General features: G+C 48.4%; 2 long non-coding RNA genes across 3 annotated transcripts; one reads left to right on the forward strand and one right to left on the reverse strand.

The window, feature by feature from the left end:
- The first annotated feature begins 5,402 nt into the window (after window positions 1-5,402).
- LOC140398369 (uncharacterized) lies at window positions 5,403-19,967 on the forward strand. Of its 2 annotated transcripts, none has more exons than XR_011937465.1 (3): window positions 5,403-5,624; window positions 12,785-12,872; window positions 18,993-19,967. It is a non-coding gene; the product is annotated as an uncharacterized lncRNA (long non-coding RNA). The 2 variants fall into 2 exon arrangements; XR_011937464.1 differs by having other exon boundaries at window positions 19,243-19,967.
- Window positions 19,968-36,229: 16,262 nt separating this feature from the next.
- On the reverse strand, window positions 36,230-58,457 carry LOC140397992 (uncharacterized). The gene is made up of 3 exons (XR_011937375.1): window positions 58,376-58,457; window positions 39,365-39,430; window positions 36,230-36,281 (listed from the first exon to the last, which is right to left on the reverse strand). It is a non-coding gene; the product is annotated as an uncharacterized lncRNA (long non-coding RNA).
- Window positions 58,458-72,089: the final 13,632 nt, after the last annotated feature.

Here is a 72,089-nt window from a genome sequence, read left to right on the forward strand (position 1 = left end):
TGTCTGTGCGGAGTCTGCATGTTCTCCGTGTGTGTGCGTGGGTTTCCTCCGGGTGCTCTGGTTTCCTCCCACAGTCCAAAGATGTGCAGCTTCGGTGGATTGGCCAAGCTAAATTGCCCTTAGTGTCCAAAATTGCCCTTCGTGATGGATGGAGTTACTGGGTTATGGGGATAGGGTGGAGATGTGGGCTTGGGTAGGGTGCTCTTTCAAAGAGCTGGTGCAGACTCAATGGGCCGAATGCCCTCCTTCTGCACTGCAAATTCTATGATTCTATGACAGGTTATCAAGGACACGCAGTAGCTGTTCCTTGAACAAGCTCCACATTTCAATTGTGCCCATCCCATGCAGTTTCCTTCCCCATCCTATGCATCCTAAGTCTTGCCTCATCGCACCATAATTGCCTTTCCCCCAGCTATAACTTTCTGCCCTGTGGTATATACCTATCCTATTCCATCACTGAAGTGAACGTAACCGAATTGTGGTCACTATCACCAAAGTGTTCACCTACCTCCAAATCTAACACCTGTCCTGGTTCATTACCCAGTACCAAATCCAATGTGGCCTCACCTCTTGTTGGCCTATCTACATACTGTGTCAGGAAGCCTTCCTGCACGCATTGAACAAAAACGGACCCATCTAAAGTACTCGACCTATAGCGTTTCAAGTCAATATTTAGAAAGTTAAAGTCCCCCAAGACAACTACCCTGTTACTTTCGCTCCTATCCAGAATCATCTTTGCAATCCTTTCCTCTACATCTCTGGAACTTTTCAGAGGCCTATAGAAAACTCCCAACAGGGTGACCTCTCCTTTCCTGTTTATAACCTCAGCCCATACTACCTCAGTAGACGAGTCCTCATCAAACGTTCTTTCTGCCACCGTAATACTGTCCTTGACTAACAATGCCACCCTTTCCCCTCTTTTACCACCTTCCCTGAGCTTACTGAAATATCTAAATCCCAGAACCTGCATCAACCATTCCTGTCCCTCCTCTATCCATGTCTCCGAAATGGCCACAACATCGAAGTCCCAGGTACCAACCCATGCTGCAAGTTCACCCACCTTATTCCGGATGCTCCTGGCGTTGAAGTAGACACACTTTAAACCACCTTCCTGCCTGCCGGTACACTCCTGCAACCTTGAAACCTTACTCATGACCTTACTACTCTCAACCTCCTGTATACTGGAGCTACAATTCAGGTTCCCAACCTCCTGCCGAACTAGTTTAAACCCTCCCGAAGAGCATTAGCAAATTTCCCGCCCAGGATATTACCCCTCTGGTCCAGGTGCAGACCATCCCGTTTGTCCAGATACCACCTCCCCCAGAATGAGCCCCAATTATCCAGGTATCTGAAACCCTCCCTCCTGCACCATCCCTGTAGCCACGTGTTCAACTGCTCTCTCTCCCTATTCCTCGTCTCGCTAGCACGTGGCACGGGTAACAACCCAGAGATAATAACTCTGTTTGTTCTAGCTCGAAGATTCCACCCTAGCTCCCTGAATTCCTGCCTCACATCCCTATCCCTTTTCCTACCTATGTCGTTGGTGCCTATGTGGACCACGACGGGCTGCTCCCCCTTCCCCTTAAGGATCCCGAAAACACAATCCGAGACATCATGGACCCTGGCACCTGGGAGGCAACAATTCTGTGGAGTAAACAGCAAACATTCCACCAAATGCCCATGGGTTTCCAGCCTGGTGTCTTTTATTAAAATTAACCTTTAGAGGCCCCTATGTAATATCTGAGTTCTCAAAGCTGACTGCAATCACTACAGAGCCCTATTGGTGCCATACCAATCAGTGACGACAGAGAGTTCTGCCCTGTGATTCAGTGGCGATTATTCAATGGCCATTACATATTTTATCCATAAACACTACATAGCTAGTCACACTGTTGAATGGTGCAGGAAAATGTCAGACGCATTGACACCGACTGAACAAGTCTAATTGCATCACTCTGACGCACACTGTGTGACAACTGGCCCAAAGTAAGATTCACCTCTTCATCAATAATTGAGCCTGAATATGAGAATAATGAATAAGATGAAACTCAACTTAAGTATAACAACAAATGAAGTTTTAATGTCAAAATAACACTTGTTTTAATGAGCACTAACCAAGCAAGCCACAGACTTGCCTCCATATTTATAAAAATAACTCAGATACATGGTATTAACACAGTGTGAAATGTATAATAATGAGCATTTTTGTTTCAATGAAGAAATCCAATCTTCTTTAAATCCTTCGCTCTTTCTCTACACTTGATCCCCTGGTGCTGGAGGCAGGAAGGTAATCTGATTGCACAGTGACCTTTCACATCTGGAAGCCCTGGTTGAGAATAGTTCGGGCCTCATGCCAGTTCCAACCTACCTGCTCTCTGGAGGATGGCACATGGGAATTCAACCTGTCAATCCAGATCACCATGGACGAGACGATCTCGCAAACCTTTTAAAACCAAGTGCTGAGCGAAGGGACAGGCGAGTCAGTGATCAGGCTGCTGCGTTTAGCCAGTAAAAGCCTTTGGCCTCAGAAAGTTGTGGGTTCAAGCCTCATTTCAGTACTTGAACAGAAAAATCTAGGCTGGTACTCCAGTGCAGTGCTGGGGGACTGCTGCACTGCCAGAGGTGCAGTCTCACTGGACATAAAAGGTCCCATGGCATAGTTTTGAAAAAGGCCCGGAGAGTTATCTTTAAATCAACATCACTGAACCAGACTATCTGATCATGACCACGCTGCTATTTGTGGGAGATTGTTGTTTGGAAATTGGTTGCTGTGTTTTCAACAAAAGTGCTTTGGAATGTCCCCAGATGGAAGGCACTTTACAAATCAAAGTCCTTCTTTCGAAGATAGTTACGTGTTATGCAGTATGTTGCCTCCATATCCCAGTGAAATGGCAGGAGGGAGTGGATGGCATTAACGATGATCAATAAATACAATCACTTCCAATGAATCTTCCATTCTCCTGATAGTCATACCCCAGACCTCAGAGGTACCCCAAAAGATTGGATTGGATTGGATTTGTTTATTGTCACGTGTACCAAGGTACAGTGAAAAGTATTTTTCTGCGAGCAGCTCAACAGATCATTAAATACATGGGAAGAAAAGAAAATACATAATAGGGCAACACAACATATACAATATAACTACATAAGCACTGGCATTGGATGAAGCATACAGGGTGTAGTGTTAATGAGGTCAGTCCATAGGAGGGTCATTTAGGAGTCTGGTGACAGTGGGGAAGAAGCTGTTTTTGAGTCTGTTCGTGCGTGTTCTCAGACTTCTGTATCTCCTGCCCGATGGAAGACATTGGAAGAGTGAGTAAGCCGGGTGGGAGGGATCTTTGATTATGCTGCCCGCTTTCCCCAGGCAGCGGGAGGTGTAGATGGAGTCAATGGATGGGAGGCAGGTTCATGTGATGGACTGGGTGGTGTTCACGACTTTCTGAAGTCCCCATGCCCTGCGTACACAGGAAATGCCTAAGTAATTTTAAATTCCGTTGGGACAATTCCCGTGTGTCTGGAGCTATGAAGACGTAGGTTGGTTCTGACTCTCTTGGGTGGCATGGTAGCATAGTGGTTAGAACTGTTGTTTCACAGCAGCAGGGTCCTAGGTTCAATTCCCGGCTTGGGCCACTGTCTGTGTGGAGTCTGCACGTTCTCCCCGTATCTGCGTGGGTTTATCCAGGTGCTCCAGTTTCCTCCCTCAAGTCCTGAAAGACGTGCTGTTAGGTAATTTGGACATTCTGAATTCTCCCTCTGTGTACCTGAACAGTTGCCGGAATGTGGCAACTCGGGGCTTTTCAAGGTAACTTCATTGCAGTGTTAATGTAAGCCTACTTGTGACAATAAAAGGTTATTATTATTGACAGGCTAGTTACACAGAAACGTTAGAAGGGTTAAAATCCGTTCTAACTCCTGGGTAAGTAGACCCGATGTGTGTCCCCACCTCCAAATCAACCATTCAACTACACCACCTACCCCCTCTACTTCCCATGACTACCTTCCACGTCCAGGCCCCTGACTGTCCTCTGAACCACAACCTGCCCACTACCCTCCAGGCTTCCTGACTAGCCTCACAAGCCCGACTCGCTCCACCCTCCGCACTTCCCCGCACCCCTAACTACCCTGCCGCACCCAGGTTAAACCCTTGTAGCTCATATCCCCCACCCCATCTCGACCACCCGAGGTCCCCTCCCCCAACCACTAGACCTAGCTCCAATCCATCCTCACCCCTTTACCTTCTCTCCTAGCTTGTCAAAGTAGTTGGGACAACTAAAAATGTCGGAATATGGCAGCTAGTGCCGTAAAAATGGGACGTGGCTTCTTTCCCCCGACAATCCTGCACTGCACAGGACTCCAGGAGTAGCTATACGCAGCAGCCCAGGTACGGAAGTCCGGTCTAGAAATGTGGAACTCCCGTGTCGAGCGTGGTGGAAATACGACCGTGAATGAACCCCCCCTGCCCCCCACGGCTCAGACACGATTGGCCGAAGGGCCTCTTTCTGTGCTGTAAAGCTCGATGATTCCATGTTTTACGTGTGTTCCTGCAGCATGCAACGCATTTCAGACTGTTTCAGGCAAATGCAACATTCCGAAATAAAAATCCGATGGGCGGTCATCCACCCGGAATTCCAATGCTGTTTTACTCCCTCTCCAGTTGTTGCCTAACCCACTGACAGTTTCCTGCGTCATTAAAATGCGACTGCAAGAGATAAACTCACTCTGAAAATGCGGGGTGGGTAATGATAACAAAGAGGAACATTCTGCTGTTCAGTAACTCTTTCTGAATTTAAACAATACTTTGCTTAATTGCCAAGCAACCAGGTGCTCAGATCAATCCTCTTTGGTCAGCACATGAATTAATTGTACTGCTTAACTCATGTTTAATTGACAGGTATTCGGCCAAGATGTTCTTTGTCAGTCAGATTCAGAGGCCGACTGAGGTATTTTAGCTCGGACCTCATTATTCCAATTTTTTGATGTAATGACTTTTTTTATTGTGAATCTGCTGACGTTAACTGGTTGAGTTAATTAAGCCTTTACTTCCCTGGGAGCAGCGTTGTCGACAAGACTCAATTCTAATGTCCCAGTCATGGCCTGAACCAAACGCTGATGTTCTGTGGGTCTTCAGAGTCACTCACAATGTAGCGTCTCCAATAAATCTCTCAAATTCCTCGTTCAGCCACGCAATCGCCGACCGACACCTGCAAATCAAGCACCCCTTAGCTGATCGGGCCATTCAAGATCGACGCCCATCGCCTCAAAAAGTAAATCCTTTTATCACATTAAGGTGCAGCCAAGCTGTGTATACAGTGATTCATTTCAACATCTTTAGACAATACAAACACAGCCTGGTAGGCTGATTCTGAGCTAGCCCTCGCCAACAAAATCTCAGTCCAGCGAACAGTTCCCACCTGTAAGAAATAAAAGAATTTCAAGCCAAGTTACATCTTGCATCCAGCCCAAACGGGGATCCTCAGCCTTCAGGTGAGTCTTGGCAATAAAGGGTTGGATTCTCCGCCTCGGAACCTGGAAACGCGATTGGGCAGAGAATCGTGCGTCTGGCAAAAATGAAGGTTCGCGCCGGCACCGATTCGGACGTCATACTCCAGTCCCGCAACAATGAGGTTAGCGCCCTGTGCCGTCGGGACCATTCAAAACTGGCATTTGCATTCATTTAAATATACTTACTGGGTTAGGCCCAGTAGACGCCATGCTTCCGCGATGCTCCATCCTCTCAGGCGGAGATCTCGTGGGCATGAATTACTACACGTGTTTAAAAATGTGGATTGGGCATCAGGACTGCGGCGGGGAGCAGGAGGCTAAAAATAAATCACTGAAAAACTTTTGAATACTTTCGGGTTTTGCTGGGGGGTGGCTTCCCAGGTGGGAAGGCAGTAGCAGCTAGTGTCTTGGTGTCGAGTCCGTGGATCTAGCGTGTCTCCCTCGGGATCGGGATGGTCTGGCTCAGAACACTATTGCTGCAGTCTGTCTTTTAAACACACCCCTTTCGTGCTTTTTACAGGCTCCCGGCTGCTCACCCTGCTGAGCACTGCCTGTGTCCTTTAAATGCTCAGAAGGCGTCTGGTCATCTGGGAGTCCACTCTGGCTGCCTCTCTGGACACCCTCATACCCCAACTGTATCATCAAGGGTATGGGACAGACACCTTACCAGTGACCACCATGCCTCGGATCACCAGCTGTTTTTACTTAACCTTTCCTGATGCAATTATATAGTTTTAAATCCCTCTAACAGTTCCTTTAGCAAATTACATAGATTCCCTTGGGAGGCTGAGAGCGTTGACTGTCTCTACCACCACCTCCCAGGCAGTGTTCAGGAGAGCAGTTTTGAGTCTGTGGTCCACCCTGAGGAAGAGGGTGTCCCTCCGCTCCTAATTGGCACGGAGCTGTGGGCCTACCTCGGACCCCAATCTCAGGTACAGAACAATCGTTTATTTGCCAATGTGTTAGGAGAGTGCGTTCTCAGAGAATGTTCCTGAGGCAGGACCCTACCCAACTCGAGAACCATGAGAGATTAATATATTGAAAGGTAGTATATTGCTTAATTTCCAACATTGCCTGATTTAGGTTTACATGAAACAATTTGCACATTTTCACAAGGTAGGGTGTCTGTTACCCTAAGACTGATCTGTCTTCTCTATCTCATTGAGGCTCCTCCTAATCATTCCCTGGTGCCTGTTGCTACCACACTCAGCCTTGCACTGCTATCTTTGTCAGCTTTGATGACCAAGGAAACTAGCTGTAAGAATAAAAACATTTATTTTACTTTTAACAATAATCTGTCCATGGCAGTGACTATCTACAATCAGAGACCCCGTTGGGATGACCAACATGCCGGTCCCTGCTCGGGCTGGCTTTTATGCTCGGTTTAACCAGCCTCAGCTGGGTGGGCCTTTGTCTCCTCCCTTGGAAGCTCATACTCCACAACCCTCATGGGGGGAATGGTAATGTTTTCACTGTGGGCCTCGTGGGGGTTATGACATCTGCTGAGTCAGGTCAGGTAATACAGGCATTCAAGCTACTGATGTGGGACCCGAAGTTGCCTGAGGTTCACTGATACCAGCTGATTGTTTAACTATGAAAACATCCGACTAGCAGTGCCTGGGTGTTTTTTCCGCAACAGCGTGTTAGCCAGGTGGTGTCTTTTACCATGAATGTCAAATTTTACTTAACCTTTCCTGATGCAATTATATAGTTTTAAATCCCTCTAACAGTTCCTTTAGCAAATTACATAGATTCCCTAATCCCTTTTAATGTAATTATTTAATCCCTCTGAAGATCCCTTCATAAACCATTATCATTATCTGCCCTAATAAATTGTTGTAATAAAATATATTCATTATTTCTCTCTTACAATTCCCATGAAAGGAAAGGACAAGGCAAACAAATCCATCTGGATATGAAAAGGAGTAGAAATTAAGATGCCTAAGAAGAAGTGTGCTTATGAGTGATGTCAGTGGGATATACAATGGAGAACCGGGTTGAATATAGAAGGTTCAGGGGGGGACTGAAAAAGCAAATAGCAGCTAACATTAAAAGAAATCCAAAAAGTCTTCTAAAGACATATAAATAGTAAAAAGGTGGGAAGAAAAGGAGTGGGGCTGATTAGGGACCAAAAAGGAAATTTATGCTGGGAGTATGGCTGAGGCATTGAACAAATACTTTGTATCTGTTTTTAACAAAGAAGAAAATGTGCCCCAGGTCATGATGAAAGAGGGGATGTGGTTTAAAATTGATCAGGAGGAGGTATTGGATAGGCTGGGTGTTCTTAAGATTGGTAAGACACCAGAACCGGGTGAAATGCATCCAAGGATACTGAAGGAATTGAGAGTGGAAATTGCAGAGGCACTAGCCATAGGTTTCTAATCTTCCTTAGACCGAAGAGTTGTGCCAGACGACTGGAGACAGGTTGGTGAAATGGGCAACAAGAGACAGATGGAATTTTAATGCAGAGAAGTTTGAAATGATGCATTTTGGTAGGAATTCAGAGAGAGAGTGTGTAAAATGATGCATATATGCTAAAGGGAATGTAGGAGTAGAGGGGCCTGGGTGTATATGTCCAGACGTTGTTGAAGGTGGCAGGACAGGTTGAGAGTGTGGTTAATAAAGCATATGGCAACCTGGGCTTTATCAATAGACATGATGTAGAGATGTCGGCGTTGGACTGCGGAGGCACAGTAAGGGGTCTTACAACACCAGGTTAAAGCCATAATGGGCATGTCACTCCTTCTAAGGGCTCACATAGACATGGTGAGCTGAATAACCTCTGATCGGTAAACATAGAACATAGAACGATACAGTGCAGTACAGGCCCTTCGGCCCACGATGTTGCACCAACATGGGAAGTCAAAAAAACAAAAGCCATCTAACCTACACTATGCCATTACCATCCATATGCTTATCCAATAAACTTTTAAATGCCCTCAATGTTGGCGAGTTCACTACTGTTGCAGGTAGGACATTCCACGGCCTCACCACTCTTTGCGTAAAGAACCTACCTCTGACCTCTGCCCTATATCTATTACCCCTCAGTTTAAGGCTATGTCCCCTCGTGCTAGCCATTTCCATCCGCGGGAAAAGGCTCTCACTGTCCACCCTATCTAACCCCCTGATCATTTTGTATGCCTCGATTAAGTCTCCCCTTAACCTTCTTCTCTCTAACGAAAACAACCTCCAGTCCATCAGCCTTTCCTCATAAGATTTTCCCTCCATACCAGGCAACATCCTGGTAAATCTCCTCTGCACCCGTTCAAAAGTTTCCACGTCCTTCCTATAATGAGGTGACCAGAACTGTACGCAATACTCCAAATGTGGCCATACCAGAGTTTTGTCCAGCTGCAACATGACCTCATGACTCCAGAACTCAATCCCTCTACCAATAAAGGCCAATACTCCATAGGCCTTCTTCACAACCCTATCAACCTGGGTGGCAACTTTCAGGGATCTATGTACATGGACACCGAGATCCCTCTGCTCATCCACACTTCCAAGAACTTTACCATTAGCCAAATATTCCGCATTCCTGTTATTCCTTCCAAAGTGAATCACCTCACACTTCTCTACATTAAACTCCATTTGCCACCTCTCAGCCCAGCTCTGCAGCTTATCTATGTCCCTCTGTAACCTGCAACATCCTTCCGCACTGGCGACAACACCACCGACTTTAGTGTCGTCTGCAAATTTACTCACCCACCCTTCTGCGCCCTCCTCTAGGTCATTTATAAAAATGTCAAACAGCAACGGCCCCAGAACAGATCCTTGTGGTACGCCACTTGTAACTGAACTCCATTCTGAACATTTCCCATCAACCACCACCCTCTGTCTTCTTTCAGCTAGCCAATTTCTGATCCACATCTCTAAATCACCCTCAATCCCCAGCCTCCGTATTTTCTGCAATAGCCTACCATGGGGAACCTTATCAAATGCTTCACTGAAATCCATTTTCACCACATCAACTGCTCGACCCTCGTCTACCTGTTCAGTCACCTTCTCAAAGAACTCGATAAGGTTTGTGAGGCATGACCTACCCTTCACAAAGCCATGCTGACTATCCCTAATCATATTCCTATCTAGATGATTATAAATCTTGTCTCTTATAATCCCCTCCAAGACTTTACCCACAACAGACGTGAGGCTCACCGGTCTATAGTTGCCGGGGTTGTCTCTACTCCCCTTCTTGAACAAAGGAACCACATTAGCTATCCTCCAGTCCTCTGGCACTATTCCTGTAGCCAATGATGACACAAAAATCAAAGCCAAAGGCTCAGCAATCCCTTCCCTGGCTTCCCAGAGAATCCTAGGATAAATCCCATTGGGCCCCAGGGACTTATCTATTTTCAGCCTGTCCAGAATTGCCAACACCTCTTCCCCACGTACCTCAATGCCATCTATTCTAATAGCCTAGGTCTCAGCATTCTCCTCCACAACATTCTCTTTTTCCTGAGTGAATACTGACGGAAAATATTCATTCAGTATCTCGCCTATCTCTTCAGACTCCACACACAACATCCCATCCCTGTCCTTGACTGGCCCTACTCTTACCCTAGTCATTCTTTTATTCCTGACATACCTATAGAAAGCTTTTGGGTTTTCCTTGATCCTACCTGCCAAATACTTCCCATGTTCCCTCCTTGCTCGTCTTAGCTCTCTCTTTCGATCCTTCCTCGCTACCTTGTAACTATCCATCGCCCCAACTGAAACGTCACACCTCATCTTCACATAGGCCTCCTTCTTTTAACAAGAGATTCCACTTCTTTGGTAAACCACGGTTCCCTGGCTCGACGCCTTCCCCCCCTGCCTGACCGGTACGTACTTATCAAGAACACGCAGTAGCTGTTCCTTGAACAAGCTCCACATATCCAGTGTGCCCAACACTTGCAGCCTACTTCTCCCATCTACCCCTCCCAAGTCATGTCTAATGGCATCATAATTGCCCTTCCCCCAGCTATATCGCTTGCCCTGCGGGGTATACTTATCCCTTTCCATCACTAACGTAAACGTCACCGAATTGTGGTCACTGTCCCCAAAGTGCTCACCTACCTCCAAATCTAACACCTGGCCTGGTTCATTACCCAAAACCAAATCCAATGTGGCCTCGCCTCTTGTTGGCCTGTCAACATATTGTGTCAGGAAACCCTCCTGCACACATTGTACAAAAAACTACCCATCTAATGTACTCGAACTATATATTTTCCAGTCAATATTTGGAAAGTTAAAGTCTCCCATAATAACTACCCTGTTACTTTCGCTCTTATCCAGAATCATCTTCGCCATCCTTTCCTCTACATCCCTAGAACTATTTGGAGGCCTATAGAAAACTCCCAACAGGGTGACCTCTCCTTTCCTGTTTCTAACCTCAGCCCATACTACCTCGGAAGAAGAGTCCCCATCTAGCATCCTCTCCGCCACCGTAATACTGTTCTTGACTAGCAGCGCCACACCTCTCCCTCTTTTGCCTCCTTCTCTGAGCTTACTAAAACACCTAAACCCCGGAACCTGCAACAACCATTCCTGTCCCTGCTCTATCCACGTCTCCGAAATGGCCACAACATCGAAGTCCCAGGTACTAACCCATGCTGCCTGTTCCCCTACCTTATTTCATATACTCCTGGCATTGAAGTAGACACACTTCAAACCATCTACCTGAACACTGGCCCCCTCCTGCGAAGTCAAATCTGTGCTCCTGACCTCTATACTCTTAATCTCCCGTACCCTAAAACTACAATCCAGGTTCCCATGCCCCTGCTGCATTAGTTTAAACCCCCCCCCAAAGAGCACTAACAACTCTTTTCCCCCCCCCCCCCCAAGGATATTTGTGCCCCTCAGGTTCAGATGTAGACCATCCTGTCTGTAGAGGTCCCACCTTCCCCAGAAAGAGCCCCAGTTATCCAGAAATCTGAATCCCTCCCGCCTGCACCATCCCTGTAGCCACGTGTTTAATTGCTCTCTCTCCCTATTCCTCATCTCATTATCACGTGGCACGGGCAACAACCCAGAGACAACAACTCTGTTTGTTCTCGTTCTGAGCTTCCATCCTAGCTCCCTGAAAGCCTGCCTGACATCCTTGTCCCCTTTCCTACCTTATGTCGTTAGTGCCAATGTGGACCACGACTTGGGGCTGCTCCCCCTCCCCCTTAAGGACCCGGAAAACACGATCCGAGACATCACGTACCCTTGCACCTGGGAGGCAACATACCAAACGTGAGTCTCTCTCGCTCCCACAAAATCTCCTATCTGTGCCCCTGACTATCGAGTCCCCAATTACTAATGCTCTGCTCCTCTCCCCCCTTCGCTTCTGAGCAACAGGGACAGACTCCGTGCCAGAGGCCCGTACCCCATGGCTTACCCCTGGTAAGTCTTCCCCCCCCCCCCCACAAGTATCCAAAGCGGTATACCTGTTACTCAGGGGAACGACCGCAGGTGGTCCCTGCACTGACTGCTTCTTCCGAGTCCCTCTTACAGTTACCCATCTATCTCCAATCTTTGGTGTTACTAATTCCCTGAAGCTGCTATCTATGACCCCCTCTGCCTCCCGAATGATCCGAAGTTCATCCAGCTCCAGTTCCCTAACTCGGTCTTGGAGGAGCTGGAGATGGCTGCACTTCCTGCAGGTAAAAGCAGGGACACTAACGGCATCCCTCACCTCAAACATCCTGCAGGAGGAACATTGCACTCCCTTCCCTGCCATCCCTCTAACTTCCAACCAAGATCTGATTAATAAATACATTTTAAAAAAAAAAATAATAATGTAAATATGGTACTTACCTCACACCAATGGGTGTTATTATTAGGTTAGAGGAGGAGGGCGGGTGGGAGACACTACACGTGTAGTGTCTCGGGTTTCTTCTCCACCAGAATTTATTGGTGGGGGGGGAACCTTCCCAGAAGTCCGCGGGTTGAACTTCCGGTTCCGGGTCGAACTTCCGGTTCCCGCCTTATATAAAAAAAATAAAAAATAACACAGAAAAGAAGAACAGAACGGGACCAGGTAAGTGTTTTTAAAGCCAATACTCACCTCCCGACAGGCCCCTGCATGCCGCTCCTGCCATTCTATGATTCTATGATTATATGATTCAGGGATTCATTGGGTACAGTCCAGTTTTGATTCCGTGATTACAGTTCAGTAGTTATTCATTGGACACTATCCAATATTCCTTTTATGTATTTGTTCACGGGATGTGCGTGTCACTGGCTAGGCAGCATTTATTGCCCATGAGAAGGGGGTGGTGTGCTGCCTTCTTGAACCACTGCAATCCATGTTTTGTAGGTACACCCACAGTGCTGATAGCAATAGAGTTCCAGGATTTTGGCCTCGTGACAATGAAGGAACTGCAATATATTTCCAAGTCAGCATGGTGAGTGACTTGAAAGGGAACTTCCAGGTGGTGGTGTTGCCAAGTACCTCCTGCCCTTGTCCTTCTAGGTGATAGAACGCGGGAGTTTGGAAAGTGCTGCTAAAGGAGTCTTGATGCTTTGCTGCAGTGTCTCTTGGAGCCTGGAAGCATGGTAGCAATCTAATAGTCGGGAGGGGAGGGGGAAGCGGGGGGCCACGAGGCACCATTTTTGTCATCACCTGACAGGGGTAGACGGAGGCACCATTGTTTAAGGGCCTACCGGGCCCGATTTCAGACCTGCCTTGATTCCGCTACAGCATTCCTGATGAAGCCTTTGCCTCCTGTATGCATCCCTCCACCCCTGTACTGGAAGTCTGCAATCCTCACTGTAGCATAAAGGGTTAACAGAATGGCTATGACACTGTATGATGTAGATGATTATATATCACTGACATCAGGACTGGTTTAGCTTAGTTGCCTGGACAGCTTGTTCATGGTGCACAGTGAGGCCAGGGTGAGGTTCGATCCCTGTACCGGGTGAGGTTATCCATGAAGGCCTCACCTTCTCAATCTTGCCCCTCAACTTTGGTGTTCCTCAGGTTAAATCAGCACCAGTCAGCTCTTTGAGTGCCGGTTTAGCTCAATTGGGCAGCTGTTTTGTGAAGCAGAGCTAGGCCAACAGCACAGGTTCAATTCCCATACCGGCTGAGGTTATTCATGAAGGCCCCCGCCTTCTCAATTTTTCCCCTTGCCTGAGATGTGGTGATCCTCAGGACAAATCACCACCAGTCAGCACTCCCCCTCAAAGGGGAAAGCAGTCAATGGTCATCTGGGACTTGATGCACTATCAATTACGACGAGACAAGAGTATAGAGTAATCGAGGCTTTATTACACAGAGGTGTGTGTCCTCCTACACCTGCTGCTGAAATGGCTGCAGTTCGGAGAGCACACACATTTATACTCCGCCTACTGGACAGAGCCAGCAGGCAGGGTTCTAACCCGTACCTGTAGTACAGGGGCCTTACCTTAATACCCTCGTATGCAGTGCAGTATATACAATATAATACAACAGTGGGGACGACCACATTCACCCCCTGTTAAAAATGAGTCCAGCGGGGGTGGTGGAAAACTATTTACATACAGGTTGTCATTAAAATTTCAGAGAAGGTTACAAATTTAGACGGTCGAGCGCCTTGATCCGTCGTTGAGAGCGCCGCAGTGCTGGTGGCGAGTCAGGCGTCGGCTCGGCCGTCGGTGACTCCGGGAGCGTGTCGACATCCTCTTCATCCCCGGGTGGGACCAAGGGGAGGACGGATTATTCTGGAGCGGGGGCTGTGGTGTGGTGCGCTGGGGGAAGGGAGGGTGGCGCTGGGGCAGAGGGGCGTGTGTGTGGGGACCCAGCTGGTGCCAGGTCCCTGAGGGAGACTGTGTCTTGGCGGCCATCGGGGTACGCTACGTAGGCGTACTGAGGGTTTGCGTGGAGTAGCTGTACCCTCTCAACCAATGGGTCTGCCTTGTGGAGCCACACGTGCTTGTGGAGGAGAACGGGTCCTGGAGCTGCCAGCCACGTTGGGAGCGAAACCCCGGAGGTGGGCTTCCTGGGGAAGGCAAAGAGACGTTCATGGGGGGGGTTTCGTTGGTCGCCGTGCACAGGAGCGACCGAATGGAGTGAAGTGCGTCGGGGAGGACCTCCTGCCAGTGGGAGGCCGGGAGATTTCTGGACCGTAGGGCCAGCTGGACGGCCTTCCAGACCGTACTATTCTCCTGCTCCACCTGCCTGTTTCCCCGGGGGTTGTAGCTGGTCATTCTGCTCGAGCCAATGCCCCTGTTGAGCAGGTACTGGCACAGCTCATCGCTCATAAATGAGGATCCCCGGTTGCTGTGGACGTAGGCGGGGAAACCGAACAGACCGAAGATGGTGTTGAGGGCTTTGATGACGGTGGCAGACGTCATATCGGGACATGGGATGGTGAAGGGGAATCTGGAATATTCGTCGACCACATTGAGAAAATACGTGTTGCGGTCGGTGGAGGGGAGGGGACCTTTGAAGTCCATGTTGAGGCGTTCAAAGGGGCGGGAGGCCTTCAGGCGCACACGGTCTGTCCGGTGGAAGTGCGATTTACACTACGCACAGACCTGGCAGTCTCTGGTGACAGCCCTGACTTTCTCGATGGAGTAGGGCAGATTGGGGGCCTTAATGAAGTGATAAAAGCGGGTGACCCCTGGGCGACAGAGATCGTCGTGCAGGGTCCGGAGTCGGTCCACTTGTGCACTGGCACATGTACGTCGGGACAGGGCATCGGGGGGCTCGTTGAGCTTACCGGGGCGATACAATATCTCGTAATTAAAGGTGGAGAGCTCGATCCTCCACTGCAAAATCTTATCATTTTTGATCTTACCCTTCTGTGTGTTAAACACGAAGGCAACCGACTGTTGGTCAGTGAGGAGAGTGAATCTCCTGCCGGCCAGGTAATGCCTCCAGTGCCGCACAGCTTCAACGGTCACTTGGACTTCCTTTTCGATGGAAGAGTGCCGAATTGCGGAGGTATGGAGGGTGCGGAAAAGAATGCCACGGGCCTGCCTGCCTGGTTGAGGGTGGCGGCCAGAGCGACATCTGATGCATCGCTCTCGACTTGGGAGGGGAGCGTCTCATCGACCGCGTGCATCGCGGCCTTGGCGATGTCGACCTTGATACGGTTGTAAGCCTGCTGAGCCTCGGCCGGCAGTGGGAAACCGGTGGAGTGGATGAGTGGACGGCCCTTGTCCGCATAGTAAGGGATCCACTGGGCGTAGTACGAAAAGAACCCCAGGCATCGTTTGAGGGCCTTGAGGCAGTGGGGAAGGGGGGGGCGCATGCGATCAGGGTCGGGCCCTAGAACTCCGTTCTGAACCACATAGCCGAGGATGGCTAATCAGTTCGTGCTGAACACACACTTCTCCTTGTTGTAGGTTAGTTTGAGGACTTTGGCGGTGTGGAGAAATTTGGAAAGGTTAGTGTCATGGTCCTGCTGGTCGTAGCCACAGTTGGTGACGTTATCCAGGTACGGGAAAGTGGCCCGCAGTCCGTACCGGTCAACCATTCGGTCCATCTCCTGTTGGAAGACCGAGACCCCGTTAGTGACGCCGAAGGGAACCCTAAGGAACTGGTGAAGGCGGCCGTCCGCTGCAAACGCAGTGTACGGGCGGTCTGCCTTGCCTAATGAAGAGCTGATGGTAGGCAGATTTCAGGTCCACTGTCAAGAAGACCCGGTACTGTGCAATCTGATTGACCATATCAGATATGTGTGGGAGGGGGCACGCGTCGAGCTGCGTATACCGATTGATGGTCTGACTGTAGTCAACGACCATCCCGTTTTTCACCACTACCACTTGGACTCTCCAGGGGCTGTTGCTGGACTCGATGATACCTTCCCGCAGCAGCCGCTGGACCTGAGACCTGATGAAGGTCCTGTCCTGGGTGCTGTACCGTCTGCTCCTGGTGGCGACGGGTTTGCAATCCGGGGTGAGGTTTGCAAACAGAAAAGGCGGGTCGACCTTAAGGGTCGTGAGGCCGCATACAGTAAGGGGTGGTAGGGGCCCGCCAAATTTTAGGGTTAGGCTTTGGAGGTTGCACTGGAAGTCCAGGCCGAGTAGCAAGGCAGCGCAGAGGTTGAGGAGGACGTAGAGCCGGAGGCCGCTGAACTCTACGCCCTGGATGGTGAAGGTGGCGATACAGTACCCCCGGGACGCCACGGAGTGAGATCCGGAGGCCAGGAAGATCCTTTGGTTAATGGGGTGTACCGCGGGGGAGCAGCGCCTTACTGTATCGGGGTGGATGAAGCTCTCGGTGCTCCCGGAGTCCAGAAGGCAGGATATCTCATGCCCATCGACCTTCACCTTTGTCGACGCGGTCGCGAGGTTGTGCGATCGGGACTGGTCAATCGTGACGGAGGCGAGACGTGGCTGGTCGTCGGCGGTTGCAGGCGATGAGCGGCCCAATGAGGTGCCCGACGGGCAGGGGTCCTGAGGCGGGGAAGATGGTGGTGCCCACGGGCCGCACGTGTCCTGAGGCAGGCAAGATGGCAGCACCCATGGGCCGCACGTGTCCTGAGGCAGGCAAGATGGTTGCGCCCACGGGCCGCACGTGGTCTGAGGTGAGGAAGATGGCGGTGCCCACTGGCCACACGGAGGGGTGCAGGGACAATAGCGGCGATTGAGTGGGCCTGGCACACTGCAACAAAATGTCCTTTCTTGCCGCAGGCCTTGCAGAGCGCGCTCCGCGCTGGGCAGCGCTGCTGGGGATGTTTTGTCTGTCTGCAGAAGTAGCACTTGGGTCCCCCGGGGTTGGTTGGCTGCCACGCGGCGCAGGCGTGGGGTTGGCTGGGGGCGGTCGCTGATGGGGTCCACGATGGGGTTGCCGCTGGCAGGGTCCACGATGCCCAGGAGGGGTGGGCCGTGCGGTCGGGGGCATACGCCTGTACTTTACGTGAGGCGACTGTGAGCGCTAGTTTCTTGGTCGCCGCGAGGTCAAGCGTAGCCCCTTCTAAGAGGTGCTGGCAGATGTAGGCCGACGCTATGCCTGTAATGAACGCGTCACTCATCAGCAGGTTAAAATGTTCAGCGGCCGAAACGGCCTGGCAATCACAGTCTCTCACCAGGGCGAGCAGGGCACGCCAGAAATCTTCCACAGACTCACCGGGAGGTTGGTGCCGCGTGGACAGGAGGTGCCTGCCGTAGATCTTGTTGGTCTGCTGAGCGTAGTTCTCCTTCAGTAGCACCATGGCCTCTGCGTAGTCCTGGATGAGGGGAAAGACATCGGAGCTCAGCCGCGTGTACAGAATCTGGAGCTTCTGTGCTTCTGGGATTGGGTCTGTCGCAGATCCGATGTATGCTTCAAAGCAAGCTAGCCAATGTGCAAAGTCCTTTTTGGCGTTGTCTGCTTGAGGATGCAGCTACAGGCAATCCGGCTTGATGCGGAGATCCATCTTTATAAAATCTCTGTGTAATAAATTGATGCACTATCAATTACGACGAGACAAAAGTAGAGAATAATCTAGGCTTTATTACACAGAGATGTGTGGCCTTCTACAGCTGCTGCCGAAATGGCTGCAGTTCGGAGAGCACACACATTTATACTCCGCCTACTGGGCGGAGCCAGCAGGCACGGATCTACCTCCGTACCTGTAGTACAGGGGCCTTACCGTAATACCCATATATACAATATAATACAACAGTGGTGACTACCACACACCCCACCCATTTACACCACAACCATTTACACACCTCCCCCTCGCATTTACCCCTCGCCTTACCGTAATACCCTCGTATGCAGTGCAATATATACAATATAATACAACAGTGGTGACTACCACAGGACTATGGCGACTTTACTTACTTTATATCACTGACATCTGTCAGTCATGTGCCAGAGACTCTGTACAGCAGTCGGCAACTCATAGAGGAAAAGTGCCTTCTCAGTAACCCACTTTGTACATATTGTACATTGTGTTTTAAGTCATTATCATGGTCTGCTGTGGTTTCTTTTCACAAGAGATCAGGCGAGCATGTTCCTCAAACATTTCCGAACACTAAATGCTCAGCTGAACAAAATCGGAGAGGTGAGCAGTCATGTGGTCACCATTCCTCCCCAATCCTGCGAATAGCAAATGGATCAATCACCTGCCAGATTGAATCCTCCATGTGGCTTTCCTTCTTGGAGCTTGCAGGTTGAAACTTAGCTGCGACATACATGGAATGTTGGTGATCAGGGAGTGGTGCAGCCACAGATTTCTTTTGATGCATGACAGTATCCCAGCGATAGCCAGTTGACTGTCTTTGCTCACCCCCACCCCATGCTTTTATGAAATGAAAATCACTTATTGTCACAAGTAGGCTTCAATGAAGTTACTGTGAAAAGCCGCTAGTCGCCACATTCCGGCGCCTGTTCTGGGAGGCTGGTACGGGAATTGAACCGTGTTGCTGGCCTGCTTGGTCTGCTTTAAAAGCCAGTGATTTAGCACAGTGTGCTAAACCAGCCCCTATCTTTAGATAGAGTAGTCATATAGACATTGAGGAGCCTCTATCTTAGGCCAAATGATTACCACCAGAGATGCTGTGCTAGTCTTTATGGGAAAACTAAGTGTTCCTCCTTCTGCTTTTAGGAAATACAGGCCAACAACAATAAGGAATTGGGGCATTGCTGAGATTCGACCTCTGACACTAGAGTAGGAGGCCCTAGAACTGGCTGGTCGCAGGGAAGCTGCAGCGTTACTGATGGTGCGAAAGGCGAGTCAGCCCAAGAGAGCAACGCATTATCATGCTCAATGTGATATATGGAGCTCTGCACTGGCATGGTCGGAATGAGGAGGTGTGAAGCACTTAACCCTTAACTGTTTATTTGTGTTCTCTCAGGTGGGTCCCACCACTCTAAGGAAGACCATTTGTTGTGACCATGGGCCTGCAGTGCACTTCAGAGGAGGAATAGTCAGGGTTTGCACCGCCACACCATTCCCCTGCACCCTTCTCCAGGCCAGGTACTCTCACGTTGGTGGTAATGTGCTTGTGATTAGATTCAGGGTCACAGTCTGGTGAGCACATCACAGGTGGGCCCCAGCAGCTGACAGAGGCTGAGGCAGCCAAGGCCACTGATAATCAGGGGAATGTGGGAGGCCAGGCCCATCCTGAGCCCCAGGCTGATGACAAATCTCTGGAAACAGCAACATGGAACCTACTGCAACTGCAATGTGAGATAAGGGAACATCCAGCACTGCACATGTGCCAGACTGCACATCCATACAACACAGATGGAAGACTCCAACAAGGCCATGTCTCTGGTGTGAGCATGTGGCTTCCTCCATGGAAAGGTTAGCGATTCTCATGGAGAGTTAGATCCAGCAGATGACTCAGTGGATGCCAGAGATGTATGCTGACCTGCATACCATTGTTACGGATGCCTGGTCAACACTCATCAATGGCTGTGATACTGAACCAGATGTGTAACATTTTTTAAGTTTTAAGACTGCGCAGAAAGATCAATTTGTTCCAGGAGTGATAATATAAGAAATAGGGCTTAATTATTTTACAAAAAAAACTGCATTAAAACAAAATAAAAGATAACAATATTTAAACTTTTACTTCACAATTCTTCAGCATTGCTCTCCGAAGAAAAATGAAACATTTGAATGTTGTATATTGTGGTAAACCACTGTTAGTGTATTATATGTACTGTGGTAAACTGTTACTGTACCACATGTATTGTGGTAAACCACTGCCTAATGGCTCCGCCTCCGCTCGGTATAAAGGTGGCTGACCTCCTGCCCTGCCCCAGTTCGGGATCAGTGGCCAGGAGGCTTTCTGTTTAGCTTATTAAAGCCACAGTTTTGTTCACTACTCGTCTTGTGTTAATTGATGGCACATCAATTTAATAAGCTAAACTTTTAAGATGAATTCATCACTCAAGCCTGATCGCCTGGAGTTGGACCCACTGCGACATTCGAGCATTGGCTAAGCTGCTTCGAAGCTTACCTCTGATCCTCCACCGACGACGTCACCGACCTCCAAAAGCTTCAAATACTCAATGCACGGGTGAGCCCGCAAGTTTTCCTTCTTATCAGAGATGCCCCCTCGTATACGGAGGCGATAATGCTGCTGAAGGGACGTAAAGGCAGTAAGCGAGGTGTACGCCAGGCACCTCCTTGCCACGAGGCGACAACGCCCCGGAGAACCACAAGCCGATTTCCTGCGTGCCTTGCGGGTACTCGGCCAGAATTGGGCTTGCCAGGCGGTATCGGCTGTCCAACACATGGAGCTGCTGATCAGGCATGCCTATGTCGTGGGCATTAAATCCAATTACATCCACCAGCGCTTGCTAGGAGGGGGTACAATCGGCCTCCCAGAGACCGTGCAGCTCTCAAACTCACTGGAAGTGGCCTTCCAGAACATGGAGGCCTATACCTCCGACCATGCAGCACCCTTGTGGACGCCGCCATCACCCTACTCGAGTGCGGCGCAAGCCTGTGCCGTGTAGCAGCCCGCCAATGCCGGAAGCCCAAAATGCTACTTTTGCGGCCAGGGTAAGCACCCCAGACACCGTTGCCCTGCACGGAATGCGATTTGCAACGGGTGTGGGAGGAAGGGCCACTTCGCCAAAGTCTGCCAGGCCCGACCTGTCCATAACGTTCCTAGGCCCAGCAGCGCTGACTGTTGTCACTCGAGACCACCCCCAGCTGCCGTGCCACCTGCCATGTGCGACCAGTAGGCAGCACCATTTTCGCTGCCACCCGCCATGTGCGACCCGTGGGGGCCGCCATCTTTGACGCCCCTTCAATGCCATCCACCACGTGAGACCCATGGGGGCCGCCATTTTGGAACTACTCCGCCGCCTCCCGGGACCCTTGCTCACCCGGTCGTACGCTGGCCACCGCTACCTCCGACCGGCCCACCCACCACCATCCGAAGCTCGCCTCCATCACACTCGACCAGTCTCGATCTCATCATCTCACGAAATCCACGTTGACCATCCGGATCAACGGACACGAGACGGCCTGCCTCTTTGACTCCGGAGCACAGTCAGCTTTATCCACCCAGATACGGTAAGGCGCTGCTCCGTCCCAATTTTACCCACGACCCAGAAAATCTCCCTGGCTTCCGGATCACATTCCGTAGAAATCCGGGGGTACTATGTCGCGACCCTTTCGGTACAAGGCGTTGAGTACATTAACTTTAAGCTCTACGTCCTCCCCCATCTCTGTGCTGCCCTATTACTGGGGCTTGACTTTCAGTGCCACCTCCAAAGCCTTACCTTAAAGTTCGGTGGACCCCTGCCCCCCCTCACCGTCTGTAGACTCGCGACCCTTAAGGTCACCCCACCCTCTCTCTTCGCTAACCTCACCCCAGACTGTAAGCCCGGCACCACTAGGAGCAGACGATACAGTGCCTGGGATAGGGCCTTTATCAGGTCGGAGGTCCAGCGACTCCTACCAGAGGGGATCATTGAGGCTAGTACCAGTCCCTGGAGAGTCCAAGTGGTGGTCGGCAATACTGGGGAGAAGCACCGGATGGTCATCGACTACAGTCAGATGATCAACCGGTACACGCAGTGTGGTAGTCTGTATAGAGGTATTACGGTACCTGGTAATGCTGGAACACCATTGATAGATATTGTATATTTCCTATTGGTCAAGCTGTATGGTAGCTCCACCCTGCAAGGCGGGTTATAAGAGCCCGTGCCATCCCAGCAGCCTTCTTTCTGTACCTGAGCGGCAGGGGGAAACATCTAGCTTATTAAAGCCTTCAGTTGGACTGCAACCTCGCTTTAGTGGTCATTGATCGTGCATTAATTTAAAAAGCTAGATTTAAAAGGATGGAGCTCCGAATCAAGCCTGAGTGTCTGCAACTCAGCCCCCACGCAGCGAACTCAGCAGCAACCTTCAAGCTCTGGCTGGCATGTTTTAAAGGATATCTCGGAACGGCCGAAAACACACCCACGGAAGAACAGAAATTGCAAGTCCTGCACTCGAGGGTGAGCCCAGAAATTTACACCCTCATCGAGGACGTGGATGACTTTGATGCAGCAATGGCACTGCTAAAAGGACATTATATTCGCCCGGTAAACCAGGTCTACGCCCGACATCTGCAAGCAACGAGGCGACAAATCCCTGGGGAATCGCTGGAAGAATTCTACTGTGCGCTCCTGGTGTTGGGGAGAAACTGCAGCTGCCCGCAAGTTTCGGCGAGCGACCACACACAACTCTTGATCCGGGACACTTTCGTGGCAGGTATGCTGTCCTCCCAAATCCGCCAGCGATTGTTGGTAAAAGACACCCTAGGCCTCAAGGAGGCACAGGCCCTTGCAGGCTCCCTGGATGTGGCCTCCAGAAACGCCCGCGCTTATGTTCCCGACCGCGCGGCAGCCCCCTGGGTAGCGTGGAACCCCTCCGCAGCCGACCCCGAGACAACCCCCTTCCCCCAACAAGCTTGTGCTGCAAGGCGGCCTGGCAACCCCCGGGGGGCCCCGCTGCTACTTTTGCAGGCAGGCCAAGCACCCCCGGCAGCGCTGCCCGGCCCGCGCCTCCACCTGCAAGGGATGCGGTAATAAGGGCCACTTCGTGGTGGTATGCCAGGCCAGTGCGGTCACCGCGGTCTCCGGCGGCGAATGCGGACTGCCACCACAAACCTCTCCACGGTCCCCGTGCGGCCAGCGGGCGCCGCCATCTTCCTACTCCAGGGCCACGTGCAGCCCCCTGGGCGCCGCCATCTTGTCCCGCGGACGCCACGTTCGATGGATGGGCGCCGCCATTTTGTACACCCCCAGCCATGTGCGACCAATGGGAGCCGCCATCTTGGATGGACTCCCAGGACCCCAGCTCGGCTGACCGCACACCGTGCGAAGAGAACACTCAATTGCTGCGATTAGCCTCGGTGACCTGGACCAGTCCCGGCCTCAGACACTCAACTGCTATAACAACAGTACTAATCAACGGGCACGAGACGTCCAGCCTAATCGACTCTGGGCGCGCGGAGAGCTTCATACACCCCGACATGGTAAGGTGCTGTTCTCTCCTCATCCACCCTGTTAATCAAAAAATCTCCCTGGCCTCCGGTTCCCACTCAGTAGAGATAAAGGGGTTTTGTATCGCAAACCTCACAGTCCAGGGAAGGGAGTTAAAAATTACCGGCTCTACATCCTTCCTCACCTCTGCACTGCCACACTCATAGGTTTAGACTTCCAGTGTAATCTGCAAAGTCTAACTTTCAAATTCGGCAGCCCGATACCCCCCCTCACTGTCTGCGGCCTCGCGGCCCTCAATGTCGATCCGCCTTCCCTGTTTGCGAACCTCACCCCGGATTGCAAACCCGTCGCCACCAGGAGCTGACGGTACAGTGCCCAGGATCGGATCTTTATTAGGTCAGAGGTCCAAAGGCTACTGAGGGAAGGAGTCATTGAAGCTAGCAACAGTCCCTGGAGAGCTCAAGAAGTGGCGGTGAAGACCGGGGAGAAGCATAGGATGGTCATCGACTACAGTCAGACCATCAACAGCTGGACGCGTACCCTCTCCCCCGCATATCCGACCTGGTAAACAGGATCGCGCATTACAAGGTCTTCTCCACGGTGGATCTTAAGTCCGCCTACCACCAGCTCCCCATCCGCACTAGTGACCGCAAATACACTGCCTTCGAGGCAGATGGGCGGCTCTATCACTTCTTAAGGGTTCCCTTCAGTGTCACCAACGGGGTCTCGGTCTTCCAGCGCAAGATGGATCAAATGGTTGACATGTACGGTTTACGGGCAACATTCCTGTACCTCGATAATGTCACCATCTGCGGCCACGACCAGCAGGACCACGACACCAGCCTCCGAAAATTCCTCCAGACCGCAAAGACCCTTAACGTTACATATAGCAAGGATAAATGCGTGTTTAGCACCGACCGCTTAGCCATCCTCGGCTATGTAGTGCGAAATGGAGTTGTAGGCCACGACCCTGAACGCATGCGCCCCCTTATGAAGTTCCCCTCCCTCACTGCTCCAACGCCCTGAAGCGCTGCTTACGGTTTTTCTCTTACTATGCCCAGTGGGTCCCAAACTATGCGGACAAGGCCCGTCCCCTGATCCAATCCACAGCTTTTCCCCCGTCGATAGAGGCCCACCAGACCTTCAGCCGCATCAAAGCAGACATTGCAAAGGCCATGATGCATGCCATCGATGAGTCCCTCCCCTTCCAGGTCGAGAGCGATGCGTCTGACGTAGCTCTGGCGGCCACCCTCAACCAAGCGGGCAGACCCATAGCCTTCTTCTCACGTACCCTCCATGCTTCCAAAATCCACCACTCCTCAGTCGGAAAGGAGGCCCAGGCCATAGTAGAAGCTGTGCGACATTGGCGGCATTACCTGGCCGGCAGGAGATTCACTCTCCTCATTGACCAACGATCGGTTGCTTTCATGTTCGATAATGCACAGCAGGGCAAGATAAAAAACGATAAGGTCTCGCGGTGGATGATCGAACTCTCCATCTACAACTATAAGATCTTGTATCGTCCCGGGAAGCTAGATGAGCCTCCTGATTCCCTGCCCCGCAACACACAAGTGGACCGCCTCCGAGCCCTCCACGAGGACCTCTGCCACCCGGGGGTCACTCGATTTTTCCACTTTATCAAGACCCGCAACCTGCCCCACTCCATTGAGGAGGTCAGGACAGCCACCAGGGACTGCCAAATCTGTCCTGAGTGCAAACCGCACTTCTACCGGCCAGAGAAAGTGCACATCTGATAAAGGCTTCCCGTCCCTTTGAACGCCTCAGCATGGGCTTCAAAGGCCCCCTCCCCTCCACCGACCGCAACACGTACTTCCTGAATGTGATTGACGAGTACTCCCGGTTCCCATTCGCCATCCCCTGCCCCGACATGACCGCAACCACCGTCATCAAGGCTCTCCATAGCATCTTTGCACTGTTCGGGTTCCCCACTTACATACATAGTTATAGGGGGTCCTCCTTTATGAGCGACAAACTGCGTCAATTCCTGCTCAGCAAGGGCATCGCCTCGAGCAGGACGACCAGTTACAACCCCCGGGGTAACGGACAGGTAGAGAGGGAGAAAGGAACGGTCTGGAAGACCGTCCTACTGGCCCTACGGTCCAGGAATCTCCCAGTCTCCCGCTGGCAGGAAGTCCTCCCGGATCCCTCCACTCCATCCGGTCACTGCTTTGTACCACGACCAACCAAACACCTCACGAACGTCTCCTTGTCTTCCCCAGGAAGTCCTCCTCTGGGACCTCGCTCCCGACCTGGCTGGCAGCTCCCGGATCCATCCTTCTCCGAAAACACATGCGGGCACACAAGTCGGACCCGTTGGTCGAGAGGGTCCATCTTCTCCACGCTAACTCCCAGTACGCCTACCCCGACGGCCAACAAGATACGGTCTCCCTATGAGACCTGGCGCCCGCCAGATCCCCACACACACCCCAGCCACCAGTCCCATCCTCCCTCCCACCAGTGCACCTTACAGGAGGATCGGTCCTTCCGCCGGCCCCGTCTAGGCCTCCCCACCCTCCGACGCACCCTGCAGCCGATCCCTTCCTAGGTCACCCGTTTTCCCCACCAGCGCCGTCTAGGGGTGTTGAAGCTGCCACAGAGATTGAGACCATGCTCCCGGAGTCACAGACGCCCGAGCCTCCACCGGAGTCACCACCGAAGCTTCGATGATCACAGAGGACGACCAGGGCCCCCGATCGACTGATTGCTTCATTTTAAAATGTACAGTTAATTATGAATCTGTAAATAGTTACAAAATGCTGTACGGAGGTATTATCGTACATAACTATAATTTCTACCACGTTACCATGTTGTAATATCAAGCCACCACCCCCGCCTGACTCTTTTTTAACAGGGGGTGAATGTGGTAGTTTGTGTAGAGGTATTACGGTACCTGGTAATGCTGGAGCACCATTGGTAGATATTGTATGTTTCCTATTGGTCAAGCTGTATGGTAGCTCCGCCCTGCAAGGTGGGGTATAAGAGCCCGTGCCGTCCCAGCAGCCTTCTTTCTGTACCTGAGCAGCTGGGGGAAACATCTAGATTATTAAAGCCTTCAGTTGGACTACAACCTCGCTTTAGTGGTCATTGGTCGCAGCTCAATGCGTACCCCCTCCCCCACATATCTGACATGGTCAATCAGATTGCGCAGTATCGAGTCTTCTCCACAGCTGCCTTGAAGTCCGCATACCACCATCTCCCTATCTGCCCGGAGGACCGCCAAAACACTGCCTTCAAGGCAGATGGCCGCCTCTACCACTTCCTCAGGGTTCCCTTGGCGTCACCAATGGGGTCCCGGTCTTCCAGCGAGAAATGGAACGAATGGTTGACTGGTACGGGCCACATTCCCATACAGAGATAATGTCACCATCTGCTGCCACGACCAGCAGGACCATGACGCAAACCTCCGGCATTTCCTCCACACCGCTAAGTTCCTTAACCTCACATACAATAAGGAGAAATGCGTTTTCCGCACAACCCGGCTAGCCATCCTTGGCTACGTTGTGGAAAACGGAGTCCTAGGGCCCGACCCCGGCCGCATGCTGGACCTTCCCCTCCCCCACTGCCCCAAGGCCCTGAAGAGATGTCTGGGGTTCTTCTCTTATTATGCCCATTGGGTCCCCAATAAGCGGATAAGGCCCGTCCACTTATTAAATGCACCATTTTTCCCCTGACGCCTGAAGCCCGCCTGGCTTTCAACTGCATCAGGGCAGACATTGCCAAAGCCGCGATGCACACTGTGGACGAGTCCATTCCGTTGCAGGTGGAGAGCGATGCGTCGGACTTTGCCCTGGCCACTACCCTCAACCAGGTGCCAGTGCACAAGTAGACCGACTTTGGGCCCTCCACAATGACCTCTGTCACCCGTTTTTTTCATTTTATCAAGGCTTGCCACCTGCCTACTCCATCGAGGAGGTCAGGACCATGACCAGGGACTGCCAGGTCTGCGCGGAGTGCAAACCGAACTTCTATCGGCCCAACAGAGCACACCTGGTAAAGGCCTCTCGCCCCTTTGAGCGCCTTAGCATCGACTTCAAAGGGTCCCTCCCCTCCACTGGACTTTCTCAACATTGTTGACGAGTACTCACGATTCCCCTTTGCCATCCCATGCTCTGACATGACCTCTGCCACCGTAATCAAGGCCCTGCACAGCCTCTTCACCTTGTTCGGTTTCCCCACCTCATCCATAGTGATCGGGGTTCCCCCTTCATGAGCGACGTGTTGAGTCAGCTCCTGCTTAGCAAGGGCATCGCCTCAAGCAGGGCGACCAGCTACAACCCCTGGGGAAACAGACAGGCGGAGAGGGAGAACGCGACGGTCTGGAAGGCCACCCTTCTGGCCCTACGGTCTAGAAGTCTCCCAGTCTCCCGCTGGCAGGAGGTCCTTCCTGATGCGCTCCACTCCATCCGGTCGCTCCTGTGCACTGCCACCAATGAGAGCCCTCACGAACATATGTTTGCCTTCCCTAGGAAGTCCACCTCAGGGGTCTCGCTCCCGTCCTGGCTGACAGTCCCAGGGACAGTCTCCAGTAATTTCCCTACCACTGACATAAGGCTTACCGGCCTGTACTTCTTTGGATTATCCTTGCTACCCTTCTTAAACAAAGGAACAACATTGGCTATTCTCCAGTCCTCCGGGACATCACCTGAAGACAGTGAGGATCCAAAGATTTCTGTCAAGGCCTCAGCAATTTCATCTCTAGCCTCCTTCAGTATTCTGGGGTAGATTCCATCAGGCCCTGGGGACTTATCTACCTTAATCTTTTTCAAGACGCCCAACACCTCGTCTTTTTGGATCTCAATGTGACCCAGGCTATCTACACACCCTTCTCCAGACTCAACATTCACCAATTCCTTCTCTTTGGTGAATACTGATGCAAAGTATTCATTTAGTACCTCGCCCATTTCCTCTGGCTCCACACATAGATTCCCTTGCCTATCCTTCAGTGGGCCAACCCTTTCCCTGGCTACCCTCTTGCTTTTTATGTACGTGTAAAAAGCCTTGGGATTTTCCTTAACCCTATTTGCCAATGACTTTTCGTGACCCCTTCTAGCCCTCCTGACTCCTTGCTTAAGTTCCTTCCTACTTTCCTTATATTCCACACAGGCTTCGTCTGTTCCCAGCCTTCTAGCCCTGACAAATGCCTCCTTTTTCTTTTTGACGAGGCCTACAATATCTCTCGTTATCCAAGGTTCCCGAAAATTGCCGCATTTATCCTTCTTCCTCACAGGAACATGCCGGTCCTGAATTCCTTTCAACTGACACTTGAAAGCCTCCCACATGTCAGATGTTGATTTACCATCAAACATCCGCCCCCAATCTAGGTTCTTCAGTTCCCGCTTAATATTGTTATAATTAGCCTTCCCCCAATTTAGCACATTTACCCTAGGACCACTCTTATCCTTGTCCACCAGCACTTTAAAACTTGCTGAGTTGTGGTCACTGTTACCGAAATGCTCCCCTACTGAAACTTCTACCACCTGGCCGGGCTCATTCCCCAATACCAGGTCCAGGACAGCCCCTTCCCTAGTTGGACTGTCTACATATTGTTTTAAGAAGCCCTCCTGGATTCTCCTTACAAACTCTGCCCCGTCTAAGCCCCTGGCACAAAGTGAGTCCCAGTCAATATTGGGGAAGTTGAAGTCTCCCATCACAACAACCCTGTTGTTTTTACTCTTTTCCAAAATTTGTCTACCTATCTGCTCCTCTATCTCCCGCTGGCTGTTGGGAGGCCTATAGTAAACCCCCAACATTGTGACTGCACCCTTCTTATTCCTGATCTCTACCCATATAGCCTCACTGCCCTCTGAGGTGTCCTCCCGTAGTACAGCTGTGATATTCTCCCTAACCAGTAGCGCCACTCCACCACCCCTTTTACATCCTCCTCTATCCCGCCTGAAACATCTAAATCCTGGAACGTTTAGCTGCCAATCCTGCCCTTCCCTCAACCAGGTCTCTGTAATGGCAACAACATCATAGTTCCAAGCACTAATCCAAGCTCTAAGTTCATCTGCCTTACACGTAATACTTCTTGCATTAAAACATATGCACTTCAGGCCACCAGACCCGCTGTGTTCAGCAACTTGTCCCTATCTGCTCTGCCTCAGAGCCATACTGTCCCTATTCCCTAGCTCTCCCTCAATGCTCTCACCTTCTGACCTATTGCTCCCATGCCCACCCCCCTGCCATACTAGTTTAAACCCTCCCGTGTGACACTAGCAAACCTCGCGGCCAGGATATTTATGCCTCTTCAGTTTAGATGTAACCCGTCCTTATATACGTCACACCTGCCCCGGAAGAGCTCCCAGTGTCCAGATAACGGAAACCCTCCCTCCTGTTTAGCCACGTGTTTAGCTGCCACATCTTCGTATTTCTAGCCTCACTGGCACGTGGCACAGGGAGTAATCCCGAGATTACAACCCTAGAAGTCCTGTCTTTTAACTTTCTGCCTAGCTCCCGGAACTCCTGCTGCAGGACCTCATGCCCCTTCCTGCCTCTGTCGTTAGCACCAATATGTACAACAACCTCTGCCTGTTTTCCCTCCCCCTTCAGGATGCCCCGCTACCCGTTCAGAGACCTCCTGGACCCTGGCACCAGGGGGGCAACATACCATCCTGGAGTCTCTTTCGCGTCCACAGAAGCGCCTATCTGTGCCCCTGACTATCGTGTCCCCTATGACTATTGCTCTCCTGCGCTTTGACCCTCCCTTCTGAACATCAGAGCCAGCCGTGGTGCCACTGCTCTGGCTGTTGCTGTTTTCCCCTGATAGGCTATCCCCCCCCGACAGTATCCAAAGGGGTATACCTGTTCGAGAGGGGGACAACCACAGGGGATTCCTGCACTGACTGCCTGCCCTTTCTGGTGGTCACCCATTTCTCTGCCTGCACCTTGGGTGTGACCACATTTATATAACTGCTATCTATGATGCTTTCCGCCACTATGATGCTTTCCGCCACCTGCATGCTCCTAAGTGCATCCAACTGCTGCTCCAGTCAAACCATGCGGTCTGTGAGGAGCTCCAGTTGGGTGCTCTTTCTGCAGATGAAGCCATCCGGGATGGTGGAAGCCTCCCGGACCTGCCACATCTCACAGTCAGAGCACTGCACCCCTCTAATTGACATTGCGTCAATTAATTCGTGAATTAAGTTTAAAAGTTTGAAAAAAAGTTACTGTTAACTATATGTTTCCTAGCACTAGATTTCTACTATGAATGTGAAAGCTAAATACAGTACTCTCCGATCGCTGGCTTAGTTTCATAGTTTCATAGAATTTACAGTGCAGAAGGAGGCCATTTGGCAACATAGAGTCTGCACCGGCTCTTGGAAAGAGCACCCTACCCAAGGTCCACACCTCCACCTTATCCCCATAACCCAGTAACCCCACCCAACAGATACCCCTCTAAATTATAATTAAGTAATTATGTTTAATTAGTTTACCAATGCTTAATTTTTTACATTTAGTGCAGATTCCCAACCAGCCAATCAGGTCACAGCTTTTCTGTGATGTCACTTCAGTGCTCCCCCCCCCCCCCCCCCCCCCCCCCACACACACACACAATTTGAAACGGTAATAAAAGTAAAAATGAGTAAAAATCACTTACTTACCTTCCGAGGGTCTCAGATGCTCTCTGGTTCTCTCCCTGCAGATTAAAAGTTACAGGTCAGAAGAAAGAGAGAGAACAAAACAGTAGGGAAAAAGCACCTTCTCCTACTCTGCACTGAATTATCTCACTGCACCAAATTACCAAGTTCCAAATTCCCACTCTGGATGTGTCTCACTCAGGCTGTGTCTCTTTGACCTGCGCAAAGCTTAACGTCAAAAGGGAGCACTACCCAATTCTGAAGAGGGAAGAAATAGTGTGCGGGATGGCTGGAGCGACGAGTTTCAGCACGTTGGACCCGTCGCAAGGCTTCTGGCAGCTGAAGCTGGACAAAGTGAGCGCAAGGCTGTGCATGTTTAACGGGCGCTACTGCCTCGTGATGATGCCGTTCGGCATATTTCGGTGTCTGAAATTTTCCATCGTGCCATGGAGCACATAGTTGAAGAGTTACCAGGCATCTGCGTTTATGTTGATGATAATTTAATCTGGGGGTCCACACTCTATGAGCACGACAGAAGGCTTCTCAGAGACCTACAACAGATGAAGAAAAATGGCTTGAAGTTTGATAAAGCAAAATGTCAAATTGGGGTTGATAGCATTACCTTTTTAGGGGGCAGGCTCTCGGCACAAGGTGTGCAGCCAGATAATGAGAAGATAAAGGCCATTTTGATGATGCCACATCCCACAGATAAAAAAGGCATCTTATGGATACTAGGGATGATCAACTTTGTTGCTAAGTTTATTCCCAACCTGGCCGCCAAAACTTCCCAACTACGAGATTCGCTAAGAAAGGACATAGTGTTTCAATGGTCTCCCAAACGTATCTCGCTGATGACAGCACCAGGCCGAGCGTTCTTTGACCCGGCGAAAAAGACAAAAATTCCGACCGATGCGTAAGGAGGGCCTAGGAGCGGTGCTGCTGCAGCAGGGTGCAGATGACAGCTGGCTGCCGGTGGCATACGCATCAAGGGCGATGTCCGAGACGGAGCGCAGGCATGCGCAAATTGCCTTGGGTTAGCCACGGGTTTGGAAAAATCCATGATTATGTGTATGGTTTTCCAACGTTTCTGGTGGAGACTGACCACAGGCCACTTGCAAAACAGCTGCTAAAAAGGCTATTGATCGCCAAGAAGACATCTATTTGGTGTTCTAAACTATCGTTTGGTGCCACTTGTCAATGGACTGTCGTCAACACAGCTGCTCATGAATAGAGAGCTATGGCCGACCCTGCCTTCCATGGCAACACCCCTGTAAATAGGCGATTGGAGCGGTAATTGCTTTTTCAAAAGAGGAGGCAGAAAGAGGTCTATGATAGATCCACGAGGAAGCTCCAGCCACTCAACCCAGGGAATACAGTCAGACTTGAGGATGTCAATGGCAATGGATGGTCAAGACTGGCAAATGTTTTGCAACAGGCAGGTCTACACTTGTTTCTGGTTCTTACTGAGGATGGCTCAGTCTTGCGAAGAAACTGAAGAGTGCTCTTGAAAGTGCAATGGCCTGTCGTGCTAAGTCCAGCAGAAGAGCTGGTGTGTAATTCCAAACATGAAGAAGACACAGACTACCCGACAGAGCCAGCAATCAGAGAGGCAGATGCAGAAATGCCAGTGACAAATGAGGGTGGTAAACGATCGCCTATTCAGCCATCACTCAGGAGATCGAAAATACTACGTCGCAAGCCTAACAAACTGAACTTGTAATAAATTATGTACTGTGTTCAAGGTTATCATACATATCAGGCTGTTTAAAGAACAGTCACATTTGTAAATACTAATACTTCCAAAAGAAGGGGGATGTGGTGATATGCATGTATACATAAATGTATATAGTCGTATATTTGTGCACAAAGTATGACCTCCAACCACCTGGTGGAGTTAGACATCCAACACATGACGAGAAACACCCGCCAGTTGGTCGTAGGACGTACAAGAGGATAGTCGCACTTAGAGTATCTCCAGTAGAATTCACTGAATTCATGTGGTAGTTTTTGCCTGTATAGTTATCTGTTAGTTATCATTCCACGGGTTTGTTAATAAATCATCTTTCTGGTTAAACAACTAGATATTCTGTGTATCTCATTACAACAGCTATCTCACAGAACAAAAGTGTAAAGTTTTTCTTCCTGCATTGGGTCCAGGTCCAAAGTGTTGGACTGGGGCTGGCATTGACCATGATGGTGATCTGCTTCCCCTACCTTCTTGAATCTGACGGCAGGCGCTTCTAGATTGCTGCGTATCTCCTGCACCAAAGGCCTTCAACACTGCATCCAAGAACATTGTGGATTGTACACCACAATCATTATAACTGGCATGCAGCACGAGGATTGCATGTTGTTTGCATCGCATTGATTGGGAGCAGGATAATTGTGCATCGCAGTCCCAGTGCCCTATTTCCAGGGTTATCTAACTTAGCCCCTGTTATTCCTCTCACACAGTGACATCTGTTGCCAAGCACCACAGGGATGATCACTCGGCAGGTGCACCTATGATTTTCCCCTTGTAACTCTCACTGTTGTGAATTCTGTGAGTGTAGTTCGATTGCTCAGTACCGTGTTGTAGAGGGAGAAGCATTTTGGACCATATTATTTTTTGCTCAGGGATGAGCTTTTCAGTTTGTTTCCTGGAATGGTGTCAGGAACAAATGACTCTTGACTGTCACAATGAACCTGTCATCCGAAATTCCGAGCCTGACAACTTTACCACTTTATGCTGTTTACGTTTTTAAGGTGAGGAGTGTGAATGCTGGGCCGAAGAACACCTGCTGGCGTTACTCAGTGTCAGCGCTGCCTGTCACCAGGTCTCATGGAGGAGAATATCGGTGCAGAAAGAGGACTCTCCTGTGTGTCATATCGGAGCTTGGCAATTTTGACAGCAGATAGGTGCCCGCTGTGGCTTCGTAATACTCCTTTATCGGAGTCAAAGGGTTGTGGACTCAAGTCTCACGCCAAAGATTTGAACGCAAAATCTAGAGCAACACTTGCCTTACGGTGTTGAAAGGGTGTTGCACTGCCTGACATGGGGTGGGATTTTCCATTACACCCCCACCCTCCACTGCACTCCCTATCCTCCGCAATGTCCTTGTCCGAGGCAGCCCGCCATTAGCTGGCAAATGGGATCTTCCATTCACACCGCTGTCAACGGGGTTTCCTGTTATTCGCAGCCTCCGCCAACAGGGAACTCTCGGCGGGGGGAGGGAGGGTCCAAGATGTGCAGGTTAGGTGGATTGGCTATGCTAAATTGCCTTAAGTGTCCAAAAAGGGGTGGGGTTACTGGGTTATGGGGATTGGGTGGACGTGCCGGCTTGAGGAGGGTGCTCTTTCCAGGGGCCAATGCAGACTCGATGGGCCGAATGGCCTCCTTCTGCACTGTAGATTCTACGATCTATGATCTTCTGCCCTCAGCTCGAGAATTCCCCCCCAAATGTCAGAATCTCTCTACCTGTCTCTTTAAACCCCAATGTCCTCTCTGACCAAGATTTTGGTCAACTGTCCAAATATCTTCTTATGTTGCTTGGTGTTAAATTCTGTTTGCGAATGTGAAGAATCTTGTGATGTTTTACTGTGCTAAAGGTGATATATAAATAAAGTTGTTGTTGATGTTGAGGTGACTGTTGATTTATCAATTTTATTCTGTCTGGCTCAAGCCTAACTGGAACAATGTTGAATCTGTCCAAACTAATTCACCTTACATCAAGGGGAGGGGAGGAGAGATTCACATCCTGTCGTTGTGTATGTTTTTGTGTTTGTTGTGTGCACGTGTTTGTGTGTGTCTGTATTGTTTGCACATATTTTGTGTATGTGCGTTGTACATGTGTTTGTGTGTGTGTATTTTGTGCACGTGTTTGTGTGTGTGTGTATTTTGTGCACGTGTTTGTGTGTGTGTATTTTGTGCACGTGTATGTGCGTGTGTATTGTGTGTTCGTGTTTGTATGTGTGTTGTGTGCACATGTTTGTGTGTGTGTATTCTGTACGTGCTTTTGTGTATGTTGTAAGCACATGTTTGTCAGTGTATTGTGTGCATGTGTTTGTGTGTAATGTATGCATGTGTTTCTGTGTGTGTTGTGTGCACCCGTGTGTGTTGTGTGCACATGTTTGTGTGTGCATGTGTTGTGTGCGCATGTTTTTGTGTGTTGTGTACATGTGTGTGTTGTGTGTGCAGGTGTTTGTGTGTGTGTACATTGTGTGCCCATGTTTTTGTGTATTTGCATTGTGTGCGTGTGTGTTGTGTGCACATATCTGTGGGCAGCATGGTAGCACAGTGGGTAGCACTCTTGCTTCACAGCTCCAGTGTCCCAGGTTTTATTCCCAGCTTTGGTCACTGTCTGTGTGGAGTCTGCACGTTCTCCCTGTGTCTGTGCGGGTTTCCTCTGAGTGCTCCGGTTTCCTCCCACAAGTCCCGAAAGACGTGCTGTTAGATGAATTGGACATTCTGAATTCTCCCTTAGTATACCCGAACAGGTGCTGGAGTGTGGCGACTGGGGGCTTTTCACAGTAACTTCATTGCAGTGTTAATGTAAACCTACTTCTGACAATAGTAAAAGATTATTATTATCATAAAAGATTATTATTTGCTGATGGCACAAAGCTAGATCAGACAGTAAGTCATGAAGTGGACGTACTGTTATGAAACTCCGCTATGTTATTAGTGGCAGTGTACCAACCTAAAACATTGGTTTTGTGTGGTGTTTTTTTTTGGATATTAGTGATAAATATTTGAGGAAACAGTGAGAATTCAAACCTCTCTTTCATTAAACAACAATAGAAGTATTTATTAAAGTTGCAGAAGGATAATGAAATACAAGAAAGAACAATCTTGTTCTGGATTCTCCGTTTCCCGACGTCGGATTCTCCAGGCCCTCGTGATACACTGGTCCTCTGGGCCGAGATTCACACGGGCGAGAATTGGTGAAGGTCTTTACAAATGTGGCTCTGACGCGGTGGACCTCACAGTGTGCCAAGGGTGTATCTCTTAAAGGAAGATTCTTGCAAAGTCCATTGGAGGGCTACCCCTTCCACAATGAAAATCCTGCCAACCCCAACCAGACCGACCCCACCGCTAACTCATAAGAGATCCCCCAATTACAGAGACCTCCACCAGAGACCCCTGAATTGCACAAGCCCCCAGAGATCCTCTTATTAGATAGACCTTTGCAAGGAAGCCCCCCATAAGAGGGACCCCTGATTGGAATCCCCCCATAAGAGAGACACTGACTGGAAGCTAGAGAGAAGTCCTGACAGAGGCAGTGGAAAAAAATCATTGCTTTAAAACTCACCTGTGCAATACACCTGCTGGCTCAAGCAGAGGAAGCAGCACCTGTCAATTCCTGGAAAGACAACAGCAGTCAAATGTGTTTAAACCCCCTCAGATATTGATCTGCAAGCATTTCATTCATATCTCTGTGAAATTGCTTTAACTAGGCTGTGATTGATAGCTTCCACACACACCCAGCTGTCTGCATTGTTTAATTATCATCCTTCAAGCTTGAGTGACTTTCAAGTAGAGTTGTGAAACTAACCAGTTAAGTACTTTAAGTGCTCTCACGTCCTCTTTTCTCTGTAGAAAGCACTTAATTGTCTATGATGTGGTCCAGACACTGTCAATCATAGCTAGATGTTTATGAACATCATGGTCGGTTTCACAGTTTTGTAATTGGGGGGGGGGGGGGTTCTCTGGTGGGGGTCTCTTGAATGGGGGAATCTCTGGTGGGGTCTCTGTAATTGGGGGTCTTTGGTCTCCTTCATGGGTGTCTCTAGTGGAGTGCCAATGGGGGGTTAGGGTCACTCTCATACTGTGGGGAGGTGATCCAGAAAATCCTGGGGATTTGCGTCGCAGAGGGGATACTCATACATCGGACCATCAGCTATTGGGCCCCCTGCTCAAAAAGGGGGATGGCGGAATCCATGCAAATCCCCGCAATGCTTAAATGTGCATGGCTCAGGGCCTATCATGCAGGAGTGTGCGAACCCTGACCAATGAGCAAAAAGGGCGGGACTCCTGCATGATAAGCCCTGAGCCGGTCACGTGGTCCACGAGGGCCCGCCCCTTAAAGTGGCTACGCCACCTCAGTGACCTTATCGAAACACATGGGGCGCGATTCTCCGCTCCCGCGCCGGTTTGGAGAATCGCCTGGGTCGCCAGATTTTCCTGCGATGCCGGTCCGACGTCACGGAAGCGGCCAGATCGGCACAATCGCGTTTTGCGCGGCACGGTCCAGTGAATTGCCTGAGACAGCCAAAATAGCGATTCACCGGTACCCCCTCGATTCTCAGTGCCTGATTGGCCGAGCGGCCTGCCCAAAACGGCGGGTTCCCCCCGGCGCCGTCCACACCTAGTCGCTGCCAACGGGAACAGCGCGGGATCGCTGGGGGGGGGGCGGCCTGCGGGGAGGGGGAGGGGGGATCCTGCACCGGGGGGGCACAAATGGGGTCTGGCCCGCGATCGGTGCCCACCGATCGTCGGGCCGGCCTCTCTGAAGGAGGACCTCCTTTCTTACGCAACCCCGCAAGATCCGTCAGACATCTTCTTGCGGGGCGGACTCGGAGAGGACGGCAACCACGCATGCGCAGGTTGGCACCGGCCAACCCGCGCATGAGCGGGTGACGCTAGTTATGCGGCGCCGGCCGCGTCATGTATGTGGCGCCGCCTTTACGCGGTGCCAAGGCCTGGTTTGCGTAAATGATGCAGCGCTGCTCCTAGCCCATTATCGGTCCCTGCATCGGTCGTGATAGGGGCTGTTTCACGCCGTCGTGAACCTCGACGGCGTTCACAATGGCGTGAACTTTCCATTTTGGAGAATCCCACCCATGGGCCGGTATTCTCCCATTTGTGAGACCCCGAGATGAATCGCAACTGGATTGCGCTTGTGCTGGGAAAGCAAATCTGGAAACGGTTAAAAATCCTTTCCATAGAAATTTATGCATGGAGGGGATTGCAATGGATTCTGTCGTGAATCCGAATACCGGGGCACCATTTTGAGCCAGTGACCCAATAGCAAAGTCTGGTGGCTGGGTCTCACCCCCCAACGCAATTCTACCCTCCCCCCCCCCCCCCCCCCCCCCCCCCCCCCAGGACTTTCTGGGTCAGCCACGTTCCCTACAGTACAAGGGTGACCAAACCCCAAACCTTCCCCCCCCCCACCCCCACGATCCCTCACGAGAGATCCTCACCAGAGACCCCTTAATTACAGAGACCAGAATATAGGGAAAGGAGGTTCTCGCCTCCAAGATTTCATTTCCCGATTTTCCCCGCCCCTTGCCTACAAAGGGCAACCTCATTTAAATGCATGGTAATATATTTAGATACCATTAAAGGCCTTACACACCACATGATACCCCCTCACTGGATATTCAAAACTCACTGAAGTGACATCATGTCAGCAAGGTTCACAACAACTTTACAAAGACAGGAAGCAGTTGAGGGGTCCCCACAGGAGCATCAAGGTCACTATAGCCCCCGGAGGGGAAGGGGGGCTGCACCAAACTAGTAATGTCAGCCTATACCAACCTGTGCCGGGGCAGTGCCAGGGGATGCGCCCTCTGGTGGGCGCAAGTGAGGGAAGGAGAGCACTGAGGCCTTTGAAAGGGGGGACTTAAGAGTGATGAGGGATTGAGGGGAGAACTTGCATTGAAGCGGCGGGTATGGGCATTCGGGCGAGAACGGCGTTGATAATGCCACAGTGTGTTGTGGGGGAACCCCATGATAATTGTGCTGTGGGGAGGAGAGCCCCCTACACCTTCATGGGTGGGTGGGGTGGGGGGAGGGGGGGAGTGCAGGGCGGGTGGGGGTGGGAGAGCTTGACATCAGTCCTGATTGGGGAGCCCTTTAAAGGTCTTGCCCTGATCTCTGTGGATTGCTGGTTCTATCAGGACCCACCCCGCCAGACAGACGCCCTGATTTTTTTTATCAGAGTGGCTCAAAGTCTGGCCTGAAAAGGTGGCAGTGCATCTGGAGAGATATATGCTGTAATGTTCTTTGATTGGGCTGATGTTGAATATTGATATTGTAGTGTGAACAAAGAATATTAGACTTTGTTTTGTAAACAAAGATTATTAACACTACACTAACAAATTACTAAAATGTCTAGCATTAATACAGTTGGAAATAATGGTCTACCACTAACCTACTGCCAAATTATGGGAAAATTCCGCCTTCTGACTCTATAATGGATATAAGGCAGCTAAACAGTGCATGTGTGGAGGCAGCTCAGTTCAAGATACGAGGCTGGCCTCCTGGAATACTTCAAACTTGAGTTAGCACCTCTTGCAAAATAAGGTAAGACAACCTTATTTGTATCTATCCTGTGACCTTAAATGACCCTCCTGTGATGGGAAATATCACTGAGTCACCAATCATCACATCAAATATATACACACAGAACAATTGAGAAAAGACCAAAGGAACCTTTACCTGTTAAGAAAGCGGTCTGATAATGACAGTCAAGTGACAATCTTTACACATGTCCCGGGCTTCAATCTGAGAGTCAGATAAAATCAATGAAGTTTTAATGTTTTTTCATATCTCGGGAAGAATTGTCACTTATTTTGAGATGATTTACTGCAAGCCACTTTCACTTTGGTAGCTTTCAAAACTACTGTAACCATGGCAATATATTTTTAGCAAAAAGAAGCAAAACAGATTGTATAACCTTTTCCTCAGCCTTCATTTCCTCGCCATTTCCTTAATCCTTATTCACTGGCCGTTTCCTCAATCTTTATCCCCTCACACGCATTTTAAATTTCTCTCTCTTGCACTCCCTCAGAGCGACCTGGTTGCACAGTGGTTAGCATTGCTGCCTCACAGCTCCAGGGACCCGGGTTCAATTCAAGCCTTGGGTGACTGTGTGGAGTTTGTACATTCCCCCCGTGTGTGCGTGGGTTTCCGCCGGGTCCTCTGGTTTCCTCGCATAGTCCAAAGATGTGCGGGTTAGGTGGACTGGCCATGCTAAATTGCCCCTTAGAGTCCAAAGATGTGCGGGTTAGGTCGGTTGGCCATGATAAATTGCCCCTTAGTGTCCAGGGATGCACAGGTTAGGTTAAAGGATAAGGTAGGGTGGGGCATGGCAGTGGACCTGGTAGAGTGTTCTTTCAGAGGGTCAATGCAGACTCGATAGGCCGAATGGCCTCCTGCATGGCAGGGATTCTATGATTTCCTGCTGTCATTCTGATGGATCCTCTGGTACCTCCTCCAACTTGATGTATGAACATATGTATTAGGAGCAGAAGGAGGCACCTCCATTCAATAAGATGATCTCATTCTAACCTCAACTCCACATTCCTGCCTACAATCGATAACCTCTCACCACCTTACTTATCAGGAATCTATCTATTTCTGCCTTAAAGATATTCAAAGACTCTGCTTCCACCACCTTTTGAGAAAGAAAGTTAAGTTCCAAAGACTCACAATCCTCTGAGGGGGAAAATAAATTCTCCTCACCTCTGTTAAATAGGTGACCCCCTTATTAAACTGTGGCCCCTTGTTCTACATTCTCCTATAAGAGGAGACATCCTTTTTTGCTTCCACCCTATCGAGTCCCCTCAGGATCTTGTATATTTCATTCAAAGAGGCCCCCTTACTCGTCATTCACAGTGAAGGTTGGGGTGCTATTCTTCTGAGAGAGTTTCACAACTATGGACAGTGCTGCCCTGAGCTGTGCACTTTTCGGCAAGAGTCACTCGTCAACAGTGAGAAGCAGGAACCTTATCTGCCTGGTGCTTTATGCATCATCATAATGGCACAGAGTTATTGGACCTAGATAAACCAACACAGAAGAGACGGAAGCTCGAGTCAGGGCAAGCAGTTTTCAGTTGGGCCATTGTGTACCTAAATTAAAAATAAAATAAAAATGAAAGGCAGGTGATTAAATCCAAAAGGTATTCAATATTTTTTATAGGTTCAAGGCCATTTGGTGCACATCCATAATTACCCTTGAGAAGATGGTGGTTTGCTGCTTTCTTGAATTGCTGCAGTCCCTGAAGATTTGTGAAACTAGTTAGTAATCGGAAAGGAATGAAGAGCTTTGACACAGTTGTTTGTGTTTCTTGGGAGTCAAGGTGCTGAGGAAAAGAGGTCACAGTGAGCAGATGGAGGTTCATCTGACAAGTGAGTTGTGTGAGGATATGTTGAATATAAGAAATTGTAATATAATTTATTTCATATTTGTGGCAGTCATGTTATTAAAAACCCTGGTTTAAAATATATACAGGCAGCATGTCTGCTAAAGCTGTAATTAAGGGGTTGCAAAAGAATGAGGTAATCATTCCCTCCCACCATTTACTTTGATACAGATAAAGGGCCAATGGAAGATTATTCATATTTTGAATGGTTCCCTGGAGTGTCGATAATTTATGAGGGAGTGGCGTATAGCCCTAGCTAAGCAGGTCATGGAACTTAGTGGGATACAGATGATGTAATTAATGTGAGGAGCCAGGTCTGTCTGTAGTTTTCCAGTCTGTGATAGGTTTTAAGTTGAATAGCCGGTTTGCCAAATGCTGTTCGGTTGAGCACAAGTGTATTGGATCTGCTCTTGAAAGGATTTCTCTCCAACGGTCTGCACAGGTAAGCAAGTAAACCTGTTTTGTTAACTTTATTTATAAGTGGCATTTGAACTGTATTGGGTTGCTTAATTGGAATTAGCGGCAGGGGTAGTTGGTGAGTTTAAGTTTTTCCTGTTATTTATGAACTGTTTAACTGATAACTGCAAAGCTATTTCTTTTATGTTAAAGTGGTTAATTCTGTGTTTAAATTGAAGTTTTATTTGACATAAAAGATACCTACTGGTCAGAGTCATCACTCCTGGAGTGAAGTATCCTTTCCTCACAATTATACAAACTAAAAAAAATGTTTGTGGTTCTCGTCTGGTATCCAACGAACTTTGGGACCTGGTCCGGGATCCTAACATGGGTTTAAATCTGCAAAATACTGGAACACGCACAATGCCTGTGATTCTGTCAATGGTGTTTCATCCTTGGCGATGGTGGAACAATCGCTTCCTCCTTCTCCCCATTTCCCACCTAATTGCAATTTAAATTAAAAGTGCTGATGGCATGAATAGAAAAGACATGTGATTCCTTGGCAGGAGATGCTTTCTCTGACCATGTATCAGCAGCTACGGGTGGGTTATAGATGGTTGTCCTGGTCAAACTAGGGAGTCTCTGTATCAGATTGACAGGTTTCCTGCTCAACTCCATTGCCTTTAACAAAGGACATGCTGAGAGCACAAAGGGTGTTTTTCAAAATTCAATTTTACTTCTAAGATATTATTCTCAATACATTGGCTTCACTTGATTCATGTGTGAATCATTGTTATTTGTTGAGACTTACTTAGTCGGAGAACTAGATGTACTGGCATGCCTCATGGTTGGCACACATTGTTAGTTGCTGGGGAGTTAGGGATATTTTCTTTCTTGTGGAAGAAACAATGTTGTGTTCTATTGTTCACTTTTTATTGAATGTTCTTGTCAGTGTCGAATGTTGAATACACCAGTCTGTGGGACATGGCTGAACCTGCTTGGCCTCCTTCGGACATTGTCCGAGATCACTCTCAGCAAGGATAATTGACGTGTGAGGGGATTTGAAAGCCCCGTAACGACTCTTCCACCCAACACCCCGAGGTGGACCCAGATTTGCAGAGTACTGACAGGGGCCTTCAGGCCCTTCATTTTCTTCCTGTGACTGACTATTGCCACCAATGCCACCATTCCCCCCCACCCCTCCCCCATTGGGGAGAGAGTGCAGGTAAGATTAATGTGAATGGTTCCAGAGTTGAGGAACTTCAGTGATGAAGATAGATTGGAGAAGTTAGCCCTGTCTTCCTGAGAGAGAACTTCCTCTGGGTGCTCCGGTCTCATCCCACAATCCAACGATGTGCAGATTAGGTGAATTGGCCATGCTAAATTGCCCTTAGTGTCCAAAGATGTGCAGGTACGGTGGGTTATTGGGATGGGGTGTGGGAGTGTGCCTAGGTAGGGTGCTCTTTCAGAGGGTCGGTGCAGATTTGATGGACCAATTGTCCTCCTTCTGCACTATAAGGATTCAATGGATAGAATAGATAGTGAGAAACTGTTCTGACTCATGAAAGGATCGAGAATGAGAAGTCATCGGCAAAAGAACCAAAAGCGATGTGAGAGAGAACTTTTTCCTGCAGTAAGCTTGTGTTCCCCTGGTAGTGGTGTGGGGTGTTGCAATACATAAAATACCCAGTACTTGTAGTTCGATTCATCGGAAACGCCCCAAACCGCTTTGAATAGCTATCATAAGAATAGCTGGTGCCTTTCAAATTGTGCGAGACCTACATGCAGCCTCTATCACACTCTAGCTGGCCATTTCCATGGCGGCTTCTGTTCTACTGCTTTACATATTTTAAATTGTTTCACTGTGTCCTATGTCCTTATCTAACTCTGGCCACCAAAGATAGCTTCTCACTCGACTCAAGCTCATCTTAAGTGTTCTATCACTTTGGAGTTCGGTGGGAGTGGTGCGCAAGGGCCTTCTGGGAGGTAAGTTTTTACTTTAAAAACCCTTACCTTTGCAGGAGCAGCACTTTGGATTTCGGCGGGAGCGGTGCGCAAGGGCCTTCTGGGAGGTAAGTTTTTACTTTAAAAACACTTACCTGGTCCCGTTTCTGTTCCGGAGGTTCGACCCGCGGACTTCTGGGAAGGCCCTCCCCCCCCGCCCCCCCCAACCAATAAATTCTGGTGGAAAGGAAATCCGAGACACTGCACGTGTAGTGTCTCCCACCCACCCTCCTCCTGTAACCTAATAATAAGACCCATTGGTGTGAGGTAAGTGCCATATTATATTATTATATATTTTTTATTTTTTTAAAATTTATTTATTAACCAGATCTTGGTTAGAAGTTAGAGGGATGGCAGGGAAGGGAGTGCAATGTTCCTCCTGCAGGATGTTTGAGGTGAGGGATGCCGTTAGTGTCCCTGCTGATTTTACCTGCAGGAAGTGCTGCCATCTCCACCTCCTCCAAGTCAGAGTTAGGGAACTGGAGCTGGAGTTGGATGAACTTCGGATCATTCGGGAGGCAGAGGGGGTCATAGATAGCAGCTTCAGGGAATTAGTTACACCAAAGATTGGAGATAGATGGGTAACTGTAAGAGGGACTGGGAAGAAGCAGTCAGTGCAGGGATCCCCTGCGGTTGTTCCCCTGAGTAACAAGTATATCGCTTTGGATACTTGTGGGGGGGGGGGGGACTTACCAGGGGTAAGCCATGGGGTACGGGCCTCTGGCACGGAGTCTGTCCCTGTTGCTCAGAAGCGAAGGGGGGAGAGGAGCAGAGCATTAGTAATTGGGGACTCGATAGTCAGGGGCGTAGATAGGAGATTTTGTGGGAGCGAGAGAGACTCACGTTTGGTATGTTGCCTCCCAGGTGCAAGGGTACATGATGTCTCGGATCGTGTTTTCCGGGTCCTTAAGGGGGAGGGGGAGCAGCCCCAAGTCGTGGTCCACATTGGCACTAACGACATAGGTAGGAAAGGGGACAAGGATGTCAGGCAGGCTTTCAGGGAGCTAGGATGGAAGCTCAGAACGAGAACAAACAGAGTTGTTATCTCTGGGTTGTTGCCCGTGCCACGTGATAATGAGAAGAGGAATAGGGAGAGAGAGCAATTAAACACGTGGCTACAGGGATGGTGCAGGTGGGAGGGATGCAGATTTTTGGATAACTGGGGCTCTTTCTGGGGAAGGTGGGACCTCTACAGACAGGATGGTCTACATCTGAACCAGAGGGGCACAAATATCCTGGGGGGGGAGATTTGTTAGTGCTCTTTGGGGGTTTTAAACTAATACAGCAGGGGCATGGGAACCTGGATTGTAGTTTTAGGGTATGAGAGATTGAGAGTATAGAGGTTAGGAGCACAGAATTGACTTCGCAGGAAGGGGCCAGTGTTCAGGTAGGTGGTTTGAAGTGTGTCTACTTCAATGCCAGGAGTATACAAAATAAGGTAGGGGAACTGGCAGCATGGGTTGGTACCTGGGACTTCGATGTTGTGGCCATTTCGGAGACATGGATAGAGCAGGGACAGGAATGGTTGTTGCAGGTTCCGGGGTTTAGGTGTTTTAGTAAGCGCAAAGAATGAGGCAAAAGAGGGGGAGGTGTGGCGCTGCTAGTCAAGAGCAGTATTACGGTGGCGGAGAGGATGCTAGATGGGGACTCTTCTTCCGAGGTAGTATGGGTGAGGTTAGAAACAGGAAAGGAGAGGTCACCCTGTAGGGTGTTTTCTATAGGCCTCCTAATAGTTCTAGGGATGTAGAGGAAAGGATGGCGAAGATAATTCTGGATAAGAGCGAAAGTAACAGGGTAGTTATTATGGGAGACTTTAACTTTCCAAATATTGACTGGAAAAGATATAGTTCGAGTACATTAGATGGGTCGTTTTTTGTACAATGTGTGCAGGAGGGTTTCCTGACACAATATGTTGACAGGTCAACAAGAGGGGAGGCCACATTGGATTTGGTTTTGGGTAATGAACCAGGCCAGGTGTTAGATTTGGAGGTAAGTGAGCACTTTGGGGACAGTGACCACAATTCGGTGACGTTTACGTTCGTGATGGAAAGGGATAAGTATACCCCGCAGGGCAAGAGTTATAGCTGGGGGAAGGGCAATTATGATGCCATTAGACATGGCTTGGGGGGGATAGGTTGGAGAAGTAGGCTGCAAGTGTTGGGCACATTGGATATGTGGAGCTGGTTTAAGGAACAGCTACTGCGTGTTTTTGATAAGTACGTACCGGTCAGGCAGGGAGGAAGGCGTCGAGCGAGGGAACCATGGTTTACCAAAGAAGTGGAATCTCTTGTTAAGAGGAAGAAGGAGGCCTATGTGAAGATGAGGAGTGAAGTTTCAGTTGGGGCGCTTGATAGTTACAAGGTAGCGAGGAAGGATCTAAAGAGAGAGCTAAGACGAGCAAGGAGGGGACATGAGAAGTATTTGGCAGGTAGGATCAAGGAAAACCCAAAAGCTTTCTATAGGTATGTCAGGAATAAAAGAATGACTAGGGTCAGGAATAAAAGAATGACTGTCAAGGACAGGGATGGGAAGTTGTGTGTGGAGCCTGAAGAGATAGGCGAGATACTAAACTAATATTTTTCGTCAGTATTCACTCAGGAAAAAGATAATGTTGTGGAGGAGAATGCTGAGACCCAGGCTATTAGAATAGATGGCATTGAGGTACGTAGGGAAGAGGTGTTGGCAATTCTGGACAGGCTGAAAATATATAAGTCCCCGGGGCCTGATGGGATTTATCCTAGGATTCTCTGGGAAGCCAGGGAAGAGATTGCTGGGCCTTTGGCTTTGATTTTTATGTCATCATTGACTACAGGAATAGTGCCAGAGGACTGGAGGATAGCAAATGTGGTCCCTTTGTTCAAGAAGGGGAGTAGAGACAACCCCGGCAACTATAGACCGGTGAGCCTCACGTCTGCTGTGGGTAAAGTCTTGGAGGGGATTATAAGAGACAAGATTTATAATCATCTAGATAGGAATAATATGATTAGGGATAGTCAGCATGGCTTTGTGAAGGGTAGGTCATGCCTCACAAACCTTATCGAGTTCTTTGAGAAGGTGCCTGAACAGGTAGACGAGGGTAGAGCAGTTGATGTGGTGTATGTGGATTTCAGTAAAGCGTTTGATAAGGTTCCCCACGGTAGGCTATTGCAGAAAATAGGGAGGCTGGGGATTGAGGGTAATTTAGAGATGTGGATCAGAAATTGGCTAGCTGAAAGAAGACAGAGGGTGGTGGTTGATGGGAAATGTGCAGAATGGAGTTCAGTTACAAGTGGCGTACCACAAGGATCTGTTCTGGGGCCGTTGCTGTTTGTCATTTTTATCAATGACCGAGAGGAGGGCGCAGAAGGGTGGGTGAGTAAATTTGCAGACGACACTAAAGTCGGTGGTGTTGTCGACAGTGCGGAAGGATGTAGCAGGTTACAGAGGGACATAGATAAGCTGCAGAGCTGGGCTGAGAGGTGGCAAATGGAGTTTAATGTAGAGAAGTGTGAGGTGATTCATTTTGGAATGAATAACAGGAATGCGGAATATTTGGCTAATGGTAAAGTTCTTGGAAGTGTGGATGAGCAGAGGGATCTTGGTGTCCATGTACATAGATCCCTGAAAGTTGCCACCCAGGTTGATAGGGTTGTGAAGAAGGCCTATGGAGTGTTGGCCTTTATTGGTAGAGGGATTGAGTTCCGGAGTCATGAGGTCATGTTGCAGCTGTACAAAACTCTGGTACGGCCGCATTTGGAGTATTGTGTACAGTTCTGGTCACCACATTATAGGAAGGATGTGGAAGCTTTGGAGCGGGTGCAAAGGAGATTTACCAGGATGTTGTCTGGTATGGAGGGAAAATCCTATGAGGAAAGGCTGATGGACTTGAGGTTGTTTTCGTTAGAGAGAAGAAGGTTAAGAGGAGACTTAATAGAGGCATCCAAAATGATCAGAGGGTTAGATAGGGTGGACAGTGAGAGCCTTCTCCCGCGGATGGAAATGGCTAGCACGAGGGGACATAGCCTTAAACTGAGGGGTAATAGATATAGGACAGAGGTCAGAGGTAGGTTCTTTACGCAAAGAGTGGTGAGGCCGTGGAATGCCCTACCTGCAACAGTAGTGAACTCGCCAACATTGAGGGCATTTAAAAGTTTATTGGATAAGCATATGGATGATAATGGCATAGTGTAGGTTAGATGGCTTTTGTTTTTTGACTTCCCATGTCGGTGCAACATCGTGGGCCGAAGGGCCTGTACTGCACTGTATCGTTCTATGTTCTATGTTAAGTGTTGAACATGAAGATTTGCAACTCTGGCTCCCCACATAATACACCTTTATCCACTGACAACTCATTCTTATACATAAGGAAGGACCTGTGATTTCTAAATTCAGTGTCTGTGTTGGTCACCCATTTGAGATAAAGTCATATACACTTGCCAATACAGGGTCCCTGTGGGTTCTCCTACCAATGCAATCTCCTATGACTAGCAACTCACCTCTGTGTGAAAAGAAAAATACATATTGCACGAGGCTCTACCTGTGATGGGATAGTAATCTAGACATTGCATCGGGATAATAATGAACTTCTAATTGTCTGTACTTAATGTCATACTGATAAGCAGAAAAATATCAAAGCCCATCTCTGCATTCGAGCTGTGGTTAATATGGGTACTGGATTCAAAATACCTGTCAGAGGCTAACGATCATTTTCAATCATGAAACTACAACCAGACAAGTATTTGGAAAATCTTCTAAATCCCAAAACTAATTGCCCTGTACCAGGAACCATCCAAAAATGTGATTTAAATTGTTACCTGTGGATGGTTCAGGCAGGATTACACCGATACTTACCCAGAAAAAGTTTGAAGATTGAAAACCTCCTCTAACTACTGGGTAATCATTGTACACACCAAAATCAAACCCCCATGAACACCTACCACCTGATGCCCCACGGGACACCCCACACCCCTGACATCAACACCCATGGGTACCCCCACACCCTGACTCCCCCCCCCCCCCCCCCCCCCCCCCAGGGATCACCACCCCCCTCCCCCATCTACTTCTTCCATGGGATTCATCCCACTCACACGGAAATCCTCCCTTCGCACCAGATCCAACTGGACCCAACCTGATGCCAGATCCTCCCCCTCCCCCTCCCTCCCCCCCCGCTCCCCACCTTTCGGTTCAACCCAAATCCCCCTTGACCTGGCGCCACCCCAATTCACTGCTGAACCGACCCTCCACCCTGCTTCTCTCTTCAGGCTGACATGACCACCCACCCCCACAGGCTTATCTCGACATCCCCCACCCATCCTCACCATCTCAATATCCCGTCCACCTCGACATCTCCCCCAGCGCCCTGACCTGTAACCTGGCAACCTGACAGGACCAAACCCAAGCACCCCCCCACCCACAATCCAACCCACCTCCCACCCCTACCCTGCGATCCTGTCCCAAAAATCCTCCACAGGCACGACTAAACCCAATTCAACCCCCACTCTCTCTTGAAGCCCTGCTCACCCTGACCTCCGATCCCAGCCCCACCCCATCCCTAAGATTTACCTGAGACACTTACTCTCACCTGGCCTGTCAAGGAACTTTAAATTTCAATGGGAATGTTCTATATGAGCATAATTGTACTCCAGGCACTGAGATTGTGTGAAGCAAATGCAATTGGTCTCTCCTCATCATTATCCAACACCTGCTCCGTATGGAGAGAACTGACATGTTAGCCTCGTCTTTCTGGACACATTATAAACACAAGCATTGTAGCATCTACCAATTTACTTTTACATACTGGACAGCCTTGTCTAATTCCGTGGAGCACATTTGCTCAAGACACCAGTCAATTGATGCAATAAGGTTGCCACATTTGGTATGAATTTACCACAGAAATTTACGAGGTCCAATAAGGATCTGAGCTGAAATATCCTGAGGGTGTGGTGCATTTTGTATTTCTTGAACATTACTCCTGGTAATAAGTAATCCACCTTTATCTTCCCAGTGACCCAAATATGCTACAGAGTTTTAAAACATTACATTTTGGGGCAGCACGGTAGCCTTGTGGATAGCACAATTGCTTCACAGCTCCAGGGTCCCAGGTTCGATTCTGGCTTGGGTCACTGTCTGTGCGGAGTCTGCACATCCTCCCCGTGTGTGCGTGGGTTTCCTCCGGGTGCTCCGGTTTCCTCCCACAGTCCAAAGATGTGCAGGTTAGGTGGATTGGCCATGATAAATTGCCCTTAGTGTCCAAAATTGCCCTTAGTGTTGGGTGGGGTTACTGGGATATGGGGATAGGGTGGCGGTGTTGACCTTGGGTAGGGTGCTCTTTCCAAGAGCTGGTGCAGACTCGATGGGCCGGATGGCCTCCTTCTGCACTGTAAATTCTATGATTCTATGATAATCTATTTTTGTGGGAGAGAGTAGAGCTAGGGGACACAGTTTTTTTTTAAATGGCCGCAGCTTTTTGTTTTACAAGTTCGGGGGGGGGGGGGATTTATTAATTTCATTCATTTATTTTATTCATTTAATTTTTATTTTTTCATTTACTTTATTCATTTTCTTTTACAAGTTTGGGGGGCTTTTATTTGAAAAAAATGTACAGGAAAAAAATGCTGAACTTTGGACAGATGGAGACTCCATACTTTCCGACACCGGAAGGCTTCCCCTTCATCCAACAGGTTCCATTGGAGGAGTGTGTACGAGGGCCAAAGGGACCCAAAACCATTTTCTCCATTTTTGTCAGCAGCAAACAAGATAAGAGAAAATGGTGGGTCGCGCAGGTCGGCCGGAGTGGGTCACAAAGGTCGGCCGGCGTGGGTCCTGAAGGTTGGCCGTTTGGTAAAAGTGGGTCCCCGGAAAAAAAGTGGACCTATGCATTGGCCTTACATCCTTGAATCAGTTTGCTGATTTCATTAAAGACCTGAGGATATTTAGGGATCATGTCGACTGACACTGTGAATTTCGCTCCTACATGAAGAGGCTTGTCCCAGTTTAACATAAATGCTGCTAGACAGTTTCATCCTAACAAGGCTGGTTTCTCACCATTCTAGGGCAATTTCGCCCGTTGCTCCTTCTGTGTGACTGGAACCAACACACTTCCCATTATAGGGATTTTATTTCCTCCATAACTTTGTAATTCTATGCATGATTTCACCAGCTGATGCTGACTCAACATTTGACGGTTTGGCGATTCAGGAATCACACGAAGTGATGTGTCCACGGCAACCTTCATCCAACGCCACTTGGATGACGATATCCTGAAGATTTCCATTGGACATCCTTGCACTTCGTTCCAATGTATCTGACATAATTGACCTGCTACTGTTCGACAAGTGTGTGAAGTGACAGCCATTTCCTCCAGCCAGCGCTCTCTCAGTTTACATTCTTGTGACATGCCTCGACAAGATAACCCTTCTTCTTGCAGTCAGCCTGCACAAATGGACAATTCTGCACACTGTATTGGTCTAAGCCCCGCAACAGGACAACTTCTGTTGTCGGGCCTTCTGCTTGCTCAGTTATAGTTCACCTACTTCTGCAGGGGTAGGTTAGCTCAGTTGGCTGGACAGCTGGTTCGTGATGTGAAGCGATGCCAACAGCTCGGGTTCAATCCCTGTACTGGCTGAGGTTGTCAATGAAGGCCCCGCTTTCTCAAACCTGCCCCTTGCCTGAGGTGTGGGGACCCTCAGGTTAAATCACCACCAGTCAGCTCCTCTCTCAGGGGAGAGCAGCCGATGGTCATCTGGGACTGTTGCGACTTTCATTTCACTTACGTCAGCAGACGACCGATAGTTTGTAAACTCTGACTTGCCTCAATGATGTTTGGAAAACTGTTGAAAGTTAACTTTGGCAATATCAGCAACGTATTGTGAATGCATTCACTTTATTAAAACTTCACAATTCTGCCCGGCAATGCTCTCACAAAATTCTCTAACGGATGGACAGTTTTGTCAAAGCCACTATTAAAGCCTCCAATGCCCTCATTGGACAACGGATTTGGTTCCAAACCAAGAGTTTTCTGCAATCTCCAATAGTTTGGGATTTAGTGCTGCTCAAGCTTACACAAAATATCTGACAGCTGGAGCAAGAAAATTCTAGAGCTTTTCATACATGTGTGGGCCTGCTTCAGTCAGAATTATCGCCCTTTCCCTCTGACCCACTGCCTGAATACCAGCCAGATTATCAGTATCTTCGAGGCTATTATTAGCAATGAAAAGCATCTCAAGCTGCATCGCTTTCACAACCAAAAGATTCTCGCTCACATTATAACCTACCAGTCGCTCAATAATCCCTGTTGATGCAGGTACCTTTGAAAATCAGTCAAGCCACATGTACAAACAGCATTTTCTCAGGACTGGATTTTAAGCCTACTTCACAGTTCCGCTGCTGGATTACTGGAATCTCCTGCAACCCAAATTTCTTTGCCTGGAGAATTGCCAATCCCATTCTCATCAGCAAACTTCACAGGACAAAAAGAGACTGGGGTGTGAAGATCTCACACCCAACTGAACTGGTCTATCAAATGGCCACAAGAGGGTGCTTTTACAACCAGTGGGTTTATTTCGTGATTGCAGTTAGTTGTGCGAGAAATGTGCGTATCAGAAGGCAATGAGCAGATTTTCCAGTCCCACGGCAGTGAATGGGGGATTTGGTTGAGCTCCAAGTTCTCCTTCCTCACTAGCAGCGATAGCGAGAATCCCGGCCAATAATACTAGTACCGTCCTCACAATGTACAGTCATCCTGTATCTATCATTTCTATCAGCTGTGAATTCAATAATAATAATCTTTATTAGTGTCACAAACAGGCTTACATTAACAGTCCAGTGAAGTTGCTGTGAAAATCTCTTAGTCGCCACATTCCGGCACCTGTTCGGGTACACGGGGAATTCAGAATGTCCAATTCACCTAACAAGCACTTAACAAGTCCTTCGGGACTTGTGGGAGGAAACCGGAGCGCCCGGAGGATACCCATGTAGACACGCGGAGAACATACAGACTCTGCACAGACAGTGACCCAAGCCAAGGATCGAACCCGGGTCCCTGGTGCTGTGAAGCATCAATGCTAACCACTGTGCTACCATGCCGGCCATAGCCTACAATGGCCGGAATTCTCTGGCTGTTGGGATTCTCTGTTCCCGCCGGCAGCATACCTCAACCAGCAGTTTTCCCGGTTTCAATGGGAAAGCCCATTGAAAATCGGCAGGAGAATCCTGCCGCCAGCGAATGGCGCGCCACCAAAAAGCACGTGGCTGGGGGACCGGAGAATCCATCCCAATGTACCTTTTTCTCCTTATTCATGATGTCCTGGTCCATTTACGCTCCAGAGGTATCAATTTGCATCATTAGTAACATAAGAACTATGTTACGAATAACAGGAATAGACCATACAGCCTATCAATATAATTGTTCATTGGGCCTTTGAACCAGTCTCCCGCCCACTCTCCATATTCCTTGATTCCTTGAGAGGCTCAAATTCTGTCTATATATTCAGTGATGGGACATACATTGGGATGGATTCTACGATTTTGAGTCTATGTCCGGAGCATGTGTCTAGCCTGACGACCAAAAAGTCGGCGGCGCCCCCGCACCGATGCTCCATCCGATGGGGGGCTAGCAGCCATGCCACGCAAAGCATGATTACCTGCTTTACCTGCAGATACGGACGAAGAGTTGCCGGATCCGTGACTGCTCATGTGCATGGCAGAGACCTGCAGCGGTCGTGCCGTACAACATGGTGCCGGCCGCGCATGGTCAAGGCCTGCCAGATTGTGCTCCCCTGTAACCCCCCTTGCCATGCCCGTACCACCCTCCACCAATCCCCCCACCCCCGCTGACGCCACCCCGGCCAGCAGAACGGCTTCCCCCCCTGACTGGCAACGTTGGACACAGTCCGCAGCCGTCACGCGAGGTCCCCGAAAACTGTGAGCACACACGCGCCACGCCGTCGGAAAGTCGGTCCATCGGGGGGCGGAACATCTGAAAAATGGCGGCGACTCCGATTTTGGTATCAAAACGGATTCTCCGGCCAATCGCCAAAAGCGATTTCAGCGTCGGCAATCACAGAATTCAGCTCATTGTTCCTTGGAGTAGAGAATTCCAAAGAATCACAACAACCCTTTGAGTAAAGAAATTTCTCCTCATCTCAGTCCTAAATAATCTGTCTCCAGCCCTCAAACTGTGCTCCTGTTCCCCAGCCAAGGGAAACAACTTTTCAGCATCTCTCCTGTCAAGCCCCTTCAGAACCTTAAAGTGATTCAATAGGATAACCTGTCATTTTCCAAATTCCAGACAATATAGGCCCAATTTACTCAGCCTCTCATCTTAGGAACCAATCTGGTAAACTTTCTTTGAACTGCCTTCAATGCAAATATGTCCTTCATTAAATACGGAGGCTATACAGTACTTCTGATGTGGTCTCAACAAGCCCTCTTCAATTTTCACAAGACATATTTTTGTACGCCAGCACCCCTATAATAAAAGCTAATATGCCTTCCTAATTGCTTGCTGTACCGCATGCTAACTTTCTCCGTTCCTTATACGATACACCCAAGACCCTCTTAATATCGACATTTACAAGTTTCATGCAGTTCTAAAAATATTCTGCTTTGTTATTTTTACCCTCAAGGTAAATAAGCTTTCATTTTTCCACATTAAACTTTATCTGCCACATTGTTACCTGTTGTATTTTCTTCCCTCACCTAACCAAGTTGGACTGGTAAAAAATGTTTTGAGTTCTTTTATTTGAAGATTACAGTGAAGATCATATAAACACGTCTTGTTTGGTCAACCAACACGGTCCAACTCAGTTACACATGACATGACATCATATCCTATCTGACTGTATGAAGATTATGGATATAGCCACATAAAGGTATACTACTATACTACAACATACTACAGTAGTGGTGTAGTGGCATTATCGCTGGACTAGTAATCCAGTGACCCAAAGTCATAATATGGGGACCCAGGTTCAAATTCCGCCATGGCAGATGGTGAAATTTGAATTCAATAGAAGTCTATAATGTGGCCATGAAATCATTGTTGATTGTCATAAAACCCCATGAGACTCACTGACGTCCTTTAGAGAAGGAAATCTGTCATCTTTACCTCGTCTGGCCTACTTGTGACTCCAGATCCACAGCAATGTGTTTGACTCTTAAATGCCCTCAGGGATGGGCAATAAATGCTGTCTCAGCCAGCGATGTCCACATCCCATGAATGAATAAAAAGAAAAATCCTACTTTTTTCCAAAATTGAGATTACACACTAATACTAAATAAAACAAGATGCCTTAAAACTAGTTACGTTACAATAAGACATTCATGCATTGTGAATTTATAACTACGAGTCTCTGAAACTAATATGATCTGATTAGGTCACCGTGAAACTTCTTTGAGATCTTCAAGTGGTCTTGATTTGTAGCTGTGTCGCTTTTTTACACACATCACACCGTGATGGCTGTTTCCACCATGATCTTCCACAGTGCCACATTGAGATCTCACCTTTCAACATGTTCTCTTTGCAATAGAACTGCATAATTGAATATCTCCCTGAGTTGACATCGATTTCTATGCAATACCATTCCATTTGGTGTTACTACTTTGTATGATCTCGGCTCTCAACAAACCCTAAATATTTCAGCTGCAAACCAGCTTCTCCCTGTCGGATCTTTAGCTCGAACATTTTGTCCTTTGGTAAATCTTGGGAATTCTTTAACTGCATAATCAGGCATGCATATCCTTCATCATGTCCTGTTTTGTCAATAATGTGTCTTGTACAGTTGGAGATTTGGATAGGCAGTGACTTGGCAGAGTCATTCGAACACTTTACTCCCAATTATCAATTCAGCTGGCCAAAATATAGCTGCACTCAGCACTGCATTTAGATGTAACTTTTGCAACTTCTAAATCTTGTTTCATTTCTTGTCGCTTAACACTTAAGGATTTAATACTATGAACCATCCGTTTGGCTACATCCTTTGATCGAGGATAATGCAGCTAGGACATAACGTGATCAACGCATCACTTTGCGCGATTTATTTTAATTGAAGAACACAGTAGTAAATGCACATTTCTGGAGAGCTCTTACTAACATGATCTGGATTCTCCAGCCTCCCAACTGCGTGTTTCTCGGCAGCGGGAGAAGGCATGCTGTTTGCTGGTGACAGGATTCTCTGCTCCTGCTGCTGTCAATGGAAGTTCCCATTGAAATCACCCCACGCCACAAGGAAACCTGTGGGATGGGTGCACCGCCGGCGATCCCAGAGACCTTGGGCTGGATTCTCCGATTGCCGACGCCAAAATCGCATTCGGCGATTGGGCGGAGATTCTGTTTTGACGCCAAAATTGGGGGCGGCGCAGTTTTTCAGATGCTCCACACCCTCAAAAATGGGGTCATCGCTGAGTATGCAGCACTCCATTGGGATGGCCTCAGGAAATCACCTGAGGCTCCCCCCCGATGCTCTGCCCCCGATGGGCCGACTTCCCGACGATGTGGGGGCGTGTGCGCTCACAGCTTTCTGGAACCTCGCGTGGGCGGCTACGAGCTGTGTCCAGCACTGCCACAGTCGGGGGGGGGGGAGCCATTCCGCTGGCCGGATAGCTTTGGCGGGGGCTGGAGGGATTGGTGGGGAGTGGTCCGGGGGTGGCGAGTGGGGTTACAGGGAGGCACTATCTGGCAGGCCAGGTCCGCGTGTGGCCGGCGCCATGCGCAGCCATGGCCTCATCAATTCTCTGTCCATATCTGCAGGTAAAGCCAGGGGCTTTAGGTGACGTGGCTGTTAGCCCTCCACCAGCGGGTACGGGGGCGGCGCTGACTTTTTGGTCGTAAGACTAGACACATGCTCCGGACATAGCCTCAAAATCGGAGAATCCAACCCCTTGTCTTGCTTGGTCAACTAACACGTTATAATTTGGTATCAGGCGAAGTCTGACATCATATCCTGCCTGATGTTGGAGACAAATGATGGACAAACCCACTTAAAGGTAAACTACAACAATGCCCACTTACCTAAACTACATCACTTTTCAGCCTCTTTGTGTCCTCCTCACAGTTACATTCCCACCTCGTTTTAGCTCATTGACAAACTGTTAACTTGCGCCAATTATGGTCCTGACAGGTAAATAAGGCAAAACCGTTTCCAGTGCCAGGAGGGTTGGCAACCAGAGGACACAGCATTCTAGATAATTGGCCAAAGAACCGGGTGAAGTAGGAGATTTCTTTATATTATGCAGTGGACTGTTATGATCTGGAGGCAAATTCAATTGCAACTGTGAAAACAGAATTTCAAAATATTGTCATGCAAGAGTGCCTTTAAGAACTAGATGTTTAAGCGATGTACCTTTAAGAAAACAGTGATGTCATAGAGTGGGTGGAGCTCAGCTTTAGGTCAGCCATTTTGCAGGTTTTTAGTTTCAGTTTAAAAGCAGTGTCTGTGTGTTTCCAGAGAGCTGCAAGTTTTGTAGTTTGGTTTTGTTGAGAGCAGCTAAAAAGTGCCTGGCTGGTTTTGCTGAGAGCAGTTTAAAAGTAGAAAGCCAGTTTGCGACAGTCTCTGCCATTCTACAGAAAAAATATATATCCTTTAACCTGATGTGATACTGTTTAAAGGTGTTAAGTCTCTTGGAAGTTTGAAGGAACATTTTAAGGAATTATTTACTGTTGCAATATTTTCTGAGTTATATTTGAAGTAAGGGGTGTTAAGAGATCCAATGTTTATTTAAGATGTTAAGTTGTTAAGTTGAGTTCATGGAATAAACAGTGTTTTGTGTTTAAAAACCCACGTGTCCATAATTGCAATCCCACACCTAGGGAAAAAGCCGTGTGCTCGGAAAAGCAACAAATCCATTAAAGGGTGAGGTTGGTTGAACTCCATGATACATTTTGGGTTTCTGAAAAGCCTCGCCCATAACAATATGCTTGGGGAAAAAAGAGGAAATGCAAAGAATACAGAGAACGGGATTAGCTCTTGCAAAGGTTCAGTACGGTGACAGTCCTTATGTGCTTCGATGATTTATTAGGTTTTTCATTGCTGCCAGTAATAGCATAATTACAATGTGCTGTAACTAGGCAGTAATATCAACAGGGCAATCCCAGCATGGGCTCTGAACAAACTCTATCTAAGTGAGTTTAAAAAAATCTTTTCAGCTCCATTTTAAATTTGACAATTGTGCTCTTTCACATCATACTGCAATCACTGCTTGACATGAAGGTTGTGGAATGAATTTACCTAATGTAAACTATTCTCTTAAATTGAATAGATGTGTTCACGCAGAGTACAAACTGTACAAGGATTCAGAACATTCTCAAATTCATAGTGATTGTGCCTTTCAGCTCTGATTCCCGCACTTCCTCCCCCGCTCCCAATATACATTTCATCGCTGGTTTCGGTCAAAAGATGTTTTCACACTGGCCCCGGTGGCACAAAGGGGAAAGAAACGGAAACAGAATCAATTCAGTCGTGGCTCACGTTAAATAAATACGAGAGTGAAATACTGCGGACGTGAGAGATCTAAAAGAACCAGAAAATGCTGGAAACGCTAAGCAGATTTGCCAGAACCTGTGGAAAGAGAAATAATCATTAGTGGGAGGTGGGGGCGGGTGGGGGCTGTGTTTCATTGTGAGCCATTCCCGATGAGTGTCTGTGTGTCCCACTTCCACTCTCTCGCTGTTTCCCAGTGAACTAAAATTGTGCGGAGTTCGCACATTGTCCCCATGTCTGTGCAAGTCTCACCGCCACAACCCAAAGATGTGCCGGGTAGGTGGATTGGCCGTACCTGAATTGGAAGAAAAAGAATTGAGCACTTTAAATTTTAAAAAAGTGAATTGGCATTTTGATCACAATTAAAATTTTACGTGATGGCCCCATGCATGGAGGGATGGGGAGGCGGGGGGGGGGGGGGGCACGTGCGATTCCATGGCAGAGCTAACCTTTACAGTGGTAAAACCGGCCGTTAGCAGGAAATGCAGCATCTCCGAGTGCGTTATTAAAGTCTCCTGCTCAACCAAGAAGGCTCAGCATCGCGGCCAAAACTCTCCTGTCCAACTCCATCGACTTCAACTTAAGAATTTACAGAGATCACAAAGGTGGCTTTTAATAATTAAATTTCACTCGTAAATAATTCACATCACCTTGGTTTAACTTTATTCATGTGTGAATCATCATTATTTGGTGAGACTTGCTCAGTCAGACAGCTAAATATACCGGCATACCTCCCTCATGGTTGGCACGCATCCATGGTTACAGGAGAGTTAGCGACTTTTCCGTTATTTTGGAAGAAACAATGTTTTTTTGTCCAACCTTTATTGAATGTTCATGTCAGTGTCCAGTGTTATACTTGTCACTCTGTGGGATATGGCCTAACTTGCAGGCTCAGCTGGCTCTCCCTTCTATCCATTGTAAAGGTTATTATCCAAGATCACTCTTGGTTCTTGGATCACATCACGGTTAATCAATAGGTTGTAGGTGAACTGAAAACCCTGTAAGGGCTCTGCCAGCTAATGCCCTGAAATAGACACACTTATGGAGGGCCCTTTAGGCCCTTAATTTTCTTACCTTAACTGGTTATAGCTACCCCCCACTACACACAGCACACCAGTCCATTCCCACTTCACTCCTCCACGATCCCAATCCTCTCTTAGATCCCTCTTCCACTCCTGCGTGCCCTCGACCCAGTCCGTACCCCAACCCCTCACCAGTGGCTCACTCTTGCCGCTCCAAGCCTCTATGCAAGCTGCCATTTTCCTTCTCCTCTCCATGTGCCACAGAGTTAAGCGAGGAAAATCACTGACTTGGCACACAGCTGCACAGAGCCAACGTCACCCTTGAAAAGCACGAACCAAGTGCACCGCTGACTTGAAGATAGGACGTAATCAGAAATGTTTTAGCATGAATGAGCACTCATGGCGTGCAGATGATTAAACAAGTATGAACCCACCTTTAATAAAGACACGGGGAGTCCACACTGGATAAAACAAGAAACAAAGTTTTATTTGCACAAACGATATGTGCACTACTCTCTCCCGTCTGGGTCGGTTCCTTACTGGCAAGCCTTATGTACGTGGGTTAATTGAGATGCTCCACCCCAGCGGGGGAGCTTGTACTCGCAAGGAGCACGGGTAAGATAAGCATTCCACCCCGTAGATCCCGTACAGATATTACACCGCCACAGGCCGGTGTGAGTCTCGACACACCGCGAAAATGCTGTTGACTTGGCCTCTGCATCTCAAGCAGCCATCAGGAAATTAGAAATTTATTTTCTTGTCTAATAAAGTCACCATATTTCCTGCCCTTGTGGGTTCCATAAATCCCCCCCCCCCCCAAACTCTCCAAATGTTTCTTTCATCATGATAGTTCTAACTAGAGGTCTTCGACCGGAAACGTCGTTCCTGTATCACTCTCCACTCTGGTAGCGTATTCCCGGCAATTTTGTGTTTTTATTTCATGTAAAATAAAGTCACCAAGAAACAGGTGCTTATTATTTGCTCTGTGGTATTCGAAAACTTTGTCTGGGGACTTGTCAAGTGTGTAGGGTGAGTGGTACAGAACTCATTAAGAATGGTCCAAGGCTAAATGGGGATTGAGGTTTTAATTCCCTTGTAGCATCAGTGGCAGACGGAGTATAAAAACCCCTTCATTAGTGCTGTTGTTTATCTCCCAGGTGAATCATTATCTTCTGCTAAATGGCCTCGGATGAGGTTATGATGGCAGAAACTTCACAGCATTGTAATTAATAGGCAGTACGATATGCCATGAATCACACAGATAACATGCACAAACTGGTCTATTTTTAGAATCCACGTCTGCATGCAGATAAGCCCAGAGATGAGATGGTGTTGAAATAAATGCTTTCAGTACAATGGTAAAGGGTAATATTAATGTATCGGCATAATGTACGTGATAATAAGGTTTTTTTATTCACATGCTCTTTTTATGATTTGTTTCAGCTCTATCTACTGACTCATGCTGTTCAATCCCTACTTCCTGCAGAAAACATCGCAGGTTAACTCTGTCGATGAACGATAAGTCTGTATTCTCTCTAAAATTTCTCCAGTCACATACCTGGTGGTTAAATGTCTGGGGATGTAAGCGGTGCTATATAAATGCAAGCTGCTGTTGTTGCTATCCATCTTTCAACTCAAGCTCCTGTTGTTGCTATCCGAGGGGTCTCTGCCAGCACTCAGTTTGTGGAAGTCAGTAGGAGAACACCTATTCTATCAGAACAAGGACCACGCCAAGTATGTCTCCAGTACCCTGCTCGTCCAGGGTGGCGGCAGACAGGTAAGTATTACGCAAGCAAGTCACACCACACCCCATCCCATGTCAACTCAAACCCGAGCAAAGGAGACAATTTAAATAAAAAAAAATCTCACCTGGCACCTACCGCAGATGTCAAGCTGGCATATGATGCACTCCTGATTGCTTAGCCTTCTAGCTGTAATCAATATATTCGGTCCCCTTCGGAATCATGGCTCGGAACTCATAACATATAGAGTTCTTGCCCATATTGCTGCTCCTTGGCTGTACATTGCTTCTTTGCAGGTGGGCAATGGGAGACTGGTAGAATCTAGGTGGAATCACAGCTCCAACACCCCCCCGCACCCCCACCATCCGATGCCAATGACGTTTGGCAGAACCCACACCACCATTAATCTTCCACCATTAATATTAAGGAACAGAACAGCAGAGAGAAATTGTGCAATAGGAGTATGAATGTGACTCCTAGTTGCGTTTTGATCCTTTTGATGTTAATATACTGAACTGTTAAATTGTGTCGACATTTTCCTTTCTTGCTGTCCTCCTGGAAGTGTACCTTTAACTATGATACTCGTATACTACAGTAGCCATTTACTACAGTAACCAGATACTACAATACTCACATACTACAGTAATCATATAATTTACCATAACCATTTACCACAGTAATCATATAATTTACCATAACCATTTACCTACAGCAAACCATTTACTCCAGTAACCATTTCCCATAGTAACCATTTCCTATCGCAAACAATTTGTCGGAATCAGTGTTATCAATTGCCATTGTATTTTCCAAATCCTTAATTGAGATACATCAGCCTCAAAATCTGGCTGTATAGAACATAGAACATACAGTGCAGAACGAGGCCATTCGGCCCATCGAGTCTGCACCGATCCACTTAAACCCTCACTTCCACTCTGTCATGATATGCAGACATGCAGATACTGATATACAGACAGGCACAGACAGGCAGCTAATGAACACAGAGAATAGGACATGACCAATGAGCAGGCAGGACACTCAGGGGTGGTATCTCCGTATAAAAGGCACGAGGCACTCACACTCCATCTCTTTCCACTGATGAACATCTACAGAGTGAGTCAGGGTGTATGTACAGTATTACACCTCCAGCACGTGGCTAAGAGTTAGTCTGATTCAATCAGACAGAGTAACCACACTTAGGTTATGTGGTAGTCGGTATTAAGGGTATTAAGGTACCCAGGTTGATGCTGTAAGACCATTGGTGTGGGAGGTACCTGAGACAGCAATGTCATTGGTGAAGCCTGCCTGTTGGTTCAGCCCAGTAAGGCGGAGTATAAGAGTCTGTGTCTCCCTAGCAGCTGCATTCTATACCTGCACTGCTGGGGGAAACATCTAGTCCAATAAAGCCTTCAATTGTCATCCAATCACGCTTCTGGAGTTATTGATCGAGCATCAGGTTAGCAGAGAGTCGAACTCATAGAGAAATGTGCTAACTGTGCTACTGGTTCAATAAATCAGTTTGAACTAACTTCAAGGTCTGGAGTATCTTTTGGTGGCACACACACGTTTTTTCACCAAGTTAGATGCATCACATGTATTTTGGCAAATCCAGCTGGATGAGTCCAGCAGAAGGCTCTGCACCTTCAACACATCGTTTGGCAGATACTGCGATAATCGCATGTTGTTTGACATTGTCTCGGCATCGGAGATCTTCCATCGCATCATGGAGCAGATGATGGAGGGCATTGAAGGGGTTCGTGTGTACGTGGACGACATCATCATATGGTCCACGACCCCTGATGACCATGTTTCCCATCTCCAGCAGGTATTCCGCTGTGTCCATGACAATGGCCTGAAGCTGAACAGGGCCAAATGTTGCTTTGGCATGACGACACTCAAGTTCCTAGGAGACCAAATCTCTCAGCAGGGCGTGCGCCCGGACACAGACAAGGTCAACGCCATCGAAGCCATGAAGGTCCCTGAAGACAAGAAGGCGGTGTTGCACTTCCTGGGCATGGTCAATTTTCTGGGCAAGTTCATCACAAACATAGCCTCACACATCACTGCCCTACGAAACCTGGTGAAAAAGTTCACTGCCTTTGAGTGGCAAGCAGCACATCAGGCAGAGTGGATTGAGCTGAAAGCCAAGCTCACCACCGCACCCATCTTGGCATTTTACGACCCAGACAGGGAGACGAAGATCTCGACAGATGCGAGCCAGGATGGCATCGGTGCGGTGCTGCTTCAACGCGATGACACTTCATCCTGGGCACCGGTAGCCTATGCATCGTGGGCCATGACGCCCACCGAAACAAGGTATGCGCAAATCGAGAAGGAATGCCTGGGTCTTCTCACTGGCATTGTCAAGCTTCACGACTATGTCTACGGCCTGCCGACATTCACTGTCGAGACGGATTATAGGCCTCTGGTCCACATTATCCACAAGGACCTGAACGACATGACGCCTCGGTTGCAGCGCATCCTCCTCAAACTCAGAAGGTACGACTTTGACTTAGTGTACACGCCTGGCAAGGAGCTCAGCATCGCTGATGCACAATCCCGCTCCATAACCTTGCCAAGTGAACCGCTGGAAATTATCCGGCAGATTGAATCACAGGTGCAGCTGTGTGCTAGCACCCTCCCGGCGTCTGATGAGAAGGTGGTTCGTATCCGCGAGGAGACAGCCAAAGACCCCTTTGCAGCGTGTCATGCACCACCTCGCCAATGCCTGGCAGAAACAGCAGTGCCCTCAATTTTACAATGTAAAGGACGACCTGACGGTGATTGATGGTATTCATAGATAGATTATCATAGAATTTACAGTGCAGAAGGAGGCCATTTGGCCCATCGAATTTGCACCGGCTCTTGGAAAGAGCACCCTACCCAAGGTCAACACCTCCATCCTATCCCCATAACTCAGTAACCCCACCCAACACTAAGGGCAATTTTGGACACTAAGGGCAATTTATCATGGCCAATCCACCTAACCTGCACATCTTTGGACTGTGGGAGGAAACCGGAGCACCCGAAGGAAACCCACGCACACACGAGGAGGATGTGCAGACTCCGCACAGACAGTGACCCAAAGCCGGAATTGAACCTAGGACACTGGAGCTGTGAAGCAATTGTGCTATCCACAATGCTACCGTGCTGCCCTTGGAATGACGAGCTGGACCAGATTGTCATTCCACTCAGTCTCCAGAGCTTGGTGCTCCGCCAAATCCATGAGGGACACCTGGGCGTCGAGAAACGCAGACGCAGAGCCAGGCAGGCTGTCTACTGGCCCGGTATTAGCCAGGACATCTCGAACATGGTCCTCAACTGTGCAACCTGTCAACACTTCCAGCCAGTGCAAAGCAAGGAGACGCTCCAACAGCATGAAATCGAGACCTCCCCGTGGTCAAAGGTTGGCATTGACCTCTTTTGTGCGAACGGTCGTGACTACGTGTTGATTATTGACTATTTCTCCAACTACCGTTGTACAGTTCTGGTCGTCTCATTTTAGGAAGGATGTGGAAGCTCTGGAAAAGGTGCAAAGAAGATTTACCAGGATGTTGCCTGGAATGGAGAGTAGGTCTTACGAGGAAAGGTTGAGGGTGCTAGGCCTTTTCTCATTAGAGCGGAGAAGGATGAGGGGCGACTTGATAGAGGTTTATAAGATGATCAGGGGAATAGATAGAGTAGACAGTCAGAGACTTTTTCCCCGGGTGGAACAAACCATTACAAGGGGACATAAATTTAAGGTGAAAGGTGGAAGATATAGGAGGGATATCAGAGGTAGGTTCTTTACCCAGAGAGTAGTGGGGGCATGGAATGCACTGTCTGTAGAAGTAGTTGAGTCGGAAACATTAGGGACCTTCAAGCAGCTATTGGATAGGTACATGGATTACGGTAAAATGGTATGGTGTAGATTTATTTGTTCTTAAGGGCAGCACGGTAGCATTGTGGATAGCACAATTGCTTCACAGCTCCATGGTCCCAGGTTCGATTCCGGCTTGGGTCATTGTCTGTGCGGAGTCTGCCAGTCCTCCCCGTGTCTGCGTGGGTTTCCTCCGGGTGCTCCGGTTTCCTCCCACAGTCCAAAGATGTGCGGGTTAGGTGAATTGGCCAATGATAAATTGCCCTTAATGTCCAAATTGCCCTTGGTGTTGGGTGGAGGTGTTGAGTTTGGGTAGGGTGCTCTTTCCAAGAGCCGGTGCAGACTCAAAGGGCCGAATGGCCTCCTTCTGCACTGTAAATTCAATGATAATCTATGATTAATCTAGGACAAAGGTTCGGCACAACATCGTGGGCCGAAGGGCCTGTTCTGTGCTGTATTTTCTATGTTCTATGTTCTATGTACCCTGAAGTCGTGAAGCTCTCAGACCTCACATCTCGGACCGTCATCAAGGCCTGGAAGGAGACGTTGTCCAGGCATGGTATCCCACTCACTGTCATGAGTGACAATGGCCCGTGCTTCAACAGCCACGAGTGGTCTATGTTTGCCAAGTCGTACCACTTCAAACATGTCACTTCCAGCCCACACTATCCACAGTCCAATGGGAAGGTTGAAAAAGGGGTGCACATTGTGAAACAGCTCATCTGCAAGGCCTCGGATTCTGCTTCTGACATCTACCTCGCGCTGCTTGCGTACAGGGCCACCCCACTGTCCACTGGCATGTCGCCGGCTCAACTCCTGATGAACAGGGATCTGCGGACGACAGTTCCAGCCATACACTTGCCCAAACTGGATCACCTTCCGGTGCTGCAGAAGGTGCAGCAGCTCCGAAACCAGCAAAAGCAGGGCAATGATGCTCATGCCACAGATTTGCCCATGTTACCCCCGGCAGACACTGTCAGGATCAAGATATCGAATGGTGGCTGGTCTGCTCCAGCTGTCATTTTTCGCCAGGCTGCGCCCGGCTTGTATGTTGTACGTATGGCTGATGGTTCTGTTGTGCGACGAAACAGACGGGCCCTGTGCTTTCTTCTCCGTTTCCGTCTGTTGTTTTGCCACCTCCTGATACCTCGACCCACGAGGCCACCAGTCAGGCTTCCATCCCGCCTGTCAAGGCGCTGTCTTCCTCACCTCTTCGGCGGTCGACAAGGATCAGACGCAAGCCCCAGAGACTTGTTTTGTTTGCTATGTTCTGTTTTCTCACATTACACAGCTGTCTTCACATGTAAATATGTTCACATATGCCACTGCTTGTAAATATGTTAATATATGCCACCACATGTAAGTACGTTCCAATGATACATAAAAAAAGGGGAGATGTCATGATGGAATTGACGTCAGGAATACAGACGTGCAGATAATGATATACAGACAGGCAGCTAATGAACACAGAGAACAGGACATGACCAGTGAGCAGGCAGGACACTCAGGGGTGGTATCTCAGTAAAAAAGGCAAGAGGCATTCACACTCCGTCTCTTTCCACTAATGAACATCAATTAATGAACAGTATTACACCTCCAGCACATGGCTAAGAGCTAGTCTGGTTCAGTCAGACAGAGTAACCACACTTAGGTTAGCAGAGAGTCGAACTCATAGAGAGCTGTGCTAACGGTTCAATAAATCAGATTGAACTAACTTCAAGGTCTGGAGTATCTTTTGGCTAAAGCTGCACCCAGTTGCAGCCTGTGTTATCCCAGAGAACGTAACACATCACACTCCATCCCCGTAACCTCCTAACCTTTTTTGGTCACTAAGGGCAATTTTTCAATGCCAATCCATCTAACCTGCACGTCTTTGGACGGTGGGAGGAAACCAGAGCACCCGGAGGAAACCCACGCAGACACGGGGAGAATGTGCAGACTCCGCGCAGACAGTGACCCAGCAGGGAATCGAACCTGGAATCCTGGCGCTGTCACTTGTGCTACCGTGCTGCCCGATAACTAGAGCATAGTTTTTCACCGCTATGAGTGCCACCTTGCCACCAAAATGGTAGTTGTAGTGCAGGCACACACTTCTGGCGCGATCATTAACACTGTGGGCTGCTAAATTACACTACCTGTTTGCCCGCGCAAACGGCCAATGACGTCATCCCTGATGACAATACATGATCGGTCTCTTGACATGCTCCTGTTCCACTGCAAGGCTGCGTGTGAGGAAACATGAGAAATACCTTGAATTGACAACAAAAGGTACACAGGTGAAGGGCATCATTGAATTAAGTACCGAGAGCACATCTAAATTGAGGCTCCTTCCACAACTGGTGGGGGCTGTGGGTGTTGGGGGCATCATCACCCCTCGGATAGACATTTCAATCTGATTTTATTAGTTGCCTTTGAAATTAATATATTTTTTTTGTGACAGTATCTCACCAACTGCTTTTATCTCCTTGCATTTATCTGTTTATTTTTGATCACTCTTCTTTAAAAGAGGGTAAACTGAGACTGCAGCTGGGTGGCCCTGGAGAGGGGGCATCCAATGTCCTCCAGTACGCTCCAGGTCTTTTGCAACTAGTGGGCACCTCGGGTGCTGGGGTACACCATTTTCATTTGATTTTGTAAATTTCCTTCCATCAGACGCTATCACCTTCTTTTGATTTATTGGCTTTTAAAAAAATGTATTGACTTTTGTCTTGTCAAAAGAGACAATGAATGGAGACTGCTGGAACATTGGGTGCTGATAGGGAAGGAAGCAGACATATGTAATGCTGTGTTCTGTAAATAAATCTAATAACAAGTCAAATTTTGGTGTCTGGTTTTCTACTTCCCTCTATGGCTTTGGAATGGTTATCACAGCAGATGTTGCCGAAAGGTGAAGATTGGAAACTTAAGATTTTCTTCTCACCCAGAGGATTGTAATTTGAGTTGCTTTTGTGAATGGCTGAAAGCGAGCGTAAATTATCAGGGCATGATTCCATCAAGGTTTTCTGAATTTGAACCTTATGGCCAATGGAAAAATTAAGTGGATGTGCGGGTATGCGTTCTGTCCTTACCAAAGAGAAAACAAGGCAGGGCCTTGGCCTTGGCACTATCACTTCCCAACAAAAGATGCGCCCCAACACCCGCAGTGCCCACCATTCGTGGGAGGTCCATCAGTTGGACACTGATGAAGGTTTGGAGCTTGTATATATAGGACTTTAATAAATGACAGTAGGAGCATTCGATTTACAAATATGGGACATTTTCATTTTACATTTAATTGACATGATACAGTTTTTCCACAGTGATATATGCTCGAAGGATAATTGTAGATAAAATCATGGAAAAATGGATAGGGACCAGAGAGGGACCACAGTGATGTCCTGTTTTAAAGTTATTTCATGGGATGTGGGCATTGTTGGCTGGATGAGCATTTATTGCCCTTGAACTGAATTGCTTGCTAGGCCACTTAAGAATCAACCACATTGCTGTGGATCTGGAGCCGTGCGGACCAGGGTAAGGATTTCTTTTCCTAAAGGACATTAGTGAACCAGATGGGTTTTTATAACAATGATTTTACGGCCATCGTTAGACATTTAATTCTAGATTTTCACTGAATTCAGATTTCATCATCTATCATGGTGACGAATGTGATATAAAATAGTTACTTTAGAGATATTAGTTACTGTAATGTAGAGATAGGCCAGTCTCATCCTGGTGAGTTCACAGACAAAGGATTTCAGACCGCATGGCAAAGCAAGGAGGAGGTGTGTCCACCAAAGGAGGAGAAAAGGATGCTGGGTAATAGGGGCCAGAGGAAGGGATTGGAAGTGAGCCAATCAGAATGTCTGACTAGGTCAGGAGGGGTATAGGATGACCTATGGGAATCGTGTATGTGAAACCTGATACCATTTGAATTGATTTGCAGAGATCCCTTTGTCTCTTTGTTCATTCGCTTTCCGGGGTGTAGGAGACTGGATGTGGCTTATGCCCCTGAGATGAATCAGGCTTGCAAGCCAAATAAAATAACTAATGCTGTACCTGCAAATCCATCTCGACTTTTATTGAGGCCAGACTGACGGGTAAAGAAATTTGGGATTTGTCATTTGGTGCCGAAACCCGGGATTTCTCAAGATGGTTCTGACCAACTGCGAAATCAGAATTAGACTGATTATGAACAGGAGGATGGGGAAAAAGGGCCCACAATGTACAGCTGGAAAATGACCGCGCATTGATTTTTCCCCTCTTCTTATCGTCTGGTCACTCGCGGTTGGTACGGAAAGACCGTCTCGACGAAATCAAAGGTCAGTCTGGGGATTAGCAAATTAAACTGATGGGATATCATAATTGATAGTTCAGTTTTGGGTTAATTGTGTTGTTGATTAACTGATGGGACATCGAGAGATGGTTCAGTTCTACGAGTGTTGTTGATTAACTGATGGGACATCGGGAGATGGTTCAGTTCTACGAGTGTTGTTGATTAACTGATGGGACATCGGAAGTTGGTTCAGTTCCACAAGTGTTTTAAATCTATAGTTGATTAAGCTAAAATTGTACCCTTGGACTGTAGTGGCGAAAAACGCAGTTCTGAGGACTAGTTGAGATTGTGGGGAATTGCTTGGATAAATTTCAAGAGCTGGATGCTGCATGTTGGTTGAAGCAGAAGTCTCTCAAAGGGTTAACAGCAGCAGCCAAAGTTAAAGACGACAGACAGTGCTTCTCACTCAGGCCTTGAGATAACAGCAGCAGCCTGTAGTGTAATCGGATACCTTTCCTTTGAGTCAGTGAACTCCAGCAAAGTTACGTTTTGAATTAATTAAAGGAAACCAGTGGGTTTCTCCACCTCTTTGATAAAAGTTATTATTTTCGAAAGCAATTGATTGAAATTGCCAGAATCTTAAGTTTTACTTACTTGAAATAATGTTTATCTCATTTTATTTGTGAATTAATAGAAACTTAAAGAAGATCACTGACACCATTTTAAAAAGGGTAAATCTGGAGATGATAGTTGACTTTGCCAACATTTTTGTGAATGTAAGAAAAACTTGTTAAAAGAAAAATTGTTAAGATAAAGAATTAATTAAGTTGTAAATGTTATACAAGTTTGTGTTAAGCAAATCGTAAATTTAGTTCTGAGTTGAGATCAGAGCTAAGCTTGCAAGTTGCAGTAATTCAATTTGAATTTTCAAACATTTTTAAGTTTTAAAAGAACACTGTTAGAACCTTTTCAATCGTTTTGCCAAGAAAAAAAAACGCGGGCAAGTAGAGACAGGAAAGGCTCGGGTCAAACAAAAGATGAGCTACGTAGTTCAATGGCTGGCCTTGAATTGACAGAAAAAGATTAATTCAATAATTTAAAAATGTCAGTAAAAGCTTTGACTGCACCTGTAGCATTGTCTGCACTAATTCCAGAACCACCAGAGTATAATCATTTATATCCAGTCACTGCTCCCCAGATTCCAATCATGCTAGTAACTCCAGCCCTTTTGGATGATAGTGTGGGTCCCGATTTACCATCTTCACGATCAGTAGAGAAAGAGGAGCTCTGTTCCGCAAGCCCAGTTAGCTCTAGGACCAGATCTCGGACAGCGAGAGAAGGGCTTGATCCTAACCAGAAACAATTAAGCATACCACCAAAATCCCTCCAGACCAAGGGGAAACCACAAATTTCGAGAACAAAGGGAGCTGCAACAGATGATTTTGAAGAGAAAGAACTCCCTCTAGTGACAGGGAGGGACGTCGAAGTCTTGGAAGAACCAGAGGAAATAGCTAGAGTGCCCCCTGGTGAGACTCGGAGACAGTTGCCGATTAGGAAGATACCAATCACCTGAATTATGCTAGCCACGCCGCACTTCAGCAAGCCCATGCGTTAGACGACGATAGACGGACACAGATCCTGAATGCGCTGAATAGCACATTTCAAAAGCCCATAAATATTTCTGCTATCTTAGACCTAAAACCTAAGAAGACTGAAGAGCCAGAGGAATTTCTGGAGCGTTTTAATGAAATCTACCGTGGGCAGTCAGGCGACTTGCCATATCAAAATGGTCAGAATTCCCCTCAATATTGTGCTATGTTAATGCATTGCCTACCACCTTCTGTGGCAACTGCTGTGAAATGTAATAACATGAATTGGACAGAGAACGACCCTTCCCAGATGGCAAGGGCAGTCAGATTTTATTGGAAGGAGGGTGTAGGCCAGGAAGGAGGCTCAGTTACAAAGGTTAAGACTGAGTATGTAATGAAAAAGGATGATTTGCGACCCCAACAAGTGGCAGAAATGGTAGTTTACCAGCAGGAGCCCCAATATTGTGACTTTGGGTGGGTGGATCAGCGAGGGGGAGGATATCAAACCCACCCAAAGGGACCCTCAGCTCCTTTTTATGGCCCACCATATGCACCAACAGCTTTACAACCACCGCCCCCTCTGAGGGGCCATTGGTCTACTGGGAGAAGAGGACGGGGCAGATATAGAGGGAGCAATGCATGTTTTAATTGTGGCTGTGCAGATCACTGGCAACAGGAATGCCCCTTTAAAAGACAGGCAGCAGAAGGAGATTATCCGACCCAAAGGAGGGGGTACCCACCAAGGGGAGGACAGACGAGATACACTGACTTCTCCCAGGCAAACCCTTTCCCAACACAGGATTGACTAGCTAATTTAGTCATAAGGAGTCTCCAATCGGACAGGGAACCTATTATCTCTCTGCAGATAGGAGATTAACATCACTCATTTGTAATCGACACTGGAGCAGCCATGTCTTCTGTGCAATCAGAACTTCGACTACCATTATCCGACCACACGCAGCAATTGTCGGGGTTCCAAGGACAGGTGTGTGAGTATCCTATTTCTGAACCTGTGACAGTCACTTACGAGAATAAGTCTGCAGATCATCAGTTTGTAGTGACTACTGGATTGGACTGTAATTTGTTGGCCCGAGATTTACTGTGTATCTTCCAGCTACAGCTAGAGTACGGAGACAAAGGGGCAACGGTCCAATCATGGAGGATGAGACAACAGTGCTATATTTCTATCACCCCCAGTGGTGGACGTTAGACATTGAACATTCACTGCATCACGTTACCCTGGCCTATGACAGAACCGGACAAAACAGGGAGTTGGAGGACAAATACCGGCCATTAATTGGGACCGAATGGCCAGTCAAAGGTACAGCCACAGTCACGGGAAAAGAAGGTACAGCCGATTTTGTTACAATACCACCACATTTATGGCCACAGTCAGCTTCGGTAAGCCCTCATATTACACGTCAGGTCCACGACCAGTACCATGCCAGGGATCTGGGGCAAATGGTAAGGAGGGCAGTGGATCATTCGGATCCAACAGAGTACGCACTTCAAGTCATGCCGGACGGCACTGCCATAAAATATTTTGAGGTCCCTGAAACAATTAACACTCGACTGCAGCATCACTGGGGACATGATGTTTTGGAATATGTCAATCCACAGGTCTGGGCGAAATACCCATCACAAATGGGAAAGACAAATGTTACACCTATAAAGGTAACGATTAAGGATCATGTAAAGCTAC

The sequence above is a fragment of the Scyliorhinus torazame genome, chromosome 21 (genome assembly GCF_047496885.1).
Source record: "Scyliorhinus torazame isolate Kashiwa2021f chromosome 21, sScyTor2.1, whole genome shotgun sequence".
Classification (NCBI taxonomy): Eukaryota; Metazoa; Chordata; class Chondrichthyes; order Carcharhiniformes; family Scyliorhinidae; genus Scyliorhinus; species Scyliorhinus torazame.